Genomic DNA, 72,089 nt, shown 5'->3' with positions numbered 1-72,089 from the left:
GCCCGCAATCCTTGGCGTCGGGAGGACGTGTTCCATCCCAAGGTCCGACTGGGTCCCGGCTTCCACTATGTTAACCCAGTGTGCTGTCAGTGAGATGTACCGTCCCTGCCCACAAGCACTTGTCCACGTGTCCATGCTTAGGTGGACTTTACCGGTAACTGCGTTGTTGAGAGCACGGCTAATATTTTGGGATACGAGCTTGTGTAGTGTGGGGACGGCACACCGGGAGAAACAGTGGCGGCTGGGGACCGAGTACCGAAGGACAGCCACCGCCATCAGGTTGCGGAATGCTTCCATCTCCACAAGCCTAAAAGGCAACATTTCGAGCGCAAGCAGTCGTGAAATATGAGAATTTAGTAGTGTGGCCTGTGGGGCGTTGGCTGCATATTTGCGCTTGCATTCCAAGGACTGGGGTATGGACAACTGAACGCTGGGACAAGGACATGGATGTGCTTCCTGATGCTGCTACTTGAGAGTGTGCAACGACAGATGCAGGGCAGGAGGCATCTTCGCATGCACCATGGACAGGGGATTGGCTTGCATGCACAACAGCGGAAGAAGCAATGGTGCCACCCGCAGACACTGTTCCTGGACCCTGGGGTTCGGCCCACAAAGTCGGGTGCTTTGCTGCCATGTGCTTGATCATGCTGGTGGTGGTTAGGCTGGTCCTTTTGCCACCCCTGCTGATGCTGGCCTGGCAGGTGGTGCGAATGGCCTTTTTGTGGTTATCGGCAGTCTTTAAAAAACAACCAGACTCGGGAAGACCTAACAGTTGTACTGGCAACTTCCTTCGTGTTGGTGTTACAGGGAACGGTTGCCTGCCTTCTGTCTGCGGCCACCACACTGCTTCTTCCTGCCTGTTGGGGTGCTCTGCCTCCCTCCCCCTGTGTGCTGCTGTCCTCGCTCTGCATGTCCTCCTGCCAGGTTGGGTCAGTTACTATATTATCCACCACCTCGTCTTCCACTTCCACATCTTGGTCCTCCTCCTTCTGACTTTCTGGCAATTGTGTCTCATCATCATCCACCTCTTGTGACACTTTCCCACCGTCGCCTTCGTGTGACCGTGCCTGCTCAAATATTTGGGCATCGCTACATGCGATCTCCTCTTGCCCCGATTCAAGTGGACTGGACGAGAGGCCCGAATCTATAAATGGAAAAGTGAACAGCTCTTCAGAGTGTCCAAGTGCGGGATCAGTTGTCTCTGGGTACTCGGCATGGTGGGAGGAAGGAGGATCAGGGTGAGGAATATGCGGTCCAGACTCACGGCTACTGAGACTTGACCGTGTGGAAGACAGGGTGGTGGTGGTGGCTATGTGACTGGAAGCATTATCCGCTATCCAACCAACAACCTTTTGACACTGCTCTGGGTTCAATAGTGGTGTGCTGCGGTCCCCTAGAAATTGGGACAGGAAGGTCAGGCGAGAAGATGTGGGTGTTTGTTGTGGCACAATTTCGGCTTGCCCACGGCCTTGTCCTCGGCCTCTGCATTCACCATTTCCATCACGTCCAATTCCCCGTCCCTTGCAATGTGCCTTGCCCATTTTAAATGGAGGACAGTATCTTTCACGCTTACTACAAATGACTGAGTTTGGAGCAAACTTATATGTGAGCCGTGTGATAGAGAAAACAGAGTTTTAAATACCTGGCCTGTAGGTAACTAGTTTGAACAGCAAACTGGTGTGAATTGCTTCAATGACACACTAAAGGAAATTTTTAATGGAGGCCAGAAATGGCAGTATTTTCTGACAACATATATGTGATCCATTTGACGGAGAAAACACAGTTTTAAATACCTGACCTGTAGGTAAGTAGTTTGAACAGCAAACTGCGTTGAATTGCTTCAATGACTCACTAAAGGAAATTGAAGAGGCAATTGATCTGCTCTCTAGAGCACAGGAAATGCTTTCTCTGGTAAACCTCAGACTTCACAAGATTATCTCCAACAGCCAGAAGGGAATGAAAGCATTTTCATCTGAGGACCATGCAACAAGCTTAAAGGACCTTGATCTAGATTATGATGTTCCTCCTATGCAACGCAGCCTTAGTCTGCTGTGGAGCATTAAACAGGACACATTCACATTCTAAGTGTTAGTGACGTGCCCCCTGGGCCGTGGGGTACTCGTCAGCCAGGTCGCTGGGGGATATCACGGTAGTTGGCCCGGTCCGTGACCCAGGGCAGTCAGTAAAAAGGGGAATAGTTTATAGGGGATTTGGGAAAGTGTTTGTGACGCCACCTGTGGAATGCGGCTAAGGGATGCCTCCGCTGCGGAGCAGTCCTCAGGAACTGGTGTTATGGCAGCAGGGATGGTGTGGCTCTCCACAGGTAGAGCTAGCTCCAGGGCAGCGTGGGGTGGAATGGATGTTGGTGCATGGGAGAAATGGCAGGACGGTCCCGGAGGAAAGACGGACACTCACACGGGGGTAAGCTTCAGTACCTTTACTGGTGATGATGCAGGCCCGGTCATGGGTACTCCGAGGGCGAAGTGCACACTTTTGGATTCTCCCCAGTGAGCGGGTATAGGGCCTCCTGATCCGTGGCTTTACTCGCTAAGCTTCTGGCCTGCCTGGAACTAAGCCTAGCTTGGTTACTGTCTCTCTTTGCACCTGCTGACCTGGTGGTAGGGCCTTCTCTTGGAGATCACTCTCCCTGGATGCTGGGGCCTCCGTGACTCCTAGCCCTGGTACTGTAGTCAGCGTTTGGTAGACCTGGGACCTGTAGTCCTCCAGGGGTTCCTACTGGGTATAAATATCCCTGTAGGCACGGACCCGGTGTCCGGTGTATATCTCCGGGTGAGCCTGGTATGCTCCTCTGCCCCCTCGCTACTTCTTCCTTCTCCTCTCGCCTTCGGCACACTCAGAGCCCTCACTAGGCCTTCACACGTGCTGTAGGCCTTGGCTCACCTAAGCACAGCAGCCAGCGTGCTGCTTCTTCAGTGTTCTCTGAGCGTCAGCACGCTCTCAGACTCTCTCTGTCTGACTTCTGCCTAAAGACTAACTGAGCTGCCTGGCTCCACCCTCCCTATATATATCCCTAACGGGCTCCCTCTGCTGGTCTGAGGTGGTAGGGTGGAGGTGTGTGAATGTGCGGAGGCCTCTTGTGGAGAAGTCCATCCATGCACCCTTCTGGGTTCTGTGGCACAAATGCGCAGCAGGGCGCCACATTAGCCTGCGTCAAGACCTTCACCAAACAAGTTTTATCTGTTTTGAATATCCTCTATGATTCTCTTGGGTTTATAGCACCCATTACCATTCAAGGATAGGTACTGCTTTGACAGTTTACTATTGAGAACACAGATATGGACACTCTTCTACCGTCCCAGAGACAACTAAGGTGGGAGACATGAAAGAAGTCTCTGAATTTTTTAGAACATCTTCAAGTCCCATGTAGTTATGCCTGAAAGGGAATGTGTCATCCCTTTGGAGTTATCAGACCTCTAATATGGGCATACAGGTTATGTAAATGTAAATGTATACTTACCTGTATGGCCCATATTACATGTCTGATTGCAGAGAAATCTCTTTTTATTCAATGAGTTTTTCTAGGCTTGGCATCCGGGGAATTCCAAGAAATGCCGCCTATATGCTTAATTGAAATATCCCCCCCCTCCCCTGCATGTCACAGGGCCCTGTGACGTGCAGTCTAGAACTGAACATCCCGCGCATGCGCAATGTGCCTATAGCTGAAGACAAACAACAATGTCATAGAGTGTGAAACCCACACACTCTATACCAAGGCTTGAGCTTTGTGCTGATGGACTAGCAGTGGAAATTTCTGAAGTTACTCTTGAGCAAAGGCACTACATCTACGCTGGCCTGAGCCCAGCTGATCGAAGAACAGGACTCACAGGGTGCATCTAGCCTTAGTGACAACACGTGGCTGTTGTTTCCAAGTTTCCTGTACGAGGATCCTTGTTCAAGGGATACCAACTATACTTACGAGCCGGTGGAACTGGAATCTGACAAGGAAATCAGATCAGCCATCTCTACATGCTGCACATCTGTGGTACTATGGTTGAAGCTGAGATCTCATTTCTTTGGGTGCTTCTCGAGCTGTTCATCTGTCGTCCAGCCTGTTGGTCATCTGACTTACTGTACATCGCTCGGTTCTTCATAAGAGAAGGCATCACATAAAGTACAACACTGCTACTGGACACAGTTTACAACGGGGAGCATATCTTCATATACTACCAGCTGTGTTACAACTTGGAACTTTCATCATTTGGATTATTGGGTTGGTGGAACTGTTTGCAAGTTGTGGCTTCCCCAATCCTAAAATGAGTTTCTAACCGGAACTTAGATTTTCCTATTGTTGTGGACTAAAGGCCACCAACCATAAATTTGGAATTTACAACTGTTTTTAGTTTTATTCTTACATGTTTGTGTGTTTCTTTTTTATCTTTCAGGTTCCAAGAATAGCGACAGACATCACTGAAAGACATTGCATCAAGATGGGATTATCGTGAAATCGAAAGAATTCAGACGGGCAGTGTCATGTCGCACGACTTGGGAATCATTCAGCATTGTATTGTCATTGTATTGATTCTGTTACACTGCTTTTTAATCGGTTTGCCTTTTAGAAGTTTTTTCCTCTCTCTCTACTTGTAGCCCAGCTCTGATGTAAGCTCTGATGTCAGTAATCCCTCCCTTCTTCCTCAGGTAGTGTAAATCAGCCATGATCCAAGCTCATATATATACAGCCCTGGTTCAGAATCATTTTTACCTACTGTAATTGTGCATAACTACAAGAATTCAGCTTGACAATAAATCTTCTTCTGGAATCTTCATACGTGCCTCTGCAGTCTAGTTAACCCTCCGTCACATACAATAGGCCTGACAGGCACATCTCTTTTACTTTCATTTCTCCTTCCTCACCAGATTGTAAGGAAATCCCCTCCCTCCAGGTAGTCTCCTGTCTCTAGCAGCTCTGTGAAACCTCATACCACAGTTGGATTGCAGAGCTTCAGGAGGACAGATATAACTGCGCTAATCTCTCAGGCTCATTCTATGTGAACACGTCACACTCAATAAGGTTGGTATTTTATGTTTTTATTCATCACAATTGTTTATTTAGCTTGTTTTATGAATGTATAGCACAAAGTGTGAGGATATTTCATAGAAATAAGGCAGATTAAAAAAGAAAGTGTGCTGCTCAGGCATATACAGTAGTTCCCTAACACATATTCCTTCTCTTGCTTCAGATTATCTGCTGAAATGGAGAGGAAAATGTACAATTTATCAAAAAACCTTGATGTTGAGGAAGTAACAAACATGCTGTTAGATGATGCAGACCCCACACTGAATGAGGATTTAGGAGAGGAAAGTGAGATTGATTCTCATGATGAGGTGGAAGTATGTGAAGTGGATTCTGAAACAGAGCAAGATGGTGACAGTGATGAGGATGAAGATGTAGAATCTTATTATATGGGAAAAGATAAAAAAAAACAATGGAACAAGAAGCCACTCCAGAAAAAACGTAGGGAACCTCAAAACATTATTACTCACCTTCCTGCAGTTATAGGAACTGCAAGTAATGCAAAAACTGCAGTTGAATGCTGGAATAGTTTATTCACAGATGACATTCTGGACTCTATTGTCACATATACCAACCAATATATAGACATTATAAAGGACAAGTTCATCTGCAACAGAACCATCAAGGCCACAGATGAAATAGAACTGCGTGCTTTTTTTTGATTATTATACCTTGCAGGAGCTTATAGGGCAAATAGACAAAGTTTGGAGGAACTTTGGAGTAAAGATGGGGATGGAGTTGAAAAATTTGGCCTTGTTATGTCCATAAACAGATTCAAGCTTCTAATTCGTTGCCTTCGGTTTGACGACAGAACTACCCGAACCGAACGTAAAACACATGACCGACTTTCTCCAATTCGTGATATATTCCAAAAATTTGTTGAAAACTGTAAAAAAAAGCTATTGCCCTGGGGAGAATCTCACTATTGACGAAATGCTCCCTGGTTTTCGTGGTAAATGTGCCTTTCGTCAATATATTCCATCAAAGCCTAACAAATATGGAATAAAAATGTATGCCCTTGTTGATGCCAGTAAGACCTACACTTACAACCTGGAAGTTTATGCAGGAAAACAACCAGAAGGTCCTTACTGTGTCAGCAACAAACCCAGTGATGTTGTAAAAAGACTGGCTGAGCCCTTATTTGGATCAGGTCGCAATATAACAGCTGACAATTGGTTTTCAAATTGTGATCTGATTGATTATCTGAAAATGCAGAAGCTTTCATATGTCGGAACTGTAAGAAAAAATAAAAAAGAATTGCCTACACAGTTTGTAAGTGTGAAAGGGAGACAAGAGTACAGCAGTATGTTTGCATTCCATAATGGAAAGGTTTTGGTTTCCTATGTACCACAAGCAAAAAAAATTGTACTTCTTCTATCAACACTTCATGATGATGATGCCATCGATCCTGGGACTGAGGCACAAAAAAACCCGGAGATAATTACATTTTATAATGCAACCAAAGGGGGTGTTGATACAGCTGATCAGATGTGCTCAACTTTCAACGTCAGCAGAAACACCAAACGCTGGCCAATGGTCATATTTTTTGCTATGTTGAATTTGGGTGGTATAAATTCACAAGTCATTTACCTTGAAAACAAGCTTGAACCACTCCGTAGACGATTCTATCTGAAAAAATTGGCCCGTGACCTAGTGCTTGGAGAGCTACGCAGGAGAAGTATGAAAACAATCGGTATCCCCTCTCGCCTTCAAGATCAGCTCAAAAGATTCCGCCCAGAAGATGATAGTGAAAATTCACCACCTGCACCACCTCCCAAAAGAAGGAGATGCACCACCTGCACCACGGAAAGCGGAATCAGAAGGCTTTCTAATTATGAATGTCACAAATGTCATAATGCAATCTGCCTGACACATGCATAAATGATGTGTAATTCTTGCTCTTTGCTCTGCAAGTGTAATTTTTCTGGGGAAACTACAGGATCTAATTCTGATTGAATATGTGTTTAATAGTACTTAAGGTACCTTAAAATTAAGTTTGTTTCCATAAATTTTCTTTGTAGAGTTTTTTGACAGAGTCGAACTGGGGACTATTTGGCGGGAGTTTTGAAATGTTTGTATTTCAGAGTTATTAGTTTTATGTTAAGTAAATGTTTTTTTTTTGCACCTGATTATGTGTAGTCTCTTTTATTACATCCCTATGAAGGTCACTGATCACTTTTAGAGCACTGAAATTGCAAACATTAGATATTATAGGTATTTTTCTAGCCTGCGCCTGAGAGTCACATTGTATGTGAACTCGTTAGAACCGATATTGTATGTGACGGAGGGTTAAGTTATCACTTCTTGTGAGTTCTGGTTAATTTAGACATTCATTGAAATGGTGTCTTAAGAGCTCCACACTTGCAGCCTAGTTATACAATTAGAATATGTACAACAACTTTAGGATCTCCCTACCTGCTCTGTAGCAATAGCTCTGGTAAGAGCCATGCATTAGACAGCATTATTTATTGTGAATTTTGACTTTTACAGATTGTGCCTCAGATAATGGTGATTATGATGGCAGCACGATCAATCCAAATAAATGATAAATAGAATCTATTTTTCAAAATTATTTTCTTTTCTATTCGATCTCCTGGATCCCCACCGATCCTGAGAATGGAGGGGGAGCAGCACTATTTTAGCAATGTGTTTCCTTCAAAGTTTTATCTCCAACCTGTGAATGAAAGACTGTAGCACTAGTTTAGCACTGCTCCCCGGAAATCCGGAGCATTTCTGCATCATGGGCCTTATGGTTGTGGCCAAACAGTTCAATTTTGGTCTCATCACTCCAAATTACCTTGTACCAGAAGTTTTGAGGCTTGTCTCTGTGCTGTTTGGCAGAATATCAGCAAGATACTTTGTGACATTTGCGCACTAATGGCTTTCTTCTGGTGACTCGACCATGCAGCCCATTTTTCTTCAAGTACCTCCTTATTGTGCATCTTGAAACAGCTACTTTGCTAGTTTTCAGAGAGTCCTGAATTTCAGCTGATGTTATTTGTGGGTTTTTCTTTGCATCCTGAACAATTCTCCTGGCAGCTGTGGCTGAAATTTTTGTTTGTCTACCTCACAGTGGTTTGGTTTTTACAGAGACCCTGATTTTCCATTTGTTAATCACAGTTTGAACGCTGCTGACTGGCATTATCAATTCCTTGGATATCTTTTTGTATCCCTTTCCTGTGTTATACAGTTCTACTACCTTTTCCCGTAGATCCGTTGACAATTCTTTTGCTTTCCCCATGACTCACAATCCAGAAACGTCAGTGGCTGGATGAAAGATGCAAGAGTCTGTCTGGATCCCAGAAACTCACTCAGCTTTTATGCACACACACTCATTACAAGCAAACAGGTCACAGGTGAGAATGTTACCTTTTTGTAGCCATTCAAACCCATTTGTGTCAAATTCTGTGCATGTTATCAGGCCAAAATCACCAGGGTATGTGAACTTTTGATCAGGGTCATTTGGATGTTTTTGGTTGTCATTAAGATTTACAAAGAGAAAACACATATCAAAATGAGGAGAGAGAGTTTTATCAGCATAGAAGTAAATTTTATTACATGATTAATCAATATATAAAAGGAGTATTCACACAATAAATAGAGAATAAAGTGCATGGAGATAACAGCGATGACCACCGGTGTCTAAAAGTTCTACATACTGATAGGGCTTATATAATCCATAAACAGTAGGTAAAAGATAATGATACGGCCAGGCTGGATTATCTAATGGGCTTGTGTATCAGTCCTATACCAAATGTAATTGAGTAGTACCAGTGCACAAAGTAATTTCAAAGATAGGACTGATTAAGTGCCCATGCATTATACAAGCCTCTATATATGGCCCAACAAAGTTAATCTATTAGGGATTACAAAAGTCATAATCGATCTTACCAAATAGGTATGTCAAGGAAGACACCAGCGGTTTGGGTAAGTGGAGGTGTAAGTGGAGGTGTATCCCGGCTTGCCCCCGACGCGTGTTTCGCGGCCTCAGATTGCCGCTTCCTCAAGGGGAATGAGGAGAGGTAGCGATGCAGGTCCCTTAAGCCCCATAGCGTCGGTCACGTGTGGCCTCACGTGACCGATCACATGGGGCGTGGGTAGGCGTGGCATGATGCCGATCTGCGGCGCGTGCGCCGCCGTGCCCGTCCCGGCCGCGCGCCCGCGCCGTCAGGAACCAGTGCGCACGCGCAGGCCCACAGCACTGGAAGTGCCTGAGCGCCCGCGCGCACACCAGCCCCGCAAAGACAGCCGGGCGCGCGAACCAGCAGCGGACACAGCCACGCACGCGCACCACATCAATGTGTGCCAACGTACCAAGTGGGTGAGGAGCATCATTTACAAAATATATATGCAGAGATAAGTATATATTTGAACACCACAATATAATCATCAAGTCTTGTGTATAGTTGCATTAGTGTTTGACTCCGCAGGCAATCGATGGTGCAAAGAAGCCTTTAGTTCATCCAGGTCAGTTGGAGGCATATACAGGCAGTATATCAGGGGTATAGTCCATAGTGCAAGTAAGAACTAAGAGAAATATATAAAATAGTAAAAAACAAGAATCACAAGTTACAGGTTAAAAACAACCAAAGCTGGTAATACACCAAGGTAATTAAGATTGTGAAAAAGAGGGGGGGTAATAGTAAGATAGAAATTATATGGGCCCATATTAGCATTCAATGAATTGAAATAACATCACAAAAAGGAAGAAAATGATAGGGATTCATTAACGCCTTCTGGTGATAGGGTACCCAGCGTGACGATCCACTTGGCTTCAACTTGAGCCAGAACTTTCTTTACATTGCCCCCCCGGGCGCCCATATGAACTACATCAATTCCACGGACCTTAAGGCCCCTCGGGTGACAGTTATGAACCGCCCTCAAGTGTCTAGGGATAGCACACGTACTCGGAGTTCTCTCGATGTAAGTCCAATATAAATCAATGAGCAGTCACATGTTGCATAATAAATGACATTACTTGTACTGCAAGAAATGTGATGTCTGATATTAAAATCTTTTTTGCCATCCGAGGACGTAAATGTGGTGCAGCGCAGGATATTGGAGCAGGCACGACAGTGGTCGCATAGATATGTCCCCAATGTGGGGCCGTGTGAGCCCAAAAAATTAGGTTTCGTTGGGATATAATGGCTGGAAAACAACATATCCTTTAGATTATTAGATCATCTGGGGGTCATAAGGGGATAACTCCCAAGAACTGGTCCCAGGGAGGTATCGGTCGTCAAAATGTCCCAGTATTTGCTCATTATTTTTCTCATGCTCTCCCATTCGTGGTTGTAGGTGGATATATATCGTATTTTCTTCTGCCCATCCTCCAGTATGTTTTGTTTGTTGGGATATAGTAGATGATTTCTCGGAGTGCGTCTTGCTCGATCATAGCCCTACTTTATACATCTTTTACTGTATCCACTTAATTCAAATCTATTTTTCAATTCAGTGGCATGTTGTTCCAACTTACGGTCTGAAGAGCAGATCCGCCTCGCCCTCAAGAATTGTCCGACCGGGACGGCCCTGATAGTTGTTGGATGATGTGCACTAGTGGCATGAATGAGAGAATTGACCGACGTAGGTTTCCTGAAAATGTCTGTCTGGAGGTGCCCGGCGCTGTCCACCCCAAGACAAACATCAAGAAATTCAATCTTATGTTTATCAAATTTATATGTCAGCCGAATTCCCCACATATTACAGCTCAATTGTGCCATAAAACTCTCGAGCTGCGGCACCGTGCCACGCCAAAAAAACAAGATGTCATCAATATAGCGGAGCCAGCAAAGCACATGGTCCGCAGCCCGGGCGCCCCCATCGCCAAACAACTGTCTCTCCCATGAGCCTAGGAAGGGATTGGCGTACGAGGGAGCACAGGCCGCCCCATGGCTGTGCCACGCTTCTGCAGATATACCATATCTTTGAAAAGAAAATAATTATGCGTGAGCACAAAGTGCAGCAGCTCGAGAATAAACTCGCACATTGGGCCGCCCAGGTCAGACGTTAATCCAGCCTGGCCGTATCATTATCTTTTTTACCTACTGTTTATGGATTATATGAGCTCTATCTGTATGTAGAACTTTTTGACACCGGTGGTCATCGCTGCTATCTCCATGCACTTTATTCTCTATTTATTGTGTGAATACTCCTTTTATATATTGATTAATCATGTAATAAAATTTACTTCTATGCCGATAAAAATCTCTCTCCTCATTTTGATATGTCTAATATGAGTCTGCACTTTTTGGGGCTTGTGGGAATCACCTTCTCCCATAATTTCCAATTTAGCTACAGACGGGTTGTATTATTAGTAAAAGAGAAAACACAGTAGTTTGACAATAAATGGCTTCACCCAACCAATAACCATGAGTGGAGAAAAAGTTATTTTGTTATCATTCATATTCTCTGAAACAAGGCAAAGAAAGGAAAAATTCTGCCGGGGTATGTAAACTTTTGAGCACAATTGTACGTGTATGAGAAATGTTAAACTAACAACCAGAATTAGACTTTGAAATGTTAAGTGTTTGCAATGCGATCCTTTTGCCAATTTTTTATATATATATATTTTTTTACCATCTTTATTTTACTCTTTAGATGTTGTAGTGAAGAATTTGCTTTCCAGAAGAATTAAATACAGTCTGTGCTAGCCTATTTCTCTATCTCTTGGTTTTTAACAAATATCAAAGCGTAAATGTTTCATGTCCTTCTAGGATAAAAGGCATAATATCCTCACTGTGTACATGGAATGTTAGGTAGAGTGTGCCAAAAAATTTTGGAACTTGATCATGTCTAAATGTTAACCCTCCCAGAATGCAAAATGTCATTGACATACAGAAACAAGTATGTGAGAAAACAGCAAGTGAGCGCATAAATATCTCATCTTGCTTCAGATATTCACGTAAAACCGCGCTGACTTCACCTTCATTGGAGTCGCTCTACAGGAGATGATAAAACTGGCCCTGGAACAGGAACAAAACTAAATGTTTATGCAAGATGTTCATTGTCATGAGCTTAAAATGTTTATCTCCGTACCACTCTAAACCCTTCTTTCTCTTTTCTAGCGTTGGAAAAGCTTCCAGTTTAGAAATATACAAAAACTGTTTCCAGACTCCAGTAACCAAACCTGGCTGCATTAGGACATACTGGTGGAAATATGATTTGCCGCACAGGAATAAATGCCATATAAATCTGATATATTGGGCAACCTTCTTGGTTATATTTTCTTTCCATAAAAACTGCTTAATTTGCCTTCAAATTGGACCTTTTAATGAACTTACAGAAGTTATATAGGTCGATCAGCTGCTTGGGATCTCTACCTTTCACATGTTAGTTTTTTCATGTATGAGAAAAACTGACTGAGTTTCATCACTGATTTCATCAGAGTTTTTTCAGAGTTTGGTCTGTTTCTCATACGTGAGAAAAAAAATGTTTCTCCACCTTCTCCTATCTAACAGTCTGTGAAAATCGGACCACATTCCGATAGCATCCAAGTGTTGTCCGATTTTTTCACAGACCCATAGACTTGCATTGCTGATTTTGATCCGACACTTGGATCGAAACCGGACATGTCTCCATTATTTTGCGCTGACCACTCGGTCCCCAAAAAATGACGGGCATGTGAATGACCCCATTTTCTTTATTAAAACATGAGTAGCACTCGTACGCAAAAAATATACGCCTGAGCGAGCCCTTAGCCAGAGGCACTAACTAAAAGAGTCTCTTGCTCTGGCAGACCCAGTCCATACATGTACATCTGGTCGGCCACTCATGGTGCATTTAGAAGAAATGAAAATCAGCAAGCAAGCATTCCTAGAAACCCTCGTTGCCGATTATAAACCTGTTTAAACATGTCAGTGATCACATGATGAACATGCATAATTGTATTAGCTATTGTCCTGTCCCCATCATTGTTCCTAAGTAAACAAGCACCAAACAACTTATTATATAATTAATCGGCGCTTGAAATCAGCATGTCTAAGGGCACCATTGTTTGAACGCGTTGTAAGTGATTGTACAATTATCCTGCAACAGTCTCTACTTTCCCCAGTGATACTGACTATTGCATAAGATAGGGGTTTATAGGCTGGACTGCTGACCAACAGACCAACTGGTTGCAGTGCTGGATTAATTTAGAAATGGGGCTGTTCTGATAAGACAATCCATGTAATTCTACATTTTTCCAACCTCGCCATAATTACCTTAGAGGAGTTTTCTGGTATCTTCAACTTCCAAATGGGAGATGAGAAGCGCTGATGATTGTTGTGTCGACAACTGATTGACTATAACACAAATATGTCAGTGGCTGCTTGCCAGCAGAAAAATGGCTACCACCAACAGACTTCATGCAAGGCACTCTGTTTACCAGATGCTTCAGGTTGCTCTGACCTTCGCCCTTTAATCCCTGCACAGGAATCTGGATTTACACATGGACTCTTTGATTAGGGCCACAGAGTCAGCAGCTGGTCGGTGGTGCAGGCTGGCAGAAATAATGATCTGGTAACTGGATCAGAACTAGGACATCGGTGCCGGGTTGTGCAGGCTGGCAGAAATAATGATCTGGCAGCCGGATCAGAACTAGGAGGTTAGTGCAGGGTAGTGTAGGCTGGCAGAAATAATGATCTGGTAGCCGGATCAGAACTAGGAGGTCAGTGCAGGGTAGTGCAGGCTGGCAGAAATAATGATCTGGTAGCCGGATCAGAACTAGGAGGTCAGTGCAGGGTAGTGCAGGCTGGCAGAAATAATGATCTGGTAGCCGGATCAGAACTAGGAGGTCAGTGCAGGGTGGAAGAAATAATGATCTGGTAGCCAGATTACAACTAGGAGGTCGGTGCAGGGTGGTGCAGGCTGGAAGAAATAATGATCTGGTAGCCAGATTACAACTAGGAGATCGGTGCAGGGACAATAATGTAGAGCAGGAGAATAGTCAGAAAATGAGCCAAGGTCAAAATAGGGGTGTGCACTGGGAATGAAAGCAAAGCACACAGGAGTTCATTGAAGTTAGTAAAGTTATAACTGCAGTGGACAGCAAAATTTCGGGAGCTTAAATAGTTTGCAGCCCTGCACATGCCACATATCGGTGAGCAAATACAGACAGAAGTTAACTGTCAATCTCCCAGCCTGGACAGAACTACAAATGCCAGATGTCTTGGAACTAGAGTTGTTGCCTGCACCAAGAGTGTGGCGCCATCCCGTGAAATAAGCAGAAACAGGAAGGGCAGGCACCCATACAGATGTCACATTGACCAGGATAAATGCATGGCTGGCAGGTATGATGTATGCATCCTATTCTGATGCATAGCACAGGTGCATGCACCTCTCAAGAGAAACCTAAGAAGGCCCAAAAATCCCTTTAATACATGCGGACATGCACCATTTCCAACAGTTCTATTCATGAAAAACATAACCACAAACTTACAATGTTTTATTACAATAATATTTATTCTTGGTTATAAGATAAGCTGATTCTGTTACATAACAAGAAGCAAAGTTCATATTGATCAATATAATGTATTTGTGTTTTTCTTTTTCTTCTTTTTTGCCTTCTCACTGATAGATGCATAAGCCATAAAATGTTAGATACATAGAAAATCTACATTCAACAATGTCCCGCATGTGCACCACATTATCTACAGTATATTGCATAGGTACATTGTACAAATTATTATTATGCATAAAACAACTACCCATAACAAGGGCAAGTTTTCCGAATATTTTTGAACCAGTCCCATAGGGTCTAGTTTACATAGTCATTGATGTGCTTAGGCAGTTGTATATGTGACCAATCACTTTGGAGTGTCACCCCAATTTTAAAATCTATATCTCTTTCCGTGGACTCTTGAAATCTTTGAAAGACAAAACTTGAAAAATCTAAAATTAAACTGAGGATATTGAGGATGCGATGAGTTGAATAGGCTCTAAATAAAATAAGTCTGCTGTTTTGGCACTCAAGGATTCAAGGTAGATAAAAAAATAATATTTTTACCTATACTATGTACAACAAGAAAATACACAAGATGTTTTGCCCAAATGTCACATCACATAGAATTTTTCTGAAGACCAAGGATTACTAAAACATATTCGGCAGTTGCAATTTTAACCTTTGAACAACTGGTGTAGGTGAATGGATGTTCCAGGATTTGTTCACAAAAAATAAAGTGATATTAAACTGTATGCCGAACCACACGCCATTGTAAAGTATTCTAAGCACTCTTGAAAGAGACTAAACAGATACAAAAAAATGTTTGTTTGATACATCTGCTGCCCCTGACATTTTTTGCTTTTGCATTTCTCATAACAAAGGTGCCACAAATAAGAGCCAAAAATCACTCTCATAGGTTATATAAATCCATGTGAATACAGCTTGAGCTAGGTTTGTATGGAGGTCAACCATTGCTTTTGTAATTCTTGTATGATTTGGCAACACTTGGCAAGAGTAAACTATGTTGGCTTCCTGACCATAACGATTTCACTTTTGGAACATGGAATGTTGGAACGTTGAGACGTGTAATTTAGTTCTTCTTTGTCTAGGAGCATGGGTAAATTATGTTCAGATTTAGACCTGAATTTAAGCCAATGGTCTATTTTGTAACATCTGGGAATAATAGCAAAATTGAAATCGGAAACAAACATTTTTCTTTTTTTTTTACAATGTTGAAGGCAAGCTAACATTTCAACATGCTACCTAATGACACATTCAATGTTCTCACTGTTTCGCTCTACATCAATATTGGCTGAGACCATCAATAATATGAAATTGCTCTGGATCCTTTCATCTACCAGCACTTTCTACATCTGCATTTGGTAACTTTAAAACTCATTCTTGTTTTTGACTTTTTTTTTGCATTCCATATATAAATACTAACACTTCAGAATGGACATTTGCAATTTACAGCAAAGGTCTTTTCCAGAGAATATTCTGATGTACAATAAAAAATGATATTGTGGTACCGTGTTAGACAGAAATATCGATGTTAATACTTCTATGGCCAAAAATAACAAAAGTATTCTAGGAGTGATACAGGATAAATTATGTTTGCAAGCTTTAAGAGCACAGAGGCTCATTCAACTGGCCTGAAGAAGGAGCCTCTGTGCTCTTAAAGCTTGCAAACATAATTTTTCTGGTTAGCCAATAAAGGTATCACTCCTAGAATACTTTTGTCATTTTTCGGGCACAGAAGTATTTACACCAGAGAATATTCAAAATTAAGAAAAAATAGCTAAAACCAAAGTTTGGCCATGTTATAAAGGTTGTCTAGCCACCTATGTTGTTTTGGAAAACTACTCATAATGCTGTAAATGCTTGACTGATGTCAAATCTACTGAGGTCACCGCTGACTACAGACATTGTCTGCAGCGGTCTTAAGTCTATATTCATATTTCATTGCTTGAGCAAGTGGAGGACCTTGGAAAGGTGGGAATATGAATGGTGGTGGATCATTAAAGGGAATCTGTCTGGGGATTCGCGCTGCCTTAAGTTGGCTATATTGACAGGTCTCTCCCTATCTGTGTGGAGAGATCTATCAAGCTAGTGGAGTGGGGCATGATGGTGATTAGTTTTTTCAGTCTCCTTTGAGTCAATTTTTGGAGTATCTGGGAACGAATAAGGCTATGTGTATGATGGGAGAGACCTGTCAATTTTGCTTAGCGGAGCAGGTTGGGGTGGGAACTAGTTATTTAAGTCCCAGTAAATATTAGACAAAAAGGATAAACAACCTCGTTGATGTAAAAAATATATATCTCTGACGACATCAGCCTTGTAGCATTTATTCGGCTAGTGATGTAGCCAGTGCTTATCATCATCTGAAAAAATCTAATATGTCTGATCTGTGTTTTGCAAGATCACCGTTCGATCAAGCATTGGTCAAAAGATACAATTGTTCAATTCATTGAAACAGCCGACGTTCATTATTGTCGAAGTAACTCTTTCGGACGACTTTTATCTTATGCATATGGGACCCGGTAGTCTCCTTGCTCCCCTGCTCCTCCATGAAATATGTTTTCCATGAAACATCATAACATAGATATCTGCAATTAGGGAGCCTGTCCCTGATTCATGATGCTCAAAACACAGGCAGCATGAATCACCAGACTGGTTGCCTTTACAGGGGTGGTCCAAAGGCGAAAGTAAATTTTATCTTATCCCTATCTATTTGATGCCATAATCTAAGCTATTTTCTAGAATACTGGCTTTTAAAAATTCCTTACTGTTCCCTAAGTAGACTAACTGTTAGTCTATTTTTTTTTACTTCCTGTCTGATTCATTTGAGAGCCCCTAGTGCATCCTGGCATACTCAAAAGAAGCATCATCAGAAGAGGGGGCCGAGGCTGCGGTCAGTGTCACAGCCTTTGCCCCTTCCTGAAATGAAGCTTCATTTGATGTCAGTGACGGTTGTTTCAGTGGTGGGGCTGGTCTCTTTTCTATCCTTGTGCTGTGCACTGTGCAATGTGCACAGTGACAGTGCACGCTCTCTTGTTGGCTCAGATCTGCATTAATGAGCTGACAACACAGCAATGTTACAATACCCAGCAGAGACCTGGGGGGGTGACGCTGATCTCCTGCATGACGGGCATTCTGACGCCGCCCTGTTCCCGGCTCATTACTGCACATCTGAGCCGACAAGAGAGCGGGCGCTGTAACTGTGCATATCACACAGTGCACAGAACAGGGACCAGCCCTGCCCCTGAAACAACCGTCACTGATGACGCTTTGTTTCAGGGAGGGGGTAGAGGCTGTGACAGGGCCCCCTGCTCTGATGACACTTTGTTTGAGTATCCCAGGATGCACTGGGTTCTCTCAACTGAATCGTCATCAGACAGGAAGTAAAAAAAAAAATAGACTAGCAGTTAGATAGTGTAGTTAGGAAGCGGTAGGGAATTTTTAAAGCAAGTATATTAAGAAATAGATAGGGATTGAGATAAAATTTACTTTTGCCTTCGGACCACCCCTTTAAGGAATTATTTATTTCATTTTATAGCACTTTACGTTTTGTTTTTTTTAAAAAAAAGAAAAATATATGTGCCTGTATGACTCTTTTTCCATACCCTAATTATCAATTAATTTGACTCAAGAGTATGTTAATGGCAGACTGTTTTAAAAGACTGTAAGGGTTGTTATATACTGTACATCAGTCAAATGTTTGGACACACCTGTTTATGCAATGGTTTTACTTGTTCTTATAGGAATGTGCTTGTTGTAGATTCAGAATTAAAGAAGTTGTCCACTACGGGGTCCCGCACGCGGAACCCCCGCCGGTCAGTTGTTATCGGTGCCATTGGCGGCGGCCGGAAGTGTTCACCTCCGGGGTTCCGCCGTCAAGTGGTAGTGGCCGCTGCGGTGTACTGCAGATCTGCCTCCCATTGAATTGAATAGTAGGCGGATGTGCAGTACACCGCGGCCACTACCACTTGACGGCGGAGCCCGCAGGTGAGCACTTCTGGCCGGTGGCCGCCGCCGCCAGCACCAATAGCAGCTGATCGGCGGGGTGCCGCGTGCAAGACCCCGGCCGGTCATACATTGATGCCCTATCCCACGGATAGGGCATCAATGTAAAAGTAGTGGACAACCCCTTTAACGCAGAATATTTGGAAAAAAGTAAAGAAATATGTGTGAAACAAACCAGGTTATTTGTAAAGCCTTGCATTCTTCAAAGTACTCACCTTCTACTCAAATCACAGCTTTACACACCCTCTTGGCATTCTCTCAAGCTGCTTCAGTACGTTGTCTAATTTTAATGACTTCAAATGAACAGGTATGTATTGTCATGAGAACATTTGTGGAGTCAACGGACTGCAGAAAGTGTTTGTGACCATTGGGTGTATTTTAAGAGGCAGAGTTGGTACACAGCTCCATACAGTGTTGAGCCCTATTCCACAGCTGTCAGAATATGGCAAGAACCAGTCAACTAAGTAAAGAGAAATTACAGTCCATCTTTACATAAAAACATGAAGGTCAGTCAATCTGGCAAATTGCTAGAACCTTGAAGGTATCCTCAAGTGCAGTAATGAAAACCATCAATCTCTATGCTGAAATTGTTTCTCATAATGACCACTCCAGGAAAGGAAGACCAAGAATCTACTGTACTGGATAAGCTCTTTACAGTTACCAACCTCAGAATAAAAAACTAATTGACAGTACCTCAGATAACCTGACCTCATAAATGATGCCCTGACATCAAACAGCAGACATATCTCAAAATCAAAGGTCCAGACTGGAGATTGGAGACACAGGACTTTAGAGTCTAATTGCTGCAAAGAAGATATTGCTGAGGACCACAAACAAGAAGTAAAAACTTTTCTTTGATAAGCAGCACGAAGACTGGACATTAGATCAGTGAAAATCTGTATGGTGATCTGATGAGTCAAAATTGATGATTTTTGGTACCAAACACCATATCTTTAAGAGATGCAGAAAAGGTGAGAAGGTCTCTTCATATGTGGTGCCAAATGTGAAGCATGGAGGGGGTTGTAGTGGTGTGGGGGTGCTTTATTGGTGACACTGTTGGCAATTTACTCCAAATTCAAGGCACACTTTCCCAGCATGGCTACCACAGCATTCTGCGACGACATGATATCCCATATCTCTAGTTTGCACTTAATGGGACCATCATTTTTTTTGCAACAGGACAATGACCCCAAAAACTTCCAGGCTGTATAAGGACTATCTGACTGAGAAGAAGACGGATGGAGCACTGTGCCAGCTGATATAGCCTCCACAATGACTCAACCTCAACCCAATTGGTTTGGGATGAGTTGGACCGAAGACTGAAAGCAAAGCTGCCAACACAGCCATTCCAGGTGACTATCTGCTGAAGCTGCAAAAGACATTGCAAGGGGTATGTAAAGCTGTCATCATTGTAAATGGGGGGCACTTTGATTATTCTAAGATTAATCACATAATCTGGTTTGTTTCACACGTGTTTCCATATGTTTTTCTTTGTGATTTTCTTGCCTTCAATCTGAACTTACGATGTGCTCATTCCAATAAGAACATGGAAAACCATTGCATGAGCAGGTGTGTTCAAACTATATTGTAGATATTTATACCGTATATATGACACCACACAATAAAGCTGAAGATGTCCTGCTAAGACTTGTGTATAGATACAACAATCAAATTTTTGCCATGATCCATTATGGAGTTATAATGATCAGAAACAAATGTTCTTCTTTGGTCTTGAACATGTAGGCTCTTTCATTTATCTATTAGTAGAGTTGAGAAAGGTCTTGATATCATCCAAGTATATATTGTCCTTCTGTATTTTGTGCATGAGGTTACATATGTGTTCTCAGTTCATAAACAATTCTAGTTTATTCTCTTAAATTGTTAACTTTCATCAGTAAAAATATAACTTTGCATATTTAAGTACAAATCCCCGAAGTCGTCTTCGGCATTTTGGAAATGTCTACATTTCTATTTCAGAACCATCACCAGAATCATATAATTCTGCGGTGATACATCTGCTTCCCTGCTCAGATCCTGTTATCCCACTGTCTGTATCAATTTCCATTTCCTCAGCTATTGTGGTTGGTTCCCAACTTACAAAACCTTTGGGTTCATGAATATCACAATGGAATTGATGTGTTTCAGTTTGACTTTTCTCTAAAATTCCATCAAAATTGGAGGGGTCATTGGTTGTTGATAACATACTTTGTTCGTGGAGAACACTTCCACCTTCTGTTTTTTTAGGAGTATCTGAGAAGCTTATACCTTCTAGAATCTCAGTCATGAGAGATGGGCCAAAGTCCATAACCAAGGATTGCATGGAGTCAGCGCGCCACAGACTGCTAGAAGGCTCAGAAGGAACAGTGAAGACGCTGCAATTCTCTGTATCTGGAAATCCGGAGCTGGCCCAGTCTTCATCAGGTTTTTGAGAGCTAGTATCCTCTGAAGGATCCTCTGAGGATGAGAGCCTAGGCATGGTGCAAAATCCAGATCCTAGACCTGCACAGAGAAATACAAAAATGTTACCTAGTGCCGTAGTGCAATAACTGTGCAGTCTAAGATCAGAAAAATGGCCTACAGACTGATTAAAAGATAACTATGTCCCCTCAGTCAAATTTGATTCAATGTCTCTGTCTCACAGACAAATGTTTGTGTCTTCTCAACACTTGTTCTCGATACCCATCTCTGTCATATTTACTCAATAACTGATTGTACTATACATGAAAATAAAGGTCTAATAGCAGTCAATAAAAGTAGGAAATGCCTTATTATCCAACATCTCCTGTGGTCTACGTGGTTATCTGTATGTGGCCTATGTTTTCTTAAGATTTCTTCAGTTCATATGGGGATATAACAATTAGGATTCAGGTGTTTGATTGCAACAAGAAGTTTAGGGGAACACAGAAAAAGAGGCTATACTGCCTTTAAAAAGTTTGCCAACTTCAAAAGTATTAATTTTAGATGTGTTCCTTATATGATTATGTAGAATTTATTATTATATTTTTATTTTAAAAAATATCCTGATGCTTAAATATCTTCTCTGGCATTAGGTTCAGGAGCTTCATTTCTGGTCTTATGCTCGACACAGTAGAGTGTTTCCTGTGATGGCACATCATTAATGCTGTGTGTGAAGGGGGCAGGCTGGCTGATAATTTTAATAGTTAAGCCTAATCCCTTCTCTGTCTTTGTATTGTTTATCATAAAGAATGGTTTAGCCATTTAAATTAGAAATCAGCCAGACTCCTTAACACACAGCTCTGGTGACACAAAGACACAGGAAATGCTCTCCGGTGTGAGACACAAACCGGAAGTGGAGCTGCTCAAATCCAGAACCAATGTTGATAGATGTTGCATCTTTGAGAATAAAAAAATGTAATAATACTTTTATTTCATATCAGGAACATATCAAACAATATTTTTTTGAATGTGGACAACCCCTTTAGCTACCCCACATGAGTTTGACTTCCCAAAAACCTTTAAAGAGCAGTGTCAAACCAAAGAGAAAAAACAAAAACAGTTAAACAACACTTTCCACAGTTATGTCTCTTGGTTTGGTTGATATCTCTCATATTTCAAGGTTCTTTAACAGATTGTAAATTAAAAGGTATCTATTAGTGATGAGCGAGCATGTTCATTACTTGAGATTTACGCGCATGCTCGGGTATTTTCCGAGTATCTTCAGCGTGCTCGGGTGTTATGTTTTCGTCACTCCGTGTTCATGATTTGCGACTGTTTGACAGCTTTAATACATGTGAGGAATGCCTAAGAAACAGGCATTCCTCACATGTATTAAAGCTGTCAAACAGTCGTAAATCATGAGCACAGAGTGATGAAAACATAACACCCGAGCATGCTGAAGAAACTCGAGAGCACTCGAGCATGCTCGCCGAAAGGGTTAACAGAACATGTTTGCTCATCACTAGCATCTATCTATATGTGGAACTATGGAAACCATATCATTCCTTCTGGAAGAGAGCTACTTTTCCAAGAGAGCATCGCTGTATGACTTCATATACCAGATGGATCTCCACAAGGAGAACTAGGAACTTCCAAGAATCCTTTTGACTCTTCTATAAACTTCTCTCAAAAGCAAACATCCTCTCAATGGCAAACATCCAAACTTTTAACTATCATAATTACAGGATTTCTCACTTTACATTTTCAATTTTAGGCTTTAAATGTACTTTTAGGTTTCAAACTTACCATAATGGCTTTGTGACTCTGACATAGAGTTCCAGGCTTCTCCTGGGTTCTCATCTATCTCTTCATCCCAATTTCGCTTATGGAGAAGTGGCAAGGATACAGCATTCTTAATAATTGGAGAAATAGGTGGAGGGGGTGATATAGGATGTCCAAGGGACTGACGTTCAGAAGACATCCATCGAGTTTGGCGTAATTTCTTTGTGATATAGTTCCAACGAGGGTGCCTGTGCTTCTCATGGCAGTGGGTGAGAAAGGAGGTGTCCCCAAAGACTTCTCCTTTTCGTCCTACATGCATTGTGTGCCTAAAGTCACCAAGAGGAGGACTGATCATTTCTGGTGTTAATGGTACCCGTTCTCGCCTGGATCGAGAAACCAGGTTTTTTATGACCGGAAGACTGCCAAGACTCATCTTGTCTTCTTAACAATGTGAAATTGTTGAATAAGAAACACATAAAGAAGATCCTTACACCATTGTCTTTTCTAATAATGTCTCACATGCTTATTATAAGATTCTTGACAAGAAACTCTTGAGTTTTCCTAAACCAAAAGTGACAATAGTATTACAAAAGACGACAAGTAGTTATCTTCTATAACGGGTGTATGTGCCTCTTGTGAAATTGAAATAATGAAACCACACAGTAGATGTAAGGAATCATCAGGCAGCTCAGTAGAGAAGATCTTATATCAGCTAATTCAGAGTCTTGTGCTTTTCAGATGGTGGAAGGTAGATGTTTACAGAAATCAATGAAGTCTAGAAAAATTAGCCCAAATGAGATTCGTGCAACCTGAGAGCAAATACTGATGTCCAACCTGAAAAAGAAAGAATGACTTTAGTCAAATAGAACTCTTTGTAGAACTCTCATCTTGTGGTGACTTTTTAATTCAGTCTCTTTATTCAATATAATATTTTCCATATTTTCCAACAAATATTCTAAAGATATATATTTCATAAAGTAGAATATACAATCCTAATTTAATAATGTTATCTGGCTAGGAACTGTGCCAAATGAATGCCTCAATCAGAATCGGCTACAATACACGTACAAACTGGTTACATTTTCTTAGGGAGTCTGTCACCCCCAAAATACAAATTTAGCTACTTAATCATTTATATAGGGGGCTTAGCATGATTTTCCTGGCTAGTGCATGCATAGGGGAAGCAAGGCATTCATGAGAAAGGCTATAATTTACAATTTAATTCTCATCTTCTACTGTGGATGCATTACACATGCACTCGAAACCAAAGGTGACACACTTTTTGACTGGAGCACTACGTTCTCAGCAGGCATTGCCATTTATTGATGAGATTGTCTTAGCAAGAGCCTATGCACACAACCGATTATATTAGACGTAGTCCGAGGAAAAAAACGGTGACATGTCTGGATCAAAATCAAAATTTGATCCAAGTGTCAGATCAAAATTGTCAATATACATCTATAGTCAAAATTGTCAATATACATCTATAGGTACAAGGAAAACAATGGACTGCACTCGAATGGATGATACAGGCGCATCTCACTAAATTAGAATATCATCAAAAAGTTAATTTATTTCAATTCTTCAATACAAAAAGTGAAACTCACATATTATATAGAGTTATTACAAATAGAGTGATCTATTTCAAGTGTTTATTTCTGTTAATGTTGATGATTATGGCTTACAGCCAATGAAAACACAAAAGTCATTATCTCAGTAAATTTGAATAATTATCATAAAAAAACTGCAAAGGCTTCCTAAGCGTTTAAAAAGGTCCCTTAGTCTGTTTCAGTAGGCTCCACAATCATCAGGAAGACTGCTGACTTGACAGATGTCCAGAAGGCAGTCATTGACACTAAGTAAATGCAAAGTAAATTTTGCATTTCATTTGGAAATCAAGGTCCCAGAGTCTGGAGGAAGAGTGGAGAGGCCACAATCCAAGCTGCTTGAGGTCTAGTGTGAAGTTTCCACAATCAGTGATGGTTTGGGGTGCCACATCATCTGCTGGTGTAGGTCCACTGTGTTTTATCAAGACCAAAGTCAGCGCAGTCGTCTACCAGCAAATTTTAGAGCACTTCATGCTTCCCTCTGCCGACAAGCTTTTTGGAGATGGAAATGTCATTCTCCAGCAGGACTTGGCACCTGTCCACACGGCCAAAAGTACCAATACCTGGTTTAAAAACAACAGTATCACTGTGCTTGATTGGCAGCAAACTCGCCTGACCTTAACCCCATAGAGAATCTATGGGGTATTGTCAAGAGGAAGATGAGACACCAGACCCAACAATGCAGACGAGCTGAAGGCTGCTATCAAAGCAACCTGGGCTTCCATAACACCTCAGCAGTGCCACAGGCTGACGCCTCCATGCCATGCTGCATTGATGCAGTAATTGATGCAAAAGGAGCCCCGACCAAGTATTGAGGGCATTTACTGAACATACATTTCAGTAGGCCAACATTTCAGATGTTAAAAACATTTTTCAAGCTGTTGTTATAAAGTATTCTAATTTACTGAGATAATGACTTTTGTATCTGAGTGTGGTCTGATGTTCACAGATTGACAGAATGGAAAAGATGGAGATTTTCTTTTTCTCCACCTCCGAGAAAAACTGATCCCACGCTGATCAAACTCTGATCCGCATAATCAGACCATTTTTACTCGGATGGAGAGAGAAAGGTCGTGTGCACATGCCCTAAAATTGAGCTCAGAACTGGATTGCATTGGTTCCATTTGACTTGTAACAGATCAGGTTATAATGTCAGGCTTCTGCTTTTGATCTTTTTTACTAGGCAAAATTGTGCAACAGAAAACTATCATCTGCTTCTCATGAAGAATGAAACATGATGATACTAATGCCATGATGAACACAGCCATAATCTTGTGTTTATATGATAATATGGAATAAATACTTAAAGGGATCCTGTCAGCAGGATTTCACCCCCCAAACTGTTTATATGTGCATAAAGTTCTATCAAAGACAAGTCCAGCAAAACCTTTACATAGCCAGTCCTATCCGCCATTACTGAGAAATCAGTGTTTGAATTGATATGCAAATTAGACTGAAGAACTATTTGTATATCTGAAGCCTCTGTAACTCCAGCTCCATTCCCCGCCCAACGGCGCCTCCTCCTACTTGACTGACAGCCTCTATGCCGTGTGACTGCAGGCAAAGTAGCAGTCAGTCAAGCAGGAGGATGCAGAGATAGGCGGGGCATAGAGCTGGAGTGACCGAGTCTTTAGATCTTCCATAGCACTTTTGCCTCATTTGCATATTAATTCCAATATGGATTTTTCAGTAACGGAGGAACACACAGACCATGTAAAGATATTGCTGGACTTGTCATTGAAAGAGCTACATGCAAATATAAATAGTTTGGGGTTTGAAATCCTGCTGACAGGATCCCTTTTTAAACTGTAAATACTACATGTATTATAATATATAAAGCTACAGTACCTGATACCTTCACTACAGGCAATACAGTATATGGCATATTTTGGATAATCCATTTCTGTTATAGAGATCCTCCTCAATAAACTAATTATAAGAAGTCGTGGTCTCAGTACCCCATCTGTCAATTATTTCTAATGGAGTAATCCAGCTCAGTTCCCCTGAAGCATTGACACATGAGTTATTAACGAGTAACTGTACTTTCAAGTAATCACTCAGAATAAGCTATTGTGTGTGGAATATGAGGAATAAAACTATTTCTAGCCATTATGTGACTTGTATCTGGCATTTTTACCAGTTTTCCCCTTTTTAGGTTCTATTTCTAATTTGCAATTGACTCTGAGCTGGTGGGAGGAGATTAGCTGTATGTCTCCCATACATAACATAACATGGCACACAGAGAGGGATTCCTGCTCTTCACTCCCTAATTTGCACACAAACAGAAGCAGCAGCATGGAAGACTTTATACAGAAATACTGAGCTGTGTGGTTGTGAATCCAGCTCTAGGAGGAGCTAACTCTCTCACTATCTTTAGCAGCATCTATCTGTGTCTCATTTTTTGGCAAGAATTTTTTTTTTTAACTAAACGCTTTGTGAAACTAGACTGTGAGTACCGAAGTTCAGAAAGAGTTACACGTATTAGTTAATAGATTACTCATAGAAAAACTCAATCTAACTTTCGTCCCCAATTCATAATTGCCTTTGCGCCTGTTTTTTTGTCTAGCTTTGTGTATTTTGCGCCTTTTTTTGTTTGCACCTCATTCGTTGTTATATTTGTGCTTTTTTTTTGTCTATTTTATATGTACTTGCCTATTTTTGTTCTTTCGCTTTGTGGCCAAAGTTTAGTGATTCCAGATGTTTTTGCCTGATTCTTCAAGTGAGAATTTTTCAAAAGTCAAAAAGTTTTGGCGCAATTCCACCCCACTATCCCCTTGATGTAGTTTTATGCACTTCTTTCAAAAGTCTTTTTTGTTTTGTGACTTTGAAAAGAATGATTCAAGACAGGAAAAAAGTAAATTTTTTAAACTTTCTGGCAAATTCATGAACCACATGCGACACCATTTTGTTGACTTTGGCGCAATAAACTTCAGCGAATACCATAAGATGAAAAAAGAAATTTGATTTAAAAAAATGCAACCGATGACTCGGGGCCATTATGTCCATATCTATCAATGCATGCTTACCAACAGTATTGGGAATTAGCAATCACTCCACTATAGAATATAAGGGGTTCAAAAACCGCAAAATAGAATTAATAGGGTCATGCTCGGATCCCTCAAACTTTGCCCTGAACATAAAACTGTGTATTCCTTTTTCCCAGAGACTTCCCTTAATAAATTATACAAACCACAAGACTTACTGAGATATAAGTATAAAATACTTTTTAGAAAATGATTTTATTTTTCAGAAGAAAAATAATAATAAAAAAAAAACATAGTCATTTATTTCCACTGGCTTGGAAAAAAAAATGAGTCTCCAGTAATGTACCCTTTTTATTTCTAAAATGACCCCCATTCACTTGTCGAGAAACTCGGACAAAGCCGGTATTATAGAGGTTTCCAAAAATATCTAGTGACAAACAAGCACAGCATTCCACTGAATGTACATAAAGAGCAATGGGAAAAAATAAAACACATACTGTACGCCATGCTACTGTAACAAGAAATTAGGCTTAAAAGGACTGAGCGCTTTACATTTTGCCTTTAGTAGGTTCCTACATGAAAAGCAATTTGGTAAATGTTCCATTCATGGTCTCTCACCTTTGCAATGAGCCCCAACGCCCACAGTCATAGATAAAATCCCAGCCATGAAATTCAAATATGCTGCAATTTAGAGGTTTCTCGGAGAACCCTGCATTTAAAAGGACCATAAGCGCCGATAAAACCCACCAGCTTACCTATTTGCATGCAGCATCAGTATGCTGAATTCTATGGATGGCTAATATCCTCTAATATTAGAAATATCTCTTTATTTCGTTCAGCCGTATGTGTTTATTCCTAAAGGGAAAGTTTGTTTCAGTGCTGACACATCTGAGAGAGCATTTACCCGCAGATCAGAGAATTATGCAGAAATGTCCTTATGTCTTTCACATTCTTTTCTGCCGTTTCTGAGTAACCAGAAATGCTGGGTGACAAAGTTTTATGGCTGCTGCTATAGAATTAAAGGGAATCTGTCAGCAGGTTTTTGCTACCTTATCTGAGAGCCGCATAATGTAGCAAAAGAGACCCTGATTCCAGCGATGTATCACTTAGCCTACTGGATGCAGCAGTTGTGACACAATCAGAGCTTTTAGATGTAGCATGCAGCAGAGCTCGGAAAGCTAACCACGCCCACACCACAGCTTTATTTGTACATTTTATATTGACAGTGAGCTAAGGGGGCGTGGTTAGACCAGGGCTCACATTAGCTGTAGTTCAGGCAGTGATAATCTCCTGGTGATAAAACATTCATTGCATTGAAACAACAGCACACAGTCTAATAAGTGATACATCGCTGAAATCTGTGTCTCAGCCCCTACATCATGCTGACCTCAGATTAAATAGCAAAAGCCTGCTGACAGATTCCTGTTATTAGAGTGTGTTACTCCCTACCACCATACATCCAAATTGTCATATAATTATAAAATGTGAGATTACAGCTCAGTTTATGTGCATGATAACCCCCTGACTACTGTAAGGATTGAAATCCAGCACCGCTCCTGCTAACCCTTTTAGCAGAATAATAAAGTGGTTTACTACCATAGAAATCTGTGTATTTGCCATTTTAGCATGCCCTATGTATTGGGAGAACAGGCAAAGTGCAATGGTTGATGGTCTCTATATCTCAGGGGAGACAGAACTGAAAACTTGCTCAACTTTCCATAACACCCAATGACTTACATAGATAGATAGCAAGGCTACTTCAACTTACAAACTCTGCCTGGATGGCCATGAAGACCATTGTTCTTTTATTAGTTTGGAGACTCAGAATTATAGTACATTTCATATTATAGATGCTTGATAGGTGGAGAGCCCAACCCTGCAGAGATTGGAGTCGGTTGACCACCTAGGTTGAGATTGAATAGAGAACTGACTGCACATTTGACGAATAATCTCAAATGAGTAATCTGTCAAATATGTAATCTGAGAGCAGCATTATGTTGGTGATGTCGGGGCAGAGACCCTGATTCCAGCGATGTATCACCTACTGGGCTGCTTGCTGCAGTTTTGATAGAATCTCTGTTTTCTCTGCTGCAGATATAACAGTGCTCTGAATGCTAAGCTCTGTATAACCCCGCCCACAGCACTGATTGGCAGATTTCTGCGTACACCATACGTTGTTAGCAAGCTGCCAATCAGTGGTGGGGGCGGGGTTACACAGATTATCTGGACTTTTTGGCACAAAGCACCTAGTCGTGCATTTAGAATTTCCTACTGATAAAATACTGATTGTTTTGAAGCTTTAGCACACTGCTGAGCAAGGGACACCTCTCTGGAATCAGGCTCTCCATCCCTATATTATTTTGCTCTCAGATTACATAAAAAGCCTGCTGACAAATTATTTATTTCACACTAGGAGGCAGCCGTCATTTCATTTCACTGAATGGAGGTTTTGAAGAACCCCAATTCTGCTACTAATTAGGGGTTCTACTCATGGAGACATGCTATAAATGTCCTAGGTGGGATATCCAGTTATAAAAAAAATAAAAAACTGTACATAAAAGGGAAATCTAGCGTCTGTCTTTGGCATCAGCTATCTTTATAATGATTTTAGTTGTGACAGAACTGGTTGAGACAATTTTAGATTTCCTTTGGACATTATCTGATGCCGCAGACAAATAATGTTCTCCCAGCAGAATGCCAATTGCAAGTCTCAAATAAACTGAAAGGAATGTAGGAAAATCACATTATGTTCACTTGCTACTTACAATGTGGAATGTGAGATAATGAGAGAAAGTGCAAGTCAATGTAAGATTCAGAACTCTGCCGCTACAATACATCTGCTGCAAATTTTAATATCGGAAATTAATGAGTTGCATATCTTGGTCGGCCATTCTAATGGTCAATCCAAGACCCAACTTAGATAGAAATAACTATGAATATCACTAGAAGTAATTTTTGCTATGTATTTATGTATTAGGTGCGTAGAGTATACAGTGTTATAACAGGCCTGGACTGGCCAACAGGAGAACAGGAGAATCCTCCGGTGGGCCACCACCTCTTATATGATCGGTAATTGTCACAATATACTTGCGTCACTATGTACAGACAAAGGCAGCATCTTATTCATTTAACAATCTACCCAGCTATTGTTATATAAATTTGTGATTGAAGATAATGTCACATTTGCATGTAGGTGAAAAGTGGGGCCCTAGAGTTGGTTACTGGTGGGTCCTTGGCATCCCAGTCCGACACTTACAGTAGAGAAAAAAAGTAGGATCTGTATCAGCACACCACCCAGGTAAAATCGAAAACGTTTATTAATCCATGTTAAAAAAAAGCTAAAAAACACCTGATGCGTTTCTGGCGCCGGTCTGCGCCAGAAACGCGACAGGTGCTTTCTAGCTGTTTTTAACATGGATTGATAAAGGTTTTTGATTTTACCTGGGTGGTGTGCCGATACAGATCGTCCTTTTTTCTCTACCATGTCTGTGCTCACCAGTAGGACTGGCACCCCCCGGTGATATGTTTTTCTTCAGCCTTGGTGTAGATTTGACTGGATGTTGTATCACATACGTGGAGGCTCCCTGTTCCTCTGTCCTCTCGACACTTATAGTACTAGCATAATGAATGAGATTTCATAATTTTATTTTTTTTTTTAGCTCCGGTGCTTTTCTGCCAAGATACAGCATGTTAATTCTTTCATCGTTTTTGCAGCGCTTTTCACCCAATGGGTGGATAATGCAAGCAAAAACGCTGTAAAAACGTGACAAAAACACGTGAATTTTATGTATCGTTTTTCCTGCCTACCTCTCTGGCAGAAAAATACTGCAAAAATGCAAAGTGTGTACATACCCTAAATGTCCATCAACGAAAGCAATGAGGAAGCTTCAAGAGAAAAGAAACACATAAAAAAACAAACAACAACTTCCTGAATTCTCAAAAGAAACATCCTGTCCTATGAATCTGTAACCTGGACCAGTGAGATAGGCAGACATGAAATATTAATGATGTAAGTCTTCCTCTTTTGCGCCGGGCATCCTCCCCGGGCATCCTCTAAGGACTGTTTTACACCCATCCCAGTCTCAGCCTCCAGAGGCAGCGCACAAGTTTCCCTTTGTTCTGTTGTCAATGCTTCAGTAAACACACACTTATCATCGGCTACTGTTCAGACCCTGACCTGTATCAACACAGGGCGAGGTTATCAATTAGTCATACACACTGGACGTTGCGCCTCATATACGGAACATGTGCATTATAAAACCTATTAACCTATTGGCATATTTGTAATAATGTTTCATTTCATACATAGAGCAAGTTCTTACACAGGTAAACATTTACAGGTAATCAGTAATGTTTCAAAACTACCTTCCAAAAAGGATTAAAGGGGTTTTCCAGTTCTTTAATATTGATTTGTCTATGTTTAGGTCATTAATAATATATCGATGGAGCCATTTTCCTGGTACCCCCACAATCAGCTGATTGAAGATGCCGCGGGGCACTAAAAGTGGTGTAAGGGTGTGACAGGGACTTTCCCTGAAGACAACAATTGTAGTATGAATATTAACATGCTGTTGTATTGTGTTTAGATGGTATAATGTAAAATGCCTAGAGTGTTATAAGTACCGATGATGATGTGGGTACTGCATTGGTAATTCCTAAGGTAACCTGGTACACTTAGCTCAGGCGTAGGAACATTAGGGCAGATAGCCAGTGGTGGGCCTATTAGTGTATAAGTGATAGGTATAATATAAGTATTGTTAGTATAGTTTTAATGTAGGAAAGTAATGCAAGCTGTGTGCTGGAATGTAGGTGAAAGGTTAGATCATCCCAACAACAGACTGCAGGAACAGATATAGTAATATGTTTGGGATCAGTCCAGCATGGGAGGGGGTTAGGTCAAGCAAGAAGGGGAATCATTTCCTGGTTTAGTAAGTCTGAGTTAGTGATTGGTTTGTGTGAAATTCAGGTTCAGTGTGCAGTGGGCTGGAGGCACATGGAGTACGTATCGTTCTAACAGCATGAGGTCGTACCAAATTTCATTTGGACCATTTTGTAAAGTCTTGTGGCCTACAGCCCGAACTAGGTACTCTGGACTGTGCCTTAATCCATTTCATACAGAGGAAGCTGGAAGGGGAACCACGTGAGGGAAACGTAGCGGATCTCAGGAGTGCTGTGGGGCCAGAAGGGAAATCCCTGGGGCTGACAGTAGGATCAATCGTAGGTATTATTATTATTATTATTATTTATTATTATAGCGCCATTTATTCCATGGCGCTTTACATGTGATAGGGATATACATAACAAAAGCATTTACATAATCTTAACAAAACGAGTCAGCGACTGGTACAGGAGGAGCGAGGACCCTGCCCGCGAGGGCTCACAGTCTACAAGGGATGGGTGAGGATACAGTAGGTGAGGGTAGAGCTGGTCGTGCAGTGGTGTTTACTGCAGGTTGTAGGATTGTCGGAAGAGGTGGGTCTTCAGGTTCCTTTTGAAGGTTTCCACGGTCGGCGAGAGTCTGATATGTTGGGGTAGAGAGTTCCAGAGTAGGGGGGAAGCACGGGAGAAATCTTGTATACGATTGAGGGAGGAGGAGATAAGAGGGGAGTAGAGCAGGAGATCTTGTGAGGATCGGAGGTTGCGTGCAGGTAAGTGCCGGGAGACTAGGTCACAGATGTATGGGGGAGACAGGTTGTGGATGGCTTTGTATGCCATGGTTAGAGTTTTGAACTGAATTCTCTGGGCAATAGGGAGCCAGTGAAGGGATTGACAGAGAGGAGAGGCCGGGGAATAGCGGGGGGACAGGTGGATTAGTCGAGCAGCAGAGTTTAGGATAGATTGGAGAGGTGCAAGAGTGTTGGAAGGGATGCCACGGAGCAGGAGGTTGCAGTAGTCGAGGCGGGATATGATGAGGGCATGCACTAGTGTTTTTGTAGAGTCTTTGCTGAGGAATGCACGGATCCGGGAGATGTTTTTGAGTTGGAGTCGGCAGGAGGTGGAAAGGGCTTGAATATGTGGCTTGAAGGAGAGATCAGAGTCCAGGGTTACCCCAAGGCAGCGAGCTTGTGGGACTGGGGAGAGTGAACAGCCATTGACGTTGATGGATAGGTCGGATGGGGGATGTGAATGAGAGGGTGGAAAGATGATGAACTCTGTTTTATCCATGTTGAGTTTTAGAAACCTGTCGAAGAAGAAGGATGAGATGGCGGACAGACATTGTGGGATTCTGGTTAGTAGGGAGGAGATATCGGGTCCAGAGAGGTAGATCTGTGTGTCGTCAGCATAGAGGTGATACTGAAAGCCGTGAGACTCTATGAGCTGTCCCAGGCCGAAGGTGTAGATGGAGAAGAGCAGGGGTCCTAGAACTGAACCTTGGGGGACACCGACAGATAGGGGGCGAGATGAGGAGGTGGTGCGTGAGTGGGAGACGCTGAATGTCCTGTCTGTTAAGTATGAGGAGATCCAAGATAGAGCCAAGTCCGTGATGCCAAGAGATGAGAGAATCTGGAGTAAGAGGGAATGGTCCACTGTGTCAAAGGCAGATGACAGGTCCAGAAGGAGGAGGATGGAGTAGTGTCGCTTGGATTTGGCATTTAGTAGATCGTTGGTGACTTTGGTCAGGGCAGTTTCAGTCGAGTGATGCGGTCGGATGCCAGATTGTAGACGGTCGAAGAGGGAGCAGGAGGAGAGGTGGGAGGTCAGTTCAAGGTGGACATGTTGTTCTAGAAGTTTTGAGGTAAAGGGGAGAAGTGATATGGGGCGGTAGCTGGTCAGAGAGGAAGGGTCAAGGGAGGACTTTTTGAGGATGGGTGTGATTGCGGCATGTTTGAAACATGAGGGGAAGACTCCGGTTGTTAGTGATAGATTGAAGAGGTGGGTTAGGGTTGGGATGAAGACTGAGGTGAGGTTAGTGATGAGGTGGGATGGGATTGGGTCAAGTTCGCAGGTGGTGAGGTGTGATTTGGAGAGTAAAGAGGAGACTTGACCTTCTGTAATGGTGGAGAAGTGGGGTTTGGAGGAGGAGGGTTGAGTAGATATGAGGAGGGGTTGTGTGGACTTTAGGCCAAAGTTTTGTCTGATGGTGTCAATCTTCTGTTTGAAGAATGAGGCAAAGTCGTCGGCTGAGATGAGAGAAGAGGGAGGAGGTGCTGGGGGACGAAGGAGAGAGTTGAAAGTGTTAAATAGCTGTTTAGGGTTGTGAGATAGGGAGGATATGAGAGATGAGAAGTAGGTTTGTTTTGCTGTAGTGAGTGCGGACTTGAAATTAGTGAGGGATTGCTTGAATGCGATGAAGTGCTCGATGGAGTGAGACCTTTTCCATCTCCGCTCCGCAACCCTGGAGGCCCGGCGCAGTTTAGTAAGTTTAGTGTGCCAGGGTTGCCTGTTGAATGTGCGAGGTGTGGTGTGTGTGAGAGGGGCGATCGAGTCTAGAGCTGCAGCTATTGTGGTGTTATATGAAGCAGCAGCAACGTCTGCATCGTGCAAGGAATTTATGTCTGTGAGAGGAAGGAGGGATTCAGAAAGAGAGTGTAGGTCAAGGTGTTTGAGATTTCTGCGAGGGTGTGTGAGTTTGTGGAGTGGGGATTGTGCACCCGGAGAGGAGAGGGTAGAGAATGTGAGGAGGTTATGGTCAGAGAGAGGGAGTGGTGAGTTAGAGAGGTTAGATAGGGAACAGAGGCGGGTGAAGATGAAGTCCAGTGTGTGGCCATCTTTGTGGGTGGGTGTGGAAGACCATTGAGTGAGTCCAAAGGAGGAAGTGAGGGATAGGAGCTTAGAGACAGACGAGTGGGGAGTGTCAATGGGGATGTTGAAGTCACCCATTATGATAGTGGGGATGTCAGTGGAAAGGAAGTGAAGCAGCCAGGTAGTGAAATGGTCTAAGAAGGTGGTGGCTTGCCCTGGGGGTCGGTAAACGACGGCCAGTTGGAGGTTGGAGGGGGAATAGATGCGCACACAGTGCACCTCAAAAGAGGGGAGTGTAACGGAGGGTGGCAGTGGGATTTTGGTGAAAGCGCAGAGTTCTGATAGGAGGAAACCTACGCCTCCACCATGTTTGCCATTGGGGCGGGGGGTGTGGGAAAGGTGGAATCCGCCATATGAAAGGGCAGCTGGGGAGGCTGTGTCAGAGGGGATGAGCCAGGTTTCGGTGATGGCGAGGAAGGAGAGTTTGTTTGTAATGAAAAGATCGTGGATGAAGGAAAGTTTGTTGCAGACAGAGCGAGCGTTCCATAGAGCTCCTGTTAGTATAGCTGAGGAGGTGGGTATTAGTTGCATGGGTATGAGGTTAGAAGGGTTGCGACAGTTTGAGGAAGGTCGTGGATAGGAGGTAGAAGTGACTGTGGGGATATGGCGAGGAGGACCAGGATTTGGAGAGATATCTCCAGCAGTGAGGAGGAGCAGAGAAAGTGTTAGCAGGTGGGAGCAAGAGAGAGCATGAGGTGGCTGTCTGTGTTTGGAGATCCAGGATTGAATGTTGAGGAATAATTTGGAGGAGGAGGTGAGATGAATGGGGAGGATAGAGGGAGAGATGATGAGTTTCTTACTTGGTGTAGGGATTTGAGGGGTTATTAGAAAGTGGAGGACTATAGAGGAAAAAGTGAGAGCTAACAGAAACATAGTTAAAGGAGAGTAAGTGGTCAAAGTGTTTGTTACCTGACTCCTGCCCTGACTAACTGCCTCTGAAATAACTGCCACTTCTCTCCGAAGCCACTTTGCACAAGAAGACGCGTGCACACCCCAGCACGCGTGCACCCCTTACAGAGAGTCTAAATATATAGGCCACATTAAACTATATCAGGTGTAGGGCATTGTGGGAACGGCTTGTGGATAAATTAACAGCTGGTCATTTCAACAGGAGATGGCTGGGTGATCAAAGACAGAGCCAGGACGCAAATCTCTGCAGTTTAACACCTCTAAAATTCGAGCTGAACGTGAGCAGAGGCTTGAAAAGTGCTCTATTGATGAAACTTGGACTGGAGGGTGCTGTGCCCAAAACTGTGTGTTAAAGACTGTTGTATCTGAACTGTCCAGTAAAGTTGAACCGGGTGTCCCCTGATGTGTGTGCGGCTGACCCAAGACCTGAGGATGTGGATGCAGCGGAGGGGTCCAGCCTGAAAGTGAGTACACTGCATTGTACCCTGCTGATGGACTGGGACACTGTTTGTTTGTGGGGTGCTAGGGTGTGGAGAAGCTGCAGCTTGCCACAGCTACTGTCCTGCACACCTTACTGTGGCACAGTGCCATACAGTATTTAGTGGCCATGAACGATACTGTATCCCAGTACAGGTGAATCGGAGAGACCTTGCAGTTCCATTCATGGCCAGAACACAATTTATTCAGCTGTGACACTTTCAAAATTCTATAGAAACTTTAACCTGCTGATTAGTGGAAGTGCTGGAATCTAATATTTTAACCCTATCCTGTAGATAGCTCATCAATGTTAAAGGGAACCTGTCAAGTGAAAAAACGCTTTTAACCTGCACATTTGGGGTAAATCTGCAGGTTAATAGAGATCTGAACATCAGAACTTAGATCCCCGCTGTCGTGGCTGCAGCATTTGGGTTTTAGTCCCAGGAGTAGCGCTGGCATGGGCCCAGTCATCACTCTGTGCATAGCTACCGCACCTTCTGCACTGAATGTCAGCCGACCCTAATGTTGAGCTGCTGTCAGTCAGTGCTAGGGTGCGGTTACAGCCGCTGCTTTCTATACACAGAGTGGTGATTGAACCCGCAATTGAACATCCACTATGGCTGAAACTCAAACGCTGCCGGAGGGAATAAGGTCATTTCCTCCCGGCAGTGAAGGTCTAAATGTCGGCCCTGGCCAGGTTTAGAATGCTATTAACCTGCAGATTAACCCCATATCTGCAAGTTAATAGCGTTATTTTCACATGACAGGTTCATTTCTGAAGCCGTCTATATGGGCATATAGGTCATAGGAAGTTGAACGAAATGATACCTTGATATCTGGAATCTGATGTCTTATTCCTGAGAAATCTACGTTTTTCTTAATATATACATGAGTTTTATAAGATCTATGGGCCAGACATACTGTAGATCTCCCTGAAAATTTTCCTCCAGACCTTATGTCAAATGAAAGGGGACATTACCAGTGTGAGACATGTAGATCAAAAGAGAAGACTGTCAGTCATTACATGTCTCACACTGGTAACACCCCCTTTCATTTGACATAAGCTCTAGAGGCAGATTCTCAGGGAGATCTATGTGCAGCCCATAGATCTTAACAGCTCATTTACATATTAATAAAATGTGTATTTCTCTGGAATAAGACATCGGATTGTAGCTATCAAGTCATGATTTTATTCAACTTTCTGTGACCTGCATACCAATATAGATGGCTTAGGAGAGTTGATCTTACAGACAGACACCCTTTAAATTCCCAGAAAACCTCTAAGAATCATAAAAAATGCCCTTTTTTTCAATCATTGCTTTTGCTTTGAATATTTTTTTAAACATTTTTGGCAAATTTTTTTCAAATCATGACCTGTTTAAAAAAATTAAATAAATTAAAAATCTTTCAATTTTCACTTTGACCACTGGGGCTATTTTAGACATATACTTCACGACCTTTCAGGAAGAGTTTACAGCAGCTTTCTTATCATCACAAGCAGGACTATAATGACAGGTAACACCTCCATGCTGATAACTCAGGATCCACCATTGACCTTTGCACATAGACAATCATTTTTTATGTAATTTTGGGTCTCAAAATGGTTTCACTGTATATGGTCACCCATTCTATTGCATCTAGTAAAACTAATTTTTTTGTTTGTGATTCTGTATCTTTATAAGTTTCAGTGCTCTATATTTTATTCTGTGCTTTTTTCTGATTCTAAATATTCATATAGAAGAAAAATATTAAATAAAATTCATACATCTACAAGTACCTTAGTGAATGTCCATTTTGTTGGGTTTTATGCCTAACAGGTCCACAATTTTGTGCTGATTAGATGTCTTTATGTAGAGTTGCCAACCATCCGTTTATTCCCGGACAGTCTGGAAATATTGGGCGCTTTTTTTTCCAGCTTCCGTAAAGAAAATGAGCTGAGTCCGTGACTTTTTAAGGGAAGCTTGTACAGATTATTGTGACTGTGGTTATTATCATTTTACAGCTCACAGTAAATTCTAATAATGTGTTCATATCAGTATTCTGGGCTGTAGACATGTGTCGCTTATCATCTTTATGAGTGGGTTATTATATTTTTTGGATGTTACTATTGAAAAATATTATCCGTCCGTTATTTTAGAGACGTTGTCCAGAAAAAAGAAACAATCAGGTTATCAACCTTAGTCTTTATAAACGTCAGCTGTTTTTATTTCCATACAAATCCCTAAATCTCTCCTATAGAGTGAAATAATACAATGACGACTGTATGTAGTCACCTATAGGGGAATGTAACCACTCAAAAGGAGTGGACAACCCCATCTGAACACACTGGAAACGTTTCATACAGCTAATTGTGCCATAAACCGTCTTTCATGATGTGCTTCATATTTATTATGGGTTTTAGACTAGTGGTGGACACAGACAGAAGAGGGCGGCTGTGCAAAAACAGTATATGGGCAGTTTGCCTCCAATAGTTCATTATAATGCACAATTTTGTCTACTTTGGTGGTGGAATTGGGCCCCCTTAGTGGCCCATAGGTTATACCCATTATAACCTATGATGGTCTTCACATGTCTGTGTTTTCACACGGACTGTGCGTCTTTGTGAACCACATGGAGACATGTCCATTTTTTACCGGCAGTACGGACGACAAGGGCCAATACAAGTCTATGGATCCGTGTAAAACACATATAGCATACGGATACCATCCATGTGCCATCCGTGTTTTGTACATGTTTAACATTGCAATGTATAGGAGAAGCTTTGTAATTTATTTTTCATAAGCCATACTGGAAAAACACTGATGGCACACTGATGGAAACTGATGGTACACTGATGGACTGATGACTCACTGATGGCATACTCTTGGCTCACTGATGGCACACTGATGGCTCTCTGATGGCACACTCATGGCTTCCTGATGGCACACTGATGGCTCACTGATGGCACGCTAATCCAAAACACTGATAACACTGGTACTGTTTTTTCCAGTATCAGTTTTATACAGACGTGTGAAGTGGGCTAAGGCCACATTCACACTTTCAGTATTTGGTCAGTATTTTACATCAGTATTTGTAAGCCAAAACCAGGAGTGGGTGATAAATGTAGAAGTGGTGATGTGTTTCTGTTATACTTTTTCTCTGATTAATCCACATCTGGTTTGGGCTTACAAATACTGATGTAAAATACTGATCAAATACTGAATGTTTGAACGTAGATTAATAAGTAGTAAAAACTTAGACTAGGAAGTTTAAAGAATCAGATTTATCAAACAGCATGAACCACTATGATAAATTTGGTGCAATACCTGTCTAATCTAAAGATTCCCTACACATATTAGACAAAGGCCACATTTACACATTCAGTATTTAGTAAGTATTTTGCATCATTATTTGTAAGCCAAAACTAGGAGTGGGTGAAAAATGCAGAAGTGGTGCAAGTGTTTCTGTAAGGGTTAATCATAGTTTACTGTATTGTTATAGATTTGTGATGTAATATATTATCTGGCCAGCAGAAGGCAGTGGCGCGAGGCCTGAGTTAGAGCACAGGGCTTTTGGAGTTGGTGAGTGGTTGGATTGAGGCAAAGAAGAGACCAGTGGCAAGAAGAGGTGCTGATTCTTGGGAAAAGTCTGTATCTGTTGTTGGTGACTCTGGGATGCGTTGTTCAGCTTGACATGAGCCGACTTGGTGAGGACAACCAAGGACACAGCATCTTGGGTTAGGCCACGTGAGGCCTCATCTCTAAGGACTTAGAGAGGCCCTGTCAGCATTCCCTAAGAGATTCAAGACGGCGTTTATGATTATTCGGGACTCAGCCCAGCAAACACCCTTCTACTTCAGTCTCATGACTGGTGTATACAACGGAGCGTTTACAACAGAATTTCTCTGTGGGTGTGGTTGTGTTTTGATTGATCAGAATAAAAGGAGAAAAGGCAAACACCCACAGGGAAATTCTTTGCCATACACTCAATTGGCTAAAGGTGAAATTTGCGCTTTTATTACTGGGGGCATAACTTTGGAACGGAGGGGCACACAAGAAAAACAAAAACTGTTACAGAATCAGTGGAGCAGCAGCCATTGGAGGAAAGGCTCGGTTTAAATTAAAAAATATCCAGAGAAAGGTTCTCTTTAAATAGTTGATAGTATCATTCACTTCTACAATCTTCACTTATCCGGGACCCTTTGTGGCTTCGTCCTGCCTATTTGGCTGGTAAAACCATCAGTGGCTGCACATGAACATATCTTTTGATGAGATCTTGTTCTGCTTTCCTCATTCTCGGTTTATCCATGTGCAAACTATCCTGTGTTGAAAAGTACTATTGTACGTACACTGATAAAGCTGTCAGTATTCTACCTCATGGAGACAGAGGACATTGATAAATTCTGCTCATTACTCCTTATTTGTCCTGGAATTGGATCATCTCCAAAATTAAACTCTCTTGTAATGTCACTCAGTGACTTGCTTGTTTATATCGTTATTGGCAAAGGTGGAAACAGTCTCTGTCCTCATTCTTCAACTCTCAACTCATGCCCTCACCCTTCCCCTCCAAGATCCCATTGTCTTCTTTCTTCCCTCTCACTGCTCTGTTAATAGGGGGAAGTTTACATTGCTTTTCCTGTGCTCCCTCTGGCCCCAGTGAAATTCTTAGAACCTAATGTGACTTCCTTCCTTTAAATCCTTAAGAAAAAAATCTCCACGTCCTTTACTGAAGTTCTATCATTTATTAAAGCATTATCTTGAGCACAGAAAATTGCGACACATGGAAATGAATGTATATTAGTAAAATGGATTCTGGAGCTTGGATGGAACAAGTATACCGATGGCCACCAAACACTGGGTTGTATTGTGCTGAATATCATACACGACTATTGAGCCTTGAAAAGACTAGAAATGGAACGCTTTGAAGTCAATATCCGGTCTTCTGATACATCAAACTCATAAATGAGCCGTCTCCTTAGAACATCCAATAGTCCATTTGTATGTAACATCCCCCCACAGAACAGAGATTAACAATTTATATATTTTTTAAAAGAACAATAAGATTTCCAAGAATTCAGGTAGAACAACAAAGCAATCACATTATTTATGAGGATTGGTAAATGGCGTAAAAAAACTGCGTAATTGTTATTTTCCTCTATTAAACACATGAGATAAGTAATAAAAATGTAACGCTGAGGCCGTGTTCACAAGTAGCATCATTGCTGTCTTTTTTCACAAGAATGAAGCACACACACAGACGGACACGGAAAACACAGTTATTTTTTTTTTTAGTACCGAAAATATCAGGACGTGTGAACACGACGTTACAGACACAAAAAAAACCCAGATGTCATATAGTGAAACTACATCAAGATGAGAAAATTCTGGCTGCTCCGACTGTGAATGAATGATTGAACAAAAAATAAATCCATAGGTCCCAACTATAGATTAGCAGGACGCACAGATGATGTCGGGCCAGCCCTGACTAATCAAAAACCGGGGATGCTAAAAGGTAAGAGATTCACAGGCCTAACATCCAGCCACCGAGTAGCACTGATCTAGATGCTGGACCGGAATCCAGTGAATCGATCCACTCATGTCTAGTCCCAACCATCCCGGATACAGAGGACAGTCCCAGATGTGGGCCTACACCCTGCAGTCTTGGGTGTGTGCTGAATGTCCTTCACTGCCACCGCCCCTCTGACAACTCCTCCTGCCAGGGTAGAAAATAATGGTAAATGGGCGTGGTCAGAGGTGTGGCCAAAAATTGCCACATAATTTGTCCCTCTTTCTGTTCTTCAAAAGTTGGGATGTATGCCAAATATTGATTTGATTGCTATTTTTCTTTTGTTCATTCACTTTGCATTTTGTTAATTGATAAAAGTAAACTATTAACCCTTCTATTTCTTAAAGCGTTTTTACTGTGAAGCATTTTTACACACCTGCCTAAAACTTTTGAACAGTCCTGCATGTAAGACAGATATGTGCACTGCATGTATGTATGAGCCCACTCTATATAGTGTAGATGCCGGGTGTGTTGTAGCTCTGATTGCAGCAGTTTAACCTCTTAGAAATGAGGGAGAAAGTATCCATTCTAACCCCCATCAAGCTCCCCACAACATGATTGCGGGGTGTCAGTGGCATTGTCATTAAAAAATTTTTTAAAAATTAAAGTTCTTGGAAAGTGAAGAGGAAACACCAAAAGCAAAGAGGTGCCAACTTGGGCAGTGCTTCGCAAGGGCCAGCATAAAGCTGGAGTCAGCCGCACCAACAGCATGCACCAACTCCATTGACTATAATAAGGCCAGTGAGGTTTAGATCAAAGGCAACAATTTGCATCTTGCGCTTTTAAACCAGCATTTTTGACAAAATCTGCAATGGAGATTCCTACTAGAAGTGGCTAAGAAGATGTTAACAGAGATTAAGAGTAAATTACACTTACAGCCTGCAATATAAATAGGCAATGAAAGAATAGTTCTGTAACATTTCGTTCCGGTTCCTACATCCCTTTTTTTTGCTAACACTGCCATGCCTATGCAGATTAAAGCCTTGTGCAAATTCATACCACCCACTGGGAAGGGGAATGATGCCAAGACAGTTCGGACTACCCTTTACAATTTGCACTATAGAAGCCACATTGTGCATTTTCTAGGCTATATTCTTTTCAGGCGATAAAGACAATAACAAGGTTGTGTATAAAAAGTGATCCCACAAGTTTCCTTCATGAAAAACGGTTAATTAATATTTTTTATCATAATCGGACCATATCAGGCTAGAAAAGGGCCACAGGAGATGTGGATGAATACCTGAGAAAAAGATTCTGTTTGGAAATATTGCAAAATATCTAGATAGACTAACAAGTATAGATAAAATGGAGATATTAATAAAATTATGACTTTTTAACTGAGTGAGATAAGCCTATTGTGAGACAAGATACAGTGACGTCCAAAAGTTTTGCATTCTTTTTTAAAGTGTGATTACTTCTGCCTGGTTGTTGTGATGCCATTTTCCTGGTGATTTTAGTAAACCGGACACAAATGTTTGTCAGCTATAAGGACGAAAATTGTGTTTGACATTGTTTTATCCCTTTATGTGTTAGTTTTCAACATTCGCAGGGCCAAATGTTTTGCATATTTTGTCATGGGTAGTCAAATTTTGTCAAATAATTGTTTTTTCGGTGTGTGTTTTAGGTTAAAACATGGCAAAGATAAAGCCAAATTTATCACCAAATCTCAGGCAGTCAGTGAATGAAGTCAGGCAAAAGCCTAAAAGAGGTAGCTATGGGATTCAACAGTTCTCAGAGTCAAGTGTCACGTATATTAAAGAAAGAAAAAAAAGGTTATGGAACAGCTGACAAACCGAGAAGTGGACGACCACGGAACATTTCCTCCAGAGTTGATCACATTATTAAGAAAAAGTCAGTATCTGATGTCCATAAAAGTGCTGGACAGATTTCACACGAAATGAACGAAGAATATGGGGTCAAAGTGAGTCACCAAACTGTGGTGTGACGGCTAAGAGAAGTAGGGTTGAATGCACGAGGTCCAGTCAAAAAGCCTTTCATCTCTGCAAAGAACCAGAAGGTCCGACTTGAGTTTGCCAAAGAACATAGCCAATGGAAAAAGACAGATTGGTCTAAGGTGTTGTGGTCGAATGAATCCAAGTTCAATCTGTTTGGTAGTGATGGTAAGCACTATATATACACTGCCCAATTAGAAAACGTAATGATGTAAGGTACCAAGTACCGACAGTGAAACATGGTGGTGGCAATGTCATGGTTTGGGGTTGCTTTTCTGAATCGGCCATTGGCCCCCTGTATAGAATTGATGGAAATATGAATGCCACCATGTACAAGGATAAACTGGAGAGTGTAATGCTCCAACATGGTAAAACCAAAGTATGCAGGGGATGGAAATTCCAGCAAAACAATGATCCTAAGTGTAGCACCCTGAGGATTCGGCTGCTACAGGGGTATTACACCTCAAGCCAGAGGTGTGATATTCCACTCCCGGGTAAGGATGGAGTGTGGAACTGAGCTCAGTAGGCTGCATGCACTACACACATCCCATTTCCGGGGGACAGATCAATGGTACTCCCACTAGAGAAATGTGCAGGTACGACAGTGTCTGTCCCTGGCTGGAGTGGGAGGGGGGTGGAACATCCCAGTAGTGTAGGGGCAGATAGGGGGAGCAGTCTGGGTAATGCTAGGAGCTCATTGGGTGCTGGTCACCTGAGCTCACACATAGAGGGAGTATATAAGGTGGGAACCATCTTAGAACAGGGTCTTTTGTAAAGGTTTGGTCAGACAAGCAGAGCAGCTCAGCCAGCTCCAAGGCCAAGAGAGTGAGAGAGAGGAGAAAAGAAGGACCCAGAGGGGGAGAAGAGGGAACTCCAAGAACCCAAAATTAGACCAGAGGGTGAAGAGTTGGCACAAGGGTACCGGATCCCAAACTGGTGGAGGGCACTAATCCTTAGCCAGAGACCGGAGGTCGTGGGCAGGATCTGCCACGACCACCCACTAAATCCACCCGGAAGGCAAACCAAGAATAGGGTCAGGGAACCCAGAGACAAGGGTTTTACCAACAAGAGGCCCGAGGGAGCCGGACTTAGGTGGATCCCTGGTGGGGAAGGCCAGAGAGAAGGACAAGTCAGAAAGGGAGCTCAGGAACACGCTCCAGAATCACCTGGGGGTTGGCCGAGTCCAGGACCTGGTGGACGCAGCACGGCTCGGGTGGTCACTCAAGGCCAGAGTGACCAGAACAACAGCAGTAAGTAAAGACCCTGAACTGCACAGCCCGACTCTGAGTCTGATTACCATCCTCACTGCACCACCACAACCACCACCCTCTACAACTGACCCCCTGAGGCTATACCCCTCCCGTTGGGGGTTATACTACCTGAGCTGCACACACACCACCAGCCTCAGCGGACCCTGCTGCAGCGGCGGCCGTAGTGACCGCAAATCAACGGGTGGCGTAGTCGACACTAAAGAACATCCAGTAACATCTGTAGGACTGCCACACACTGAGCTTGACACCCTGGGCACGGACCGGGTCACCGCCACTCGGAGACTACAACCCCCATCTGATCCGGCTCCGGGTATCCCCCAAACAACACTGGCCCAGGGGGCGCGTCACTAAGCACACATCTAATTTGGTCAAAAATTGGTTAGCAAACAAAAATGTTCGCTTGTTACAATGGCCGAGCCAATCACCTTATTTAAACTGTATAGAGCATCTTTGGGATGAGTTAAGGTGACGAGTTGAGGCCCGCACCCATAGCTATAAGGATGAATTGTTCGCAGATTTGTAAATGGAATGGAGCAAGATCCCTCAAGATTTTGTACCCCCCTCCCCTCATGCCCCCTCTTCTTTAGGCCCGCAAGAAATTTTTCTAGAAGACGAGGGCCATGAATGTTCTCCCTGGGCTCCCAAGACCTCTCCTCGGGGCCAAACCCCTTCCAATCCACACAAAAGAAAGTCTTTGCTCTTACCCTCTTGATGGACAAAATGTTCTCTACCTCAAAGACTCAAAGACGTCCTCAGCGGAGACTGGAGCTGGAGTGGTACCTGGATCGTCAGAGAAAGGATTAAGGACTACAGGCTTGAGGAGAGACACGTGAAAGGAATTGGGAATCCGTAAGGAGGGAGGGAGTTTCAGCTTGTACGCCACTGGATTTATTTGGCTTAAAATCACGAAAGGACCGATGAACCGTGGGCCCAACTTGTATGATGGTATCTTGAGACGGACATATTTGGAGGAAAGCCAGACTTTGTCTCTCGGACGAAATAGAGGCGGATCCAGACGTCTCTTATCAGCATGCTTCTTCATCCACTCGGAGCACTGAAGAAGCGCAGATCTAGTGTCTTCCCAAATCACCAAAAATTCACTGATGAGAGACTCCACAGTAGGATTGTCCACTGAAGAGGAGACGGGAAACGGAATTCTGGGGTGTCGACCGTAAACCACATAAAACAAAGACTTAGCAGAGACTCACTCACATGGTTGTTATAAGAAAACTCAGCCTAAGGCAGGAGTTCTACCCAATCGCTATGGTGAGCGTTGACAAAGTGCCGAAGAAAACTGGTAAGGATCTGATTAATACGTTCCACTTGACCATTGGACTGAGGATGATAGGCCGAAGAAAAGTCCAAAGAGACATCCAGCAGCTTGCACGTGGCTCTCCAGAAGCGAGAAGTGAACTGAACTCCTCGGTCCTAGACAATGCGGAGGGGTAAGCCGTGGAGACGAAAGATGTGACAGATGAAGTCCTTAGCCAGCACAAGTGCGGACGGAAGACCAGGCAGAGGGATGAAGTGAGCCATCATGGAGAAGCGGTCAGCGACCACCCAAATGATGGTAGAACCGGAAGATACCGGGAGATCAGTGATGAAGTCCATAACAATGTGTTGCCAAGGAGCAGAAGGCACGAGAAGAGGAAGAAGACGACCAGCTGCAAGGTGCCTAGGTATCTTGTTACGGGCACAAGAGGAACAAGCTGCGACAAAATCTGAAACATCCTTGCGCAGGGTGGGCCACCATTAATGTCGGGCAATGAGCAGAAGCGTCTTCCTCTGGCCGGCATGACCAACCAGTTTTGACGAATGACCCCAGAGTAAGACCCTCTTCCAATCCTGAGCCGCTACAAAGGTCTTACCAGGAGGTAGATGAGACAGGTCAAACGGAGCAGCAGTCATTATTCTGAAGGGGTCAATGATGTGTAGAGGCTCCTCCATTTGGTCGGTAGACAGAAAAAATCGGGATAGAGCATCCTTGTCTGGCGGTAATGGAGAGAGAAGCAGAAATGACCAAAGAACAAAGACCATCTGGCCTGACGCGGATTTAGTCTTTGGGCGGTCTGCAAGTATGCAAGGTTTTTATGGTCAGTGTAGATGACCACCATGTGCAGAGCCCCCTCAAGCAAGTAGCGCCACTCCTCCAACGCTAATGTGATGGCCAGCAGTTCCCGATCGCCTATGGAGTAATTGCGCTCGGACGAAGAAAAGAGTTTGGAGAAGATGCGGCAGGTCACCATTCGCCCGGACGAGGATTTCTGGGTGAGCACTGCTCTGGCCCCAGAGGAAGAGGCATCAACCTCCAGGAAGAACTGTTTATTGCAATCAGGACGATGTAGTACTGGAGCGGAGGAGAAGGCTTGCTTAAGAGAAACAAATGTATTTTCCACCTCAGAAGTCCATTCCCTGGGATTTGCTCCTTTACAGGTGAGAGCAGAGATGGGAGCAGTCCGGGAGGAGAAATGTGGAATGAAGAGGCGGTAATAGTTAGCAAATCCCAGAAACAGCTGAATAGCCTTCAACCCCTCGGGTCGGGGCCACTTTAAGACGGCAGACACCTTCTCAGGATCCATCCGCAGTCCGGTCTCAGAAATGATATATCCCAGAAATGGTAGAGAGGTCTGCTCAAAGAGGCACTTCTCATACTTAGCGTACAGGCGATTCTTCCGAAGCCACAGTAGTACCTGATGAACATCCCTCCGGTGAGAGGGCAGATCAGGGGAGAACACCACGATATCGTCCAGGTACACCACCACGCAGGAATACAGGAGATCTCGGAAGATGTAATTTACTAACTCCTGGAAGACGGCTGGAGCATTACAGAGACCGAAGGGCATCACGCGGTACTTGTAGTGACCATCCCGCGTGTTGAATGCCGTCTTCCACTTATCTCCCTGGCGAATCCAGACCATATTGTACACCCCACGAAGATCGAGCTTAGTGAAGATCTTCACGCCTTTTAGGCGGTCAAACAGCTCCGAGATGAAAGGCAGGGGGTACTTATTTTTGATGGTAATCTGGTTTAGACCTCTATAGTCGATACAAGGACGAAGAGAGCCATCTTTCTTCTTGACGAAGAAGAATCCTGCTCCAGCCGTAGAGGTTGATTTCTGGATAAATCCCCCAGCAAGATTCTCCTCTATGTATTCAGACATAGCACGGGTCTCGGCCAGAGACAAGGGATAGATTCGCCCGCGAGGAGGTGAAGCACCAGGTATTCAATCAATGGGGCTATCATACGGCCTATGAGGTGGTAGTGTCTCTGCCTCCTTTTTATCAAAGATGTCTGCATATGACCAGTAGGGTGCCGGTAGGCCAGGTAGGTTAGCTGGAGTAGACAGAGGTCGAGCAGGACAAACCGGAACCAGACAAGACTTGGCATTCCTGACCCCAACGGAGCACCTCACCCGAGCTCCAATTCAGGACGGGCTCATGTCTCTGTAACCAAGGCAGGCCAAGCAAGAGGGGATGAGAGAGACCGGACAGCATGTAAAAGGAGATCTTCTCCGAATGTAGCATTCCCACCTGAAGAGTTACAGGCTCAGTGACAAATAAGATGGTCTCAGAGAGAAGCTTTCCATCCACAGAGGAAACCGCTAAAGGATCAGCCATGGTAGGGATCTGATAACGCTCCACAACGGCCTGTTAAATGAGATTCCCAGCCGCTCCGGAATCCAGATAGGCAGTCTCAAAGAAGCGGGTCTCATCACTGGTAACTGAAAAGGAAAGAGTCAAGGGTGGAGAGGAAGAACTTTTGCATAGGACGACCTCTCCGACCGGTCCTAGACACTGGAGTTTCCCGGTCTCACCGGACAGGAGCAGATTTGATGCTCTATACTGCCACAGTAGAAGCAACTCCCCTCGGCGCGGCGGATCTCCTGGCGAGACTTGACCATCTTAACTTGGTCTATTTGCATAGACTCTGGAGAAGACACCGGGGTAAATGTTGGTTGCGAGACTGGCCTTTGGAAGGTTGGTCGAGACGCAGGGGTCTTATCTCCCGGGTCGTCTCCTTAGAACGCTCCTGAAAATGGATGTCAATCCGGGTAGCTAATGACCCCAGGTCGTCCAGAGAGGGAGGTATGGAGGTAAGTCACGACCGGCTAGCTCATCCTTGATCCGTCCAGAAAGGCCCTCCCAAAAGGTGGACACCAGAGCCTCACTGTTCCAGGCCAGTTCAGATGCGAGGGTGCGGAAATGCACGGCATACTGTCATCTGCCAGGAGCTCAAAGTGCAGCGTGCGCTGATTTATGAAGCCTCGACATAGGGCAGGGTCACCACTGAAACGTGGAGGCGCAGAAAGTCGGGGACCAAAGCCGGATGCCACAGTGCCACTGTGTTGAGGTGCCGCCGGAGCGGGTGCCGCTCGGTTAGAGGCGGACACAGTCAGGGTGGACTGCGCGTCCAGGCGGGAGTTGACTGTCCACAGATAGGACAGGATAGTATCCTGTTGGGATCTCTGGCGAGAGACCTCTTGGTACAGGTCTGAGAGCGAAAGAGCCTGGGAGCCACCGGATTCCATGGCCTGTGCAAACTTTTACGGATCCGGGTGGGGGAACCTGTGTGCTGTGATACAAGGAGGGACCAAAGGGGCGTAACTAAGTGCCTACCCGGACCGACCCTGGTCACACGGCGGCTTAGTCGACTCCGTGAACCAAGGAGGGACCGGGAAGGTGAACCAGGTGCCACTCTGGGACCGACCTTGTGTGAGAGCAGGTGACTCCCACGGGACTGATGGCTGAGGCCGACAGGCACAGCGGATGAGCACAGCTGGTAGACAGGCAGGTGATGCGGGTAGATAGGCACGGCCGATAGGCAGGCTGGTGGGCACGGCAGATAGACAGGCAGGCGGGCACGGCTGATAGGCAGGCGGGCATGGCTGATAGACAGGCTGGCGGGCACGGCTGATAGACAGGCAGAGGGGCACGGCTGATAGAAAGGCGGGCAAGGCTGATAGACAGGCTGGCGGGCACGGCTGATAGACAGGCTGGTGGGTACTGGAACCTGAGGACTGAGGAGAGTGTTAGCACACAAACAACAATCTTGCACAGGCACCTCCATTTTAGAGGAGGTGCCTTATATAGGGGAAGTCCTCTGGCCATTGGCTGGGGACTCTTTAGTACGACGCGCGTGGCCCCTTTAAGAGGGAGGGAGCGCACGCACGCGCGCCCTAAGCACAGTGCCCGGGGAACTGCATGCAGTGCGCGCACCCCAGGCACGCGCAGGAGGGGAGCCGGAGGACACCGGACAGGGACCGCAGCAGTGAGGGGATCGTCTTCTCAGCCCGGCAGGAGGCAGAGATGCCGACGCTACAGATATCTTCAATACCCGAGTGGCTTCAATGGCCCAACGGTGTGGTGCAGAAATTAAAGCAAGAGGCTATGCTACAAAATACTAAGTTATGGCACTGTAAGCAACGAATTACTCTATATTGTGATCAATAAATAGTATATGCAAAACTTTTGGCAGTCAGTTTTCTTTAATTAAATGACCATAACTATATTCAAAAGCATTTTGGTTAAAATTAAGGTCTTGCATGATGACAACTTCATCCACTTTCAATTCATCAACTCGGAAATGGCATCACAACAACCAGACAGAAGTAATCACACTTTTAATAAAAATACAAACTTTTGGTTGCCATTGTATCTAGATATGCTCACCAATGCACGAAAGTTTGATGGTGCCCTGGCCCACATATCCAGGATACATGCCCCATCAACCCCGCTTAGCTATACCTCTTAGTCTTTACCCATCGCAAACAGCATCAAGCATACTTACGGCATCAGTCATCATAAGCTATGCCTCTTTACCCATGGCATTTAGTTTCCAGAACACATATCCCACAAGTCACCCTAACTACTCCCCTTACTCCCTGGCACCCAGCATCCAGGACACATGCCCATCATTCCCCCTTATTGATGCTTCTAGCTACCTGGCACCCAGTATCCAGGACACATGCCCATCATTCCCCCTTATTGATGCTTCTAGCTACCCAGCACCCAGTATCCAGGACACATGCCCATCATTCCCCCTTATTGATGCTTCTAGCTACCCAGCACCCAGTATCCAGGACACATGCCCTATCAGTCCACCTTAACTATGCCTCTTACTCCCTGGCACCTAGTATCTAGGACATATGCCCCATCACTCCCCCTTATTGATGCTTCTAGCAACCTGGCATCCAGTATCCAGGACATATACCCATTAGTCCCCCTTATTTATGTTTTCAGCTCCTGGCACCCAGTCTCCAGAACACCTGCCCCGCCATCAGTCCCCCTTGACTATGCCTCTCACTCCCTGGCACCCAGCATAATGGGCACATGCCCCATCAGTCCCTTTAGCTATGCCTCTTATTCCCTGGCATTCAGTCTCCAGAATACATGCCCATCAGTCTCCCTTAGCTATGCCTCTTTACACATGGCACCCAGGACACATGCCCCATCAGCCCCTCTTAGCTATCCCTTTTACCCATGGCACTCAGCATCCAGGACACATACCCCATCAGTCCCCCTTAGCTATGCCTCTTGATCTTACCATATGTGAAATTATATGGAATCCTTAGGATATGACACTGTTTTCGTATCCAACACAAGGCAGAATTGTCACAATTTCTAGCTTTCTAAAAATTGTAGAGTATTTGCAAAATTGTGAAAAATCATAATCATTTGGACGCCATTAGAAATACCAATGCAATTAATATTGTGTGCTATTTACCAACTCATACATGAATATAATAGCAAAAATACAAAATTAAGTGATATTTTAGAAGTTCAGTGTGCTGAATAAAGTTATATATTACCAAACATATTTTGCTGCTAGTTTTGTACTAGCTGCATTCTTGTACTTTAATCACTAGATGATTTATTATGAAATAGATTGTAACTTTTTATGTTTTCTTTTCTGAGTTTCTCTTAACTTATTTAACACCACACACCACAACAAAGTTGAATGTGCTTGTAAAAGCCAAAGGTAGGATTTTTTTTTAATGAAATCCAATTGTAAAATATGACTTTTAGCCCTTAATACAAGCATTTAAAGCACCTCTCCGGTGTTTTTTTTTAAATTTCAGCATTGGAGTGGTGCCATTAATCTAAGTTCCCTGACCCTAGTATTATACTTACCAGTCGCCATCTTGAGCTGTTCCCGGCGCTAGTCCGGTCCTGTACCTCAACTTCTAATTAACTGGAAGTCAGAGGTTACTGTCACAAGCTCTCAGTGTAAGTCTATGGATCTAAGGGGTAAGGTTTCTCCTTGTGGAGAGTGATATGCCAGGTCTGGCATGCCAGTATGAGGAGACTTAAACGCTTTGCATGCTCCTCTGGGAAATTAAATATGCAAATTATCTCTTCAAAGAGGAAGTCTATGAGAGCCTTGTCCTGTGGCAGAGTGGCAGAGCTCCATTCATTGTCTAGTGGGCATGAATGGTACTGCACGCTCTTTACCATTCTCTTGTATAGGAGAAAGTTTGCAGCATTGTTCATCGCTACTACACAATGTACAGAACTCCGCTATTCCTGGTGCCACGAAGCATCTCCTCTCAGTTTATCAGTGTCAGGAGTCAGATGTAGTTGATAATATTGATCTGTTCTCAAAATTCTCAAAATTGAAAGGATGGGGTGTCTTAAGACCTGATGGGATATTTAAAAAGGACCTGTCTCTTGCCGTATATATGTTAACTTTTCTATCTGGTATAAAACCCATTGTTCTCTTAAATTTGGTATGGTCTTTTTTTTGATCCTGTGCCTCCCCATTTCTGAAATTTGGACCCTTTTTTCCTCTTTGGAAATCTAGTCTTATTGAAGAGGGAGTGTGGTGCTCAGGATATTCGCCCACAGAGAAAAGATGAGGACCACGTTCACTTGCCTAATATGACTAGATTTCCATTTACAACCCCAATTCTTTAAAAGTTGAAACTGTGCAAAATATAAATAAAACATGAATGCAATAATCTGGGAATATCTTATTGCCACACTTTATTCGCAACAGAACATAGAACAAATATCAGAAGGCGAACGTTGGACATTTTTCTATTTTATTTGAAAAAAATAACTCATTTAAGAAATTGATGGCAGCACCACATTTCAAAAAAGTTGAGACAGGGTTAACAAAAGACTGGAAAAGTAAGTGGTACTAATGTAAAAAAAGCTGGAGGGTTAATTTTCAACTAAGCCACATGACTGTGTATAAAAAGAGCGTGTTAGAAAGGCAGAGTCTCTCAGAAGCAAAGATGGTCAGAGGTTCACCGATCTGTGAGCAACTACGTCTAAAAATTGTGGAACATTTGCAGAAAAATATTAATCAACGTAAAATTACAAAGACTTTGTATATCCCACCATCTACAGACATAATATCATCAAAAGATTCAGAGATTATGGAGAAATCCAAGTGCACAAGAGACCAGGACAAAAGTCAATATTAGAAGCTTGTGATCTACAGGCCTTCAGGCGATACTGCATTAAAAACAGAAGTGACTCAGTCATGTAAATCACTGCATGGGTCAAGAATACTTCCAGAAATCACTGTCTGTGAATACAGTTTGCAGTGCAATTCTCGAAAGCAAGTTAAAGAACAAGCTACCATATATCAACACAATCCAGAAATGCTGCCGTCTTTTCTGGGCCAAAGCTCATTTACAATGGACTGAGACAACATGGAAAACTGTCCTGTGGTCAGATGAATCAAAATGTGAAATTCTTTATAGAAACCATGGACGTCGTGTCTTGCGGACTCAAGAGGAGAGGAACCATCCAGCTTGTTATCAGCGCAAAGTTCCTGCATCTCTGATGGTTGGGGATACATTACTGCCCTTGACAAGGGCAGCTTAACATGAAAGGATGATCAATGCTGAGCATTATTTAGAGGGGTTAGAACAACATATGCTCCATCCAGACAATGTCTGTTTCGGGAAAGGCCTCGCATATTTCAGCAAGACAATGATAAAGCAGTTGTTCCCCTCCTAGGGATATGTTGTGATTTTTAATTTTGGAATAAAAGGATTTATCTCATGTGGCACCGGATTTTACCTTCTTTATATATCCTTGCAAGTGTATGCTGGATACTAATCCGTGAGCCTGGGATTCCTGTGAGTATCAGGTGATATGAACTAATTATCTTTTTTCAGTCTAATGATAAATCACACACTGAATCCATCACAGCAGCATGGCTTCACAGAAGAAGAGTTTAGGTGATGACTCGGCCACCTGTAGTCCAGACCTTTCACCAATGGAAAACATTTGGCGCATTATGAAATGAAAAATCTGGCAAAAGCCCCGGACTATTGGGCAGCGAGAATCCTACATCAGACAAGAACGGGACAACATTCCTCTCCCAAAACTCCAGCAATAGGTCTCCTCACTTCCCAGATGTTCACTGTCTGTTGTAAAAAGAAGAGGGGATGCTCCACATTGGTAGACATGGTGCTATCACAACTTTTTTGAGATAAGCTGCTGCCATCAATTTCTAAATCAGTTAATTTTTTTCACATGAAAAAGAAAAATGTCTAATATTCACCTTCTGATCTGTGATCTATGTTCTGTTGTGAATAAAATATCTCTGTAAGAGATTTCATTCTTCTTTTCTGCACTTACAACACAGCGTCCCAACTTTTTTGGAATTGGGGTTATAAAGAAAGAGAGGTCCATATCTCAGAAATGGAAAGGCACAAGAACAAAAATTAAAAACGGTTCAGGAGTACAGCGACATTTACACCAGGTAAAAAAAAAATGACAAAGTATTTATGGCAAGTGATACATTCTCTTTAAGAAATTGAGCAGCTTGAGTTAGGCGGCATAGGAAAGTGAATTTATGCATCATAAATGATTAATGGTTACCCAGCCATAGAACGCAAAGGGACAAATATTCACTCGTTATTTTTTTAAATTGCCAAAAGTGAATCTTAAACATACAAATCAAATAGCCTAATGGATCCTACAGGCTGGGAAATTGTGGAAAGCAAATTGCAGGAAACATTTGCTCACAGCTATTGCTCACAAATCAGAAATGTACTAAAAACCGAGACAAGGCGCTGGTGTTTCTTGCTGTCATTTAAAAAAAAAATCACAATGTCTCTATACTGCATATCTTTTTATGTCCGTATTTTATTTACATTCTTACTATATTTGACATAATGCCTGAGCCATTACATTCATTCCTATATATTATTAAGGCACTAACTTGTGTGTGCGTGCCAAAGCCATTAGTAAAGTGGCAGTGGGCACATAGTAATAAGAATGTGATAACAGGTTTATAACTATCTGCATCTAATAAAAAAAAAGCTATGATATATGCTGCCAAATTGGACAGACACTTATACTGCTACTTTCCAGACGTCTGCAGCAATGAAAGGGTTACATTAATATACAAGGTCTGCCAAAAGTACAGTTCTCATGCCCACCAGATACTTTCTCTCCTGAAGTCACTCCCTCGTTCACTCTTGCTTTCTCGTTCTTTGCTTTCAGTAGCAGTTTTCATTTTGAGGCTGAGCTAAATTTGGTATAATCAGCAGTTTCTGCAGCATATTTGGCTTTGTCCAGCAGATCCACCCATCTATTACCAGTGCAGAGAAAAAATACAGAATAAAGAGCATAAGGACCAGGCCAATACACTGAATGAAGCAGACCGGTATTAGTTATGGAGTGGAAAACAATAATCATAAATGATACAGATAGTGAGCTAATTAAATGTTAATTATTAGTGTTGAGCGAGCACTAAAATGCTCGGGTGCTCGAAGCTGGGGACGAGCTCACTGTGATACTCGGGTGCTCGACCCGAGCAACGAGCCCAATGTTAGTCTATGGGAGACCCGAGCATTTTTGCTGTGGCACCCCCGGCAGTCTGTAGAAAGCCTAAAAAGTGCACAAAACGATAGTGATAGTGCTCAAATGACAGCATGGGCATCGCCCCATGAAGCATTTCTGACCCCCAGGTCACTGCTGTCAACAACGTGGTCAGAGGTATTAAGCCACTTTTACGGGCTCACAATAAAACGTTCAAAAACGAAACTGAAACGGTTTTCCTGTGAAATATGTTAAGGAACTTCCTTTCCAGGGTAAAGACTTGTGTATAAGGTAAAATAAATAACCAAAAACAAAAATACTCCTCCACACCTTGGGCTATGTTCACAAGTAGCATTTTTTATGCATTTTTGTGTGTCACCCAGGGGGAATATAGGGGACTCGGTACCCGAGCCTTTTACCTTGTTTAGGATGTCACGACAGTCGGCTCCCGGGCCCGTACTCTGGGTCTCTCTTTAAAAAGGGGTTTTAGTATACAGTTTGTCTTGTGACGCCACATGTGGTTTCCGGTAATGGTTACCGGCGCTGCTGCAGACCTCCGGGGGGTGATGGGATGGCAGCTGCGATGTTTCTGCTCCCCACAGGCGGAGCGGGCCCCCGGGGCAGTGTAGGTGCAAATGGTGGTGATGCTGGGGCTTGCAGTGCAGGCGAGATGGCCCAGAAGAAATAACTGAGGGAGGCAGTACAGTGCAGTCATCCGAGTTTTACTCACAGTTCTTGTTTAAGGTTCTCAGGTACACTGTACGGGTGTAAGCCTCCCGTGTCGCGCTGCGTCCACGAGCCAAGGGGTCCAGCACTTTCTCAAATAGTTCAGGAGCGCTTGAGGGAACCCCGCTTTCTTTATGCTCCTTACTAGACCGACTTCTCGCGCTGGGTCTTCTCCCTCCTGCCCTGCGCTTCCCCACACACAGTCCCGCTCGGGTTCTCTGAAGTCCCTCTGGGCAACCTGGAGTTCTCGGACCTACTTGACCTTAACGGTGACTAGGGTGAGACTGTGGCGACTGCACCATGGAAGTGCCGAAGCCTCCGGTTTTTCCAGCCGAGACCTGGAGTAACACGGCTAGGCCAGGTACCGGTCCCTTCTTGCGGTCTGATCCCTCTGACACCTGGCAGATTCGGGGCGTACGGGTGCCGTCCTGCACTCACCGTACCCCCTGGGATCCCTTCTGTAAAACGGAGCCTTCCTCCTCTGCTCCCCTCCTGGGCCTCTATTACTAGGCCCCTTCGGAGCAGAGCTCATAAAGAGACTCTGCTCCCGTCTTCTCCTTGCTACTTACTCTAACTGCTCCACACTGTTCTTCCACCCTAAGATGGCTTCCCCTTATATACCTCCTACAATGGTGCTCCCCTACTCTACATCCTCCACCCACACCCACTACTGGTTCCCCCTCTCTTTGGTTCCCCCCACTCCATCCAGGGACAGGGCTCAGCAGGAACACAATGCATCTTGCCCTTCCAGCCGGCCTGGAGTAGTGTAGTGATGAATGCGGGTGTTGGGGTTCTGGGCAGCACTCCCTCCTTACCTGAGAGAAGGAGACACCACACCTCTGGGTGAGGTGCAGTACCTCTGTGGCGACTGAACCCTCAGGGGCGCCACATTTGCACTTTTGTATTGCTTTCAACCGTGACAAATGCATTCACCGGGAAATGTCATTTTAACATTTTACAACCTTATCTGGCCATGTGCATACAGTGCTGAAAAGACATGGGAACAGCATGGGGAAGACCCCTGGAAGCATCTCTGACACCCAGGTCACTGCCTAAAAGTGTGCCCATCAGAAGTGATCCTTGCCGCACCAGAAGATGCAGACTTGCAACTATGCCCGTGCAAGTCCTTGTCCCAGGGCAGTGTTCAATTGTACCTCCCCCATTCCTTGCAATGCAAGCGCAAGTATGCAGCCTGCCACCCACCCACCCCCAGGCTCCAATACCATACTGAAAGCTTGCTTGCACTTGAAATTGGGCCTTTTAGGCATGTGGAGGCGGAATCTGGCCACCACGTCATGGCTGCGTCGGCGGCCTGGTATCCATACTCAGTCCCCAGCCGCCCGGCGGCAGGGTGTCCATTCTTGGTCTCCAGCAGCCAGGGGGCGGCCGGGTGTCCATACTCGGTCCCCAGCCACCCCTATTTCTCCTGTGAACTTCCCCCACACTTTTCTTAGCCTAGCCTGCTTTAGGGCAGCATTGGACGAGCCCACCAGAGAACCAGACTCCTCTGGTGGGCCCTGGCTTCTCCATCAGGGGAGTTGAGAGTGCCAAAGTGAGGAGCATGATGATGATGATAGAAGTTAGCATCTGCGTTGTTTTCTTGGAATGCAAGCGTAAGTGTGCAACCTGCCATCCACCCACCCCCAGGCTGCAATACCATACTGCTAACTTGCTTGCACTTGAAATTGGGCCATTTAGGCATGTGGAGGCAGACGCCGGCCACCATGTCATGGCTGTTTCGGCGGCCTGGTATCCATACTCAGTCCCCAGCCGCCCGGCGGCCGGGTGTCCATGCTCGGTCCCCAGCTGCCCCGCGGCCGGGTGCCCACACATGGTCCCCAGCCGCCTGGGGGTGGCCGGGTGTCCATAAATGGTCCCCAGCTGCCCCTATTTCTCCTGGGAACTTCCCCCACACTTTTCTTAGCCTGGCCTGCTTTAGGGCAGCATTGGACGAGCCCACCAGAGAACCAGACTCCTCCGCTGGGCCCTGGCTTCTCCATCAGTGGAGTTGAGAGTGCCAAGGTGAGGAGCATAATGATGATGATAGAAGTTAGCATCTGCTTTGTTTTCTTGGAATGCAAGCGTAAGTGTGCAACCTGCCACCCACCCACCCCCAGGCTGCAATACCATACTGCTAGCTTGCTTGCACTTGAAATTGGGCCTTTTAGGCATGTGGAGGCAGACGCCGGCCACCATGTCATGGCTGCGTCGGCGGCCTGGTATCCATACTCGGTCCCCAGCCGCCCGGCGGCCGGGTGTCCACGCTCAGTCCCCAGCCGCCAGGGGGCGGCCGGGTGTCCATAGTCGGTCCCCAGCCGCACGGTGGCCGGGTGTCCACGCTCGGTCCCCAGCCGCCAGGGGGCGGCCGGGTGTCCATACTCGGTCCCCAGCCGCCCCGCGGACGGGTGCCCACACACGGTCCCCAGCCGCCTGGGGGCGGCCGGCTGTCCATAAACGGTCCCCAGCCGCCCCTATTTGAAGGACAGCCTAACCACAAACACGTGGACAAGTGAATGTGGCCAGGGATGGTCCATCTGACTAACGCCTTCACACTGGGTTAATATTGTGGAAGCCGGGACACAGTTGGACACTGGGATGCAACACGTCCTCCAGACATAGAGGATTGCGGGTCCTGGGTCAATCCGGCTTCAACACAAAGTTCAGAAGGTAGACAGCAGCAGTGGTCGGCCTCCTACACAACGAATAAATTATTCATGATCATGAGGCCATCCATCTCCTTAGCTTTCTGTTCCTTGGAATGCAAGCGCATGTATGTAGTAGCGGCTAGGCCTGAGGTGGTCAGCGTTTTGGCGCATATCCTACCTCCTCCGAGGATTGCTGGATGTTTTCCTGCTACTATCCCAGTTCTATGACTCCCGTTAAAACAAAGCTTCAGGTGATGAATGATGGATGAGGTGGTGGCAAAGGAGAAAGAGCAGGAGGAACAGGGACCATTCACATCAATATCAGGCCAGTCAACCACACATGTCTTGTAGGATATGTTTCTGTACCAAAAGGAGCGGTTCGGCTACACAGTTATAGGGCATACAGTGAGTGCAATGCCTGCCAAAAATTTTGAGGCACTCCAATGCCCCTTGGAAGAGACATGGAGGTCAGAGGGCCTTAACTAAACCTTTTTTTCCATTTATAGCAACTGGGTCTCCTGTACACTGTTGGCCTAAGCAGTGAATGGAAGGCTTTCCAAAAATTATGAGGAACTGCAATGCCCCTTGAAACAGACGTGGATTACAGCATACTAAAAACCTTCTACCCATTATTGGGGAGTGGGTTTCCCTTAAAATTAGGAGGAAATGCAATGCCCGATGGAAGAGTCGTGGAGGCTAGAAGTAATTAAAAACAACATTTCAATGCCCCTTGGAAAAGCTGTGGCGTTCAGAGTGGTTTAACAAGACGGTTTTAATGCCCCTTGGAAAAGTGGTGGATGTCGCAGTAGCTTAACAAGACGGTTTTAATGCCCCTTGGAAGAGACGTTGAGGTTGCAGTAGCTTAACAAGATGGTTTTAATGCCCCTTGGAAGAGCCGTGGAGGTCGCAGTAGCTTAACAAGGCGGTTTTAATGCCTCTTGGAAGAATGGTGGAGGTCGCAGTGGAATAAAAAGACAATATCAATGCCCCTTGGAAGAGTGGTGGACGTCGCAGTAGCTTAACGAGACGGTTTTAATGACCCTTGGAAGAGACGTGGAGGTTGCAGTAGCTTAACAAGACGGTTTTAATGCCCCTTGGAAAAGTGGTGGATGTCGCAGTAGCTTAACAAGATGGTTTTAATGCCCCTTGGAAAAGTGGTGGAGGTCGCAGTAGCTTAATAAGATGGTTTTAATGCCCCTTGGAAAAGTGGTGGAGGTCACAGTAGCTTAACAAGACGGTTTTAATGCCCCTTGGAGAAGTGTTGGAGGTCGCAGTAGCTTAACAAGACGGTTTTAATGCCCCTTGGAAGAATGGTGAAGGTCACAGTGGAATAAAAAGACAATATCAATGCCCCTTGGAAGAGTGGTGGAGGTCGCAGTAGCTTAACAAGACGGTTTTAATGCCCCTTGGAAGAGACGTGGAGGTCGCAGTAGCTTAACAAGACAGTTTTAATGCCCCTTGGAAAAGTGGTGGATGTCGCAGTAGCTTAACAAGACGATGATTTTAATGCCCCTTACAAGAGCCGTGCAGTAGAGCATATTAAAAACATTATTCCTATTATTGGGGAGTGGGTATCCCATAGTCTTTGCCTATGCCTTCCAAGCAAAAGCTGGCAAAAATTAGGACAGAGGAACTTGCAATGCTGGTAACACGGGCCACGGTCACCGTGGTGGTATAGTGGTGGTGGAGGCTGAGGATAAGGAGAAGAGCAAAAAACAGCCGAAATGAGGAAGCGTATACCCATGTGTGGGTGTGAAGCGGTGCATGGGAATACACCTCCCGAAATAACACAGTGGATTTGACTTTATGTTACTCCGCTGTCATTTGGTGGTGATGAGAAGTCTGGCCCAATTCAACCCTTGTTCATTTTGATAAAGGTCAGCTTGTCAGCATTGTCAGTTGACAGGCGAGTGCGCTTATCAGTTATAATTCCCCCAGCGGCACTAAAAACATGTTCCGATAACACGCTAGCGGCAGGGCAGGCCACGACATCCAAGGCGTACAGAGTGAGTTCATTCCAAGTGTCCAGCTTGGATACCCAATAATTAAAAGGCACAGAGGAATCACGGAGGATGCTGGTATGGTCGGCAAGGTACTCCCTCATCATCTTTTGAAACTTTCCACTCCTTGTGAGAGTATCCTGCGCCTCAGGGCCTGTAAGCTGGGTGGGTCTCATAAAACTGTCCCAGATGTTGACAGTGATCCCCTGCTTCTGCTGGATTGGAGTTGCGTCTCTCTCGCCTGTACGCCTTGGTTGGTCAACGAACTGTGACCTCTGCCGCTAGCGTGTTCAGACGGGAATTTTTTTAACAGTTCTGCAGCAAGGGCCTTCTGGTACTGCCACATTTTTGTAGACCTCTCCACCTCAGGAATAAGAGAGTGAAAGTTCTCCTTGTAGCGGGGATCTAAAAGTGTCACCAACCAGTAATGACTGTCACCCAACATTTTACAACGCGAGGGTCACGGTTAAGGCAGCGTAACATAAAGTCAGCCATGCGTGCCAGACTGGTAACAGGCAAGTCTTCCATATCCTCACCAAGATGACGACTGACCATGCTCTCCTCCTCATCCTCCATGTCCTCAGGCCACCCACGCTGAACCGACTGTATGACAGTTGTACAGGTACTGCCGTCTACAGCGCATGATACCAGCTCCTGTTCTTCCTCCTCCTCCTCTCCTCTCCCTCATTGTCCCCCAATGCACATTGGGATGAGATGAGGCTGGGCTGTGTGTAATCGCTCATTACGGCTTCTTGATCCATCTCATCATACTCTGGCTGCAATGCCTCCTCTTTAATTCTCTGCAGAGAGTGTTGCAAAAGACAGACAAGTGGGATGCTGACGCTAATGATGATGTCATCGCCACTCACCATCTTGGTGGACACCTCAAAGTTTGTCAGGATTGTACATATGTCAGACATCCAGGTCCACTCCTGAGGTCTTATGTGTGTAGTCTGACCTGAATATCGACGGCCTTGTTGCAGCTGGTACTCCACAACTGCTCTCTTCTGCTCACAAATCCTTTGCAACATGTGGAGGGTAGAGTTCCAACATGTGGGGACATCACACACCAGTCGGTGTGCCGGAAGCTGCAAACGCTGCTGCAACACAGCAAGGGCGGCGGAAGCTGTAGCCGACTTCCGAAAATGAGCTGACAGGCGGCGTACTTGGACGAGCAGATCTGGCAACTCGGGGTACGATTTAAGAAACCGCTGAACCACGAGGTTAAGTACATGAGCCAGGCATGGTACGTGTGTGATCTCGCCTCGCCTCAGAGCCGCCACCAGGTTACGGCCATTGTCACACACGACCATGCCGGGATGTAGGTTCAGCGGTCTCAGCCACAGATCTGCCTGCTCTTTCACAGCTGTCCACAACTCACAAGCAGTGTGAGGTTTATCACCTAAGCTTATAAGTTTCAGCACAGCCTGTTGCCTCTTGGCTGAGGCAGTACTGCAGTGCTTCCAGCTTGTAACTGATGTGCTGATGTCTGAGATCGAGGCTGAACATGAGGAGAAGGAGGAGGAGGAGGATGATGCGCAGGAGCTGTACACTGTGGGGGCAACTCTGACTGACATAGGGCCCGCAATCCTCGGTGTGGAGAGGATGTGTTCCGTCCCAAGGTCCGACTGGGTCCCGGCTTTCACTATGTTTACCCAGTGTGCCATCAGGGAGATGTACCGTCCCCGGCCACAAGCACTTGTCCATGTGTCCGTTGTCAGGTGGACTCTCCCAGTAACTGCGTTGTTGAGGGCACGGCAGATGTTTTGGGACACGTGCTTGTGTAGTGGGGGGATGGCACACCGGGCAAAATAGTGTCGGCCGGGGACCGAGTACCGAGGGACGTCCACCGCCATAAGGTTGCGGAAGGATTCCACCAGCCTAAAACGGCAGGATTTCCAACGCAAGCAGTCGTGAAATGTGTGAATTTAGGACCGTGGCCTGTGGGGCGTTGGCTGCGAATTTGAGCTTTCGCTCAAAGCTCTGGGATATGTACAAATGAACGCTGCGGTGGGACGTGGACATGGACGTTGATGCTGTTTCTTGAGAAACTGCCATAACAAGTGAAGACTGAGAGGAGGGGGCATCTTTGCATGCAGTATGGACAGGGGATTGCCTTGCACGCACAACAGGGGGTTCTATTACATGCACAACAGCGGAAGAAGCAGTGGTGACACCCGCTGACACTGCTCGTGGACCCTGGGGTTCGCCTCACAAAGTCGGGTGCTTTGCTGACATGTGCCTGATCATGCTGGTGGTGGTTAGGCTGGTAGTTTTGTCACTCCTGCTGATGCTGGCATGGCAGGTGGTACAAATGGCCTTTATGGGGTTATCAGCAGAGTCTTTAAAAAAATTCCAGACTCTGGAAGACCTACCGGTTGTACTGGCAACGTCCCTCGTGTTGGTGTTACGGGGAACTGTTGCCCGCCTTCTGTGTGCGGCCACCACACTGCTTCTTCCTGCCTGTTGGGGTACTCTGCCTCCCTCCCCATGTGTGCTGCTGGCTTCGCTCTGCGTGTCCTCCTGCCACGTTGGGTCAGTTACTAGATCATCCACCACCTCCTCCTCTTCCACTTGCGCACAACGATCCTCCTCCTCACTTCCTGGCAATTGTGTCTCGTCATCGTCCACCTCTTGTGACAAATTGCCAGCGTCGACTTCCTCTGGCCGTGGCTGTTCAAATAGTTGGCCATCGCTTCTTGGGATCTCCTCTTCCACCACTTCAAGCGGAGCAGGCGAGGGGCACAAATATGGAAATGGACCAGCTCTTCAGAGTGTCCAAGTGTGGGATCAGTTGCTGTCTGACGACACTCGGTATGGTGGGAGGAAGGAGCATCAGGGTGAGGAGGAGTATGCGGTTGAGACTCACGGCTACTAAAACTTGACCGTGTGGAAGACAGACCGGAGGTAGTGGTGCCCAGGTAACTGGAAGTATTATCTGCTATCCAATTAATAACCTGCTCACACTGATCAGTTCGCAATGCTGGTGTTGTAGTGTGCCTCCCTAGTAATTCGGTCAAGAAGTGGGAGCGAGAAGATGTGGCTGTTGGTTGTGGCACATTTTCACCTTGGCCACGGCCCCGTCCTCTACACGCACCATCACCAGAACGTCCAGTTCCACGTCCCTTGCCACGCTCCTTGCCCATTGTAAATGAAGTAAAATAGCTTACACTCGCACTATCAATGGAAAAAGGGTAATAAAAAGGAGATTAGAACCGTGGAAGAGGAAAACCACAGTTCTATTTCTCTGGCCTACACCATCTTTTAAACAGATATATTTGTGTCTGAACACTGAGCGAGACAATAAATTTTTTTATTTTTTATGTAAAAAAGGTGGATAATACAGAGATTTGACCCGTGGAACTGCAAAACCACAGTTCTAGTTATCTGGCCTACCCCAGACTCTTTTAAACAGATATATTGGTGTCTGAACAGTCACAGACACACTCAATTTTTTTTTTTTGGGGGGGGGGGGGGGGGGATACCAAAAGGTTAATAAGACACGTATTTGTACAGTTTGACTGAGGAAAAAAAAAATACAGGATTTAGATGAAAAAAAAAGGATTTTTCCTGGCCCCTGAGATGGGGGGATAAGTCTAGCAATTTGACCAACAGGAGCACACAGGACTGTAACGTTTGCTGGTATAGCCACTGCATCTCCTATACAGCCTGCCTGCCTGCCTGATATCTGGGATGGATATTAGTCCTGAGAAGGACTGTTTGTTTGATTTGGCAGGCTTTAGAGACCCTACACTAACTATTTTGCAGTATAAATCTCTCCCTAGCTCAGCAGCACTGACCCTACACTGGCTGATCCGGAGCGACTGTGTCCAAGATGGCGGCGCCCGGTTTTAAATACTCGAGGTGACGCTGTGCGGCCAGCCAATCACTGTAATGCCCACAAACAATATGGCTGTGGCATTACAGTGACTGGCTGGAAATCCATGCATGTTCATTGGCTCTGTAAAGAGCGCCAAACGTGCAGGGCGGAGACCCGAGCTCCCACCTGAGTAACCCGGAAATGCTCGGTGCTCACCGAACATCCCGAGTAATGAGAGCAAATATATTTCTAAAGGTGCTATTGACATGAAATTCTCACCAGATGCCGATAACAGCAATAACAACCCATCCAATCCACACAGGCAAAAAAAAATCAAAACATAGATGTCCAAAAATTAAGTTATGTGTAATACTGATAAATGACACATGATAAAAGTATTGAACACATGAAGTCATGACACCTGTTGAAATCTATCAGTCATTAGAAAGCAATCCTGCTTCTTAGTGAAAAATAATATCAGCTGGTTGAACTGATGGCTTATAAAAAGGTCTCATTACCAAGGTGCCACACAAGCTGCCTCAAGACCTTTGCAACCTTATTGTTGCAAAACATACTGATAGTATTGGTTAAAGAAGAATTTTGAAATTACTGAAAGTTCCAGTGAGCACTGTTGTGGCCATAATCCATAAGTGGAAAGAACATCATTTCACCATAAACTGGCCATGACTAGGTGCTCCTCAGAAGATTTCAGACAGAGGAGTGAAAAGAATTATCAGTAGAGTTGTCCAAGAGCCAAGGACCAACTGTGTAGAGCTATAGAAAAAACCGGGAATCAGCAGGTACAATTGTTTAAAAAAAAAAAAAAAGTAATGCATTCAACCTCCATGGCCTGCATGCACACTCACCATGCAAGACTCCATTGCTGAACAAAAACCATGTACAACCGTGTTTAAAGTTTGCTCAGCAACATTTAGACAAGCCTGTGAAATACATGGAGAATATAGTATGGTGAGATGAAACCAAAATTGAACTCTGTGGATGTCATAATACACACCATCCTTGGAGGCCAAAAGGCACTGCATATCACCCCAAAACACCATACCAACCGTAAAATTTGGAGGTGGCAGCATCATGGTGTGGGGCTGTTTTTCAGAATACGGCGCTGGCAAACTTCATATAATTTAAGGAAGGATGAATGGATAAATGTATCGAGACATTCTTGATAAAAATCTGCTGCCATCTACAAGGATAATGAAGATGAAATGAGGGTGGACATTTCAGCAAGAGAATGATCCCAAACACACAGCCAAGGAAACTCAATTAGTTTCAAACAAAGAAAATAAAGCTGCTAGAATGGCCCAGCCAATCACCTGACCTGAATCCAACAGAAAATTTATGAAAGGAACTAAAGTTCGGAGTTCATAGAAGGAGCCCACAGGACCTTCAAGATTTGAAGTATTTGTGAGGAAGAATGAGACAAAATCACATCTGAGTAATGCATGCGAGTAGTTTCTGAATACTGGAGGTGTTTTGAAGTTGTCATCACAAAGGCTTTTGTACAAAGTATTAATTAGATTTTAAGAAACGTGTTCAATACTTTTTCCCTGTGTCAATTCTCATTATTACACAATTTATGGACATCAGTGGTTTGATTTCTTTGCCTGTGTGGATTGGATGGGCTGTTACTGACATCTGATGAGAATTTCATGTCAATAGTGTGATAATGAGTCACTACTCACGGGCAAGTCGTGAGACAGGATAGTCAGGAGGTCCGAGGTCAGATACCAGGAGGGCTCATAGTGCAGTGGGGTAAGTCAAAAATGTGGTCAGGAAACAGTCCAGGGTCAAATGCCAGGAGGGTAGGTCAAAACCAGGGGGTACAACAAATGGATAGTCAGAGATCAAATCCCGGGTCAGATGCCAGGAGGGTATGTCAAAACCAGAAGGGGGAATCCACACAAATAGTCACGACAAGTCCCAGGTTCGGCAACAGGGTCAGAGGAAAAAGCTACGGAGCAAAGCAACCACATTCAGCTAAGCAAGGTTGCAACTGACGCAGACCTAGGAGCTACCCAGCTAAATACCTTGCCCACAGACTAAACCAGATAGGACAGCAGGGCTGTCAATTAAAATGCTGATAGCCCAGTACACTCCAGATTCTATAGGGTGGCTGAGCTGTCACTCACAGCGTCCCTAGGCCACAGTCAGTTATGAAACTGTGACAAATAGCACCTTTAGAAATATATTTACTTAGAAAATTGGTGACATGTTCAATACTTATTTCACCCACTGTATGTTTCATTACTTCAATAATTTGTAAAATTATGAGTATGAGTGACCAATTATAACAAACATATGATAATGATCATTATTTTCACGTGTAGGTTGAAACACAGTCATTAACGGAAATAGCTGTGCTGGAGGCCTAAAATTGGGTGAGGAACAGCCAAACTTTACTACAAATGTGAAGTTGTGGTAGACAGTTTCATATCACAGCTCATACACCATGGCAAAACCGAACCCAGCAACAAGACATAAAGGATGCTATACTGCATCAGTAATGTCTCCCCCATGGAAAGATTTCAAAGCAGACTGGGAATTCAAAATGTGCTGTTCAAGCTGTTTTGGAGAAACACCAAGAAATGGGAAATGTCGAAGATTGCTGATGCAGCAATTGGCCAAAGAAACTTAGTGCAGCTGATAAAAAACACACCATGCTTACTTCCATTCAAAATCGGAAAATGTCCAGCAGTGCCATAAGCTCAGAACTGGCAGCAACCAATGGGACCCAGTTCCACTCATTTCCTGTTCAGAAAAGTCTGACCAGAAGTGGTCTTCATGGAAGAATTATGGCCAAAAAGCCATAACGTCATCAGGGAAAGAAAGGTCCATTAACATAATTATGCATAAAAACATAGGAACTGGAGTGCAGAAAATTGTCAGCAGGTGCCCTAGGCTGATGAGTCAAAATGTGAAATATTTGGCTGTAATAGAAGGTAGTTTGTTCACTAAAGGGCTAGAAAGTGGTACATTAATGAGTGTTTGCAGGAAAGAGTGAAGCATGGTGGAGGGTCCTTGCAAGTTTAGGTCTGCATTTCAGCAAATGGAGTTGGGGCTTTTATTTGAATTAATGGGGTCCTCAATTCTAAGAAATATAGGAAAATACTTATCTATCATGAAATACTATCAGGGAGGCGTTTGATTGTCTCCAAATATATTCAGCTGCATGATAACAACCCCAAATATACAGCAGATGCCATTAACAACTATCTGCCAAGTAAAGAAGAACAAGGAGTCCTTGTAGTGATGATTTGGCCCAACAGAGCCCTGATGTCAACATTATCAAGACTGTGCAGGATTCCATGAAGAGACAGAAGGATTTTCACAAGCAACATCCACAGAAATCTGTGGTTAGTTCTCCAAGATGTTTGGAACAACCTTCCTGCCGAAATCCTTTAAAAACTATGTACCTAGAAGAAATAATGCTTTGATACTGTTTTGAAGGCAAATTATGCTGTTTTGAAGGTACCGGTTTTGTACTGCATGTGACAACAATATCCCATATTCTTCATATGTCTGGCCTGTGGGGTATGGTGGTAACACGGAAGCATCTTCTTACAAAGAAAAACATTCAAGCCCAGCTATGTTTAGCAAAAATTGACATAAAGTCTGCCAAAAGCATGGGAGAAAACGTCTTATAGTCTGACGAGACCATAGTAGAACTTTTTGATAAAATTCCAAATGGTATGCTTCTTGCAAAGCCAACACTATGCATCACCAAATGAATGATATATAGAAAAAGTCCAGTTCACCCTCAAAACTACACTCAAACACTGCAGAGCAAGGAGATATGCTGTTCAGACGTAGTGGATAGCAAATAAGGAGAAATTCCAGCTCTACAATGTGCAGAAAATATTATTTCATAGAAATCCAAGAGTAATATACAGACATCAAATGTAATCTACAAAATCCATAAAAATAATATAGATAATGATCATTTATGATTAAGGATGGTTCTCATCTGAAAAGCATAGATCTACATTATTTTTATGGATTTTGTACATGACATTTCATGTCTGAATTTTATCATTGGATTTCTATGAAATACATTTTTCTGCACACAGTAGAGATGGAATTTTTCCTTGTTTGCTATCTCCAAAAGAACACCATACCGACAACAAAGCAAGAAGGAGGCAGCATTATGCTTTGGGGCTGGAACTGGGGCTTTAGTCAAGGTGGAAGGAATTATGAAAAGTTCCAAAGATCAGTTAATTTTACATCAAAACCTTCAGGCATCTGCTAAAAAGCTAAAGATGAAGAGGAATTTCACCATTCATCATGACATTGACCCTAAGCATACCTCCAAATCAACAAAAGAATGGCTTCGCCAGGAGAAGATCAAAGCTTTGAAATGGCCCAGTCAGACCTCAGAATCCAATTGAAAATCTGTGGATGACCTGAAGGGGGCGCTGTACATAGGAGATGCCCTCGCAATCTGACAGATTTGGAACGCTACTACAAGGAAGAGGGGGCAAATATTGCCAATTCTAGATTTGCCAAGCTGATAGACCCTACCCAAAAAGACTGAATGCTGTCATAAATTCAAAGGGTACTTCAGCAAAGTATTAGTTTAAGGGTGTGCATATTTATGCAGCCACATTATTTTAGTTCTTTATTTCTATTTTTCCGCCTGAAATTTTTAAGCTGGTTTTTCAATGGATTTCTAGAGCTTATGGGTGACATTAAAGGTGACAGCAGATTGTGCCACGAATGGGTGACAACGCTAATCTCTAGATTTTTGGTGGCCTCATTTCTTCAGTGAAAATAGATGGACTATGTACTGTTCAGGAGAGAGAAGCGAGTTCTTTTAGAAAGGGCAGTACAGATTAATAATAAACAGTTGAACAAATGTAAAAGTTATTTATACAGAGAAGATAAGAGAGCGGTCAGAACACAGTACACAGAGGACATTGCAGGGGACACAGGGTGGGAAAGCGCAAATGTCCGTCATGTGAAGGAAATTTACTTTGGCCAATGCAGCAACGAGACAAATCTCCAGGCTGTAGCCTCCTTTGGCCTCGCCTGAATCATATAAAATACACTTACCACACATATAAAGGTTATAATTATTAAGCTAAAGCACCAAGGTTGCTTATGAAGCCAGATTCATCTAGTTGAAACTTATATCACATGGTTTGCCAAGTTTGGTCTTCTTCACCTGTAGCTTATATGCTGGGAGTATATCTATTTCCTACATATAATAAGTTTAAACAAAAATATGCAAAACCAGTATATTTTATATATAAGCTTTGCCATACTCGATCTGTATACCGCTTTCCCATTGTGATTGTAAACATAGTGGTTTCGATGGGAGTCAATGGCATAGAGATCGTAACGTTTGAATGCGCTGTGTGAACATAGTTCTAAACTAATTTTTGCATTTCTTGAGTTTCTGACGTAGTATGACAAAAGTCTACATGCATTTGAATTAACAAAAAGGTAAATATGAGTCGCAATAGATGACTAGGAACTGCGGTGGTGTAGCTACATCTTTATAATATTTATTTTACTCCATTATATAGCGCCATTAATTCCACCGCACTTTACAGATATCATCACTGTCCCCATCGGAGCTTACAATCTAAATTCCCTATCAGTATGTCTTTGAGTGTGGGAGGAAACCGGAGAACCCGAAGGAAACCCACGCAAACAAGGGGAGAACATACAAACTCCTTGCAGATGTTGTCATTGGTGGGATTTGATCCCAGGACCCCAACGCTGCACATCTACAGTGCTAACCACTATATAAGCTCATTCTATGACTGGCTACAAGTCAGTTGCATCATTGCTCCCTGTGCTTTTAGTTAGTTATCTACTTCCAAATAGACTTGAATCAGCAGAAATTGGCAAAATCTTGGTAATAAAAATTAGCAAAATTTCATGAAACACATTCAGTTTTGTCCCTTATTCTAAGAACCAGTATGCAGATAACCCGCAGTCATGGATATCCATTTACACTCGTCAGCATTATAGCAGATTAAGTATTTAGAATTGTAAGGAGTGAATATAAAACGTTGAAGGAGGATTTAAGGCTTACAGGGTTTATATCTGTGCTGTCACGTCACTCCATGCCTATTGTGCTTTCAACAAGTTTTAGGACCCTCTGAGAAGAAACTGAAAAGTTGCTCAGAATTAGATATATATGAAGCATATGGCATGTTGTAGGGCTTACCTGTCTGTCCATGCGTCTGTGTCCCAGGCTGCCAGTGTACAGATTCAGGAGAAATCCATAACAGCTGGAAGAACAAGGGTCCACAAAGTGAGTCAGAGTGTGCTAGGAAAGTAGGCTGGGACAGAGCGAGCAGGGAAGGAGCCTATCCGGAGAAGAGAGGGCGATAGGAGAAGAGAAAGGAGGGAAGTTAGGAAGTCCTGTAATAGCAGGGGAGAATGGATGAAGGACTTAGATCAGAAGGTTTATAAGGAAAGATAAAGGAGCTCTCTGTATATGCTTACAGTGGGTCATATATGCTGCTTTCCCAAAAAGTGTTGCTCACACTTTTGATATAGTTTTTAGGTGGATGTGTATGGAACAAAATAAAGAGTATAAACTTGTCTAATATATGAATGTATGAAAAGAAATGATCCGAAAGTGCGAACATTGGTCAATACAATCAGTAGCGTAGCTACCGAGAGGGAAGAGAGTATGGTTGCCCTGGGCCCCGAATTCAGAGGGTCCCACCCGGAGCTATGCTACTCTAAACTGTATCGGTGATCTCAGCGCAAATAGATGGGGATAATGCGGCAAATTTGAGAAGTCAAATGTGTCTTTGTTGTAATCTCTGTAGATGAGTCCTGCCTGGAGAAGACCTGGTATTGACCGGGACCAGATGGAAAAGACGGGAAATGTGAATGGCTCCAAAAGAAAGAACGTCAGCTGTAAGTCACCATCTATAACTGTCCTGTAATCACTTACATGTTCTGCAGGACTGAAAACTACCACTATATGGTCA

The 72,089-nt window shown here is 43.9% G+C and overlaps 1 protein-coding gene across 2 annotated transcripts; it reads right to left on the bottom strand.

Moving 5' to 3' along the window:
- Window positions 1-14,454: 14,454 nt before the first annotated feature.
- On the bottom strand, window positions 14,455-71,457 carry CDC42EP1 (CDC42 effector protein 1). Of its 2 annotated transcripts, XM_073644394.1 has the most exons (4): window positions 71,312-71,417; window positions 55,546-55,697; window positions 22,680-23,489; window positions 14,455-20,975 (listed from the first exon to the last, which is right to left on the bottom strand). In XM_073644394.1, the coding sequence occupies exons 3-4, from the start codon at window positions 23,086-23,088 to the stop codon at window positions 20,437-20,439; spliced, it is 948 nt and encodes a 315-aa protein (XP_073500495.1). In that variant the 5' UTR covers window positions 23,089-23,489; window positions 55,546-55,697; window positions 71,312-71,417; the 3' UTR covers window positions 14,455-20,436. The 2 variants fall into 2 exon arrangements, with proteins under 2 accessions (XP_073500495.1, XP_073500494.1); XM_073644393.1 differs by lacking the exon at window positions 55,546-55,697 and having other exon boundaries at window positions 71,312-71,457.
- Between the last annotated feature and the right edge of the window lie 632 nt (window positions 71,458-72,089).

The sequence above is a fragment of the Phyllobates terribilis genome, unplaced genomic scaffold (genome assembly GCF_046119375.1).
Source record: "Phyllobates terribilis strain yellow unplaced genomic scaffold, ASM4611937v1 Scaffold_8__6_contigs__length_399053987, whole genome shotgun sequence".
NCBI lineage: Eukaryota > Metazoa > Chordata > Amphibia > Anura > Dendrobatidae > Phyllobates > Phyllobates terribilis.
This window is presented reverse-complemented; position numbering and strand designations above follow the sequence as displayed.

What these genes read in the sequence shown, in the direction of transcription:
- CDC42EP1 (XM_073644393.1), bottom strand. Translation starts at nt 23,088, where the DNA reads ATGAGTCTTGGCAGTCTTCCGGTCATAAAAAACCTGGTTTCTCGATCC. An exon ending in AGAGTCACAAAGCCATTATG is followed by an intron (nt 20,976 to 22,679) that starts GTAAGTTTGAAA and finishes TTCTCTGTGCAG; the next exon opens with GTCTAGGATCTGGATTTTGC.